Below are 71,105 nucleotides of genomic sequence, written 5' to 3'. Positions count from 1 at the left end.
AAGACAGCTGTTGGTTATATCTATGTATATATATATATATATATATATATATATATATATATATATATATATCTCAGACAGAAAAAACACCCAAATAAGTTGTGCTTCGTCCCAAAAAATAAAATACAGAAATAACAGCTCTAACTGTCGCAATCGAGTGCAAAAATGTGCATTGCAAAATATCTTGGTGTATTTCAGTTGTGTCAATATTACTGTGATTAAACAAACAGTCCAACTGTTTCCCAGAAGTTGCATGAACTGGAAATATAGCAAGCATTGTGCTTCCTACGCTGTTATTAGTGGCTCTGGTTTGCAAACTGATCCCATCCAAAATACTTTTCCCCAACAATGACTAAAAATAATATCATTAGCGTGCTTTGTTGACACCCACATGAGCTGCCGGTCACACAGTCACGACGACACAAGAGAGGAGAACAAGCCGCCTGCAGCCGGCGCTCTGTTGAGACTGTTTACACAATAGTTCATCTTTGTGATGGACTGATAAGCAAGATGCCGTCCTGTCTCCGTCTCCCCCCCCCCCCCAGACAAACAAGTGACGAGCATAAAACACAATAATGCGTTGTTACATCAAAATCAGCCACAGCTCAGCCCATGTGACCTCCGTGTGCTCAATGACGAATTCACGGAGACTTATTTACCCAAAGCAGGCGAACGACAGATTACCGCGCTCTCTGAAGTTTTGCGTCAACAAGCAACGCCGGAGCGCCAGTCTATTGATTGCATCCGCGGGGAGAGATAAGCTGTCTCCACTCGTGAAGTCATTTTATAGGTTACAATCACGGAGGCCGTGCGGACCGACTACAATCAACTTTTGTGTCCGTGCAAATAGAGCAGAACCCGTCTGTTGGGAACGTTTTCATTCGATAATTTCTTTTCCTATCTGTCGACCTTAATTGAGCCAGGAAAATAATTCTATTTTAAAATCACCGGTCGAGTTGAGTCAGTGGCGGGCGAAAATCCATGTATGGATTTTGGAGTCCCGTTGCCTGGGCCTCATAACCCTGTCCCCACTCCCCTTGTCTTTCCCTACCGAATCAATGGGACTTGATTGACTCAGGTAAAAAAAAAATTGTGATCCAGTAGTTATGTGCGTCGACACATTTGGAAAGAACCCCCGCCACCACACAGTTTGTTAACATTATATGCCTTCGTTGAGCCTACGTGAACATACGTACGTTTCAGCCATCTTTACGGGAGCTGAAGCGGCGGTTTTGAGCCTCAGGGGGCAAGGGGGAGGGAAGCTGGGGCGCAGACATCGATTATCAGTGGAGACACTGGTCTGGCTTATGAGACTGTGGCGCTTGTGAAGCTGGGGGCTACGCAGGGAGTCAGACCAGGGGGTTAAATGGTGACGGGGCTTGAGAAGTTGGAGGGGGGGCTTCCTGCCCCTTTAATGATTAAAAGGAGGATGCGACACCCTCCCTGGGGTCACACTAGTCAAGAATCCACCCTTAGGTGCTTTACTGCCACTGTTCTCACTCTGCTGATACGTTGTTAGACTTCTCCTGGTGCCGGGAAGAATGGCTTGATCACACCCGAAGAGACCAGAGTATGTCTGGACTGGATATCAAAGTGATGATGAATAAAAGTCCGGTGAAGGATACCTATACTTGAAATGTGTTGTTCTTCTCGGGTCATGGAAGAAGGAGTTAGGCCTAATAAGAAGCTGATGACAGGAAGTGAGACAGTGCTGATCGAGCCTCCCTGTGGCCCGGTTTGGTGCCAGCCTTCCACCAACAGCCAAGTGATCAATAGCGGCCCGACTGGATTCAGTACTCCGCTCGAACCCCTCGCACAACTGGTGCCTCATTAAAAATACATCACATCCAAATTACATTGATTGCCTTTATATATTTCTCTGCACTCATCTCCGCTTATTCTATTATTCTTCCATGTCATCATGAGGATTAATGAAGCAGATGTCTTCGTGTAAATCAATGCGTGACATTGCTTTCATTTTGTGTCGCCTCAGCCTTACCAATCAATGAAAGAACAATTAATCATAATCATTTATTAAATAGCTAACTGTGTATATCATGCATCGCCAATAATTTAAATAGTAAACATTTCACCTATTATTTGGCATCTAATTTTTGTCCGAATAGCCCAAAGGAAATATTTGGAAACAGTTTTTCAGATTAGTCTTAATTACGTAAGTATGTGTTTTGGGCCAAGTACAAAGAAATTGAAATTCTTATTAGCAATTTATAAAATCTGTCAACCAATCTTAAGAACGTCTTAGTCGGGGTGTTCTTGAAGTTATGAACTTACAACTCAGCAGAGGGAGCCCTTGGGTGTGTGCGTGGGCGTGTGTGTTTGCGTGTGTGTGTATGCATGCTCATGTGGCTATATGAAAGCTGTCCCCAGATGCTCATGAATTTATCGGAGTGGATTTGAAGTGGCTGTTTGAAAACTGGAGCACATTTTTCAGTCGTGCATTTTTTTTTTTGCATCTGTGTACTTCTTTGACTCCCGCATTGTGGTTGGATGAGTTTGGTGCGGAAGAAGTTGAAAGCCCTGATCTCAAGGCCCATCAAATTCCTTTGGGATGAACTAGAAGTGATATTTCGAGTAAGGCTCTCTTTGCCCGTCATGAGTGACACACGATTCATAAAGTCACTGTGAGAGGGTTTGTCAGGAGGTGATGAGGGGAGGGGGTTTCTATGGCGACAGTAATGAGTGAATGAGGTCGAGTTCAAGGAGCTGGTGCCGCGATACGCTTTGTGCCTCTCTTTGTCCCCATAACAGTGGAAATTAAGGGATGCAGGAGCAAACGCATTGAGTACACATGAGCTAATGAGGGTCCGGTGAGGGAATGTGGGTGGGAGGAGGTGGGTGGATGTTGTGAGCAGAGCGCCTTACAGAGTTGGAGCTTACTATCATTTTTTTAATTTCTTTATAAATAAAATTGGCTTGGATGCAAATATACAAAGTTATAAGTTTGCAGCCTAGGTTGGCATCAGGAGGAGTGATTTCGATCTTATTTGGCTGGCAGGACTTTTTGTGTTATGGTGTTCCACAGGGATCAATTTTAGGTCCCTTGCTGTTGTTGTTTTTGTATGGCATTTCCTTCCACTGCTACGTTTGCAGACTCGTTTTTATTTTTTAGCTTTTGACTGACTTTCAACTGTTACTGTCCCGTGGATATCTGTGAAGCGCTCTTGTTAAATTTGCTAAATTAGTATTGTATCATATTGTGGCAATTTTATTGTTTGAATGTCTCATCAACCTTCTTCGCTACCTCCCTTCACTCCTCCTCTCTTCTCTTTGCTTTCTACGCTGACTGCCTTGACTTGATGTGACAGCGGCTCTCATTAAATACGAAACACCGGTCACATGCAAAATTGACCCTGCAAGTGTTTTGGCTCACCCCATCCTTCCCTGTGCACCGTGCATGACTCCCTGGTGAGGAGTGACTAAAGCCGCTGAGGTGTTAGGTGTAGCGAGCACTCTGAAATATTTTTATTGTTTTGTCAAATAAGATTAGACACAAGTAAGTTTTTTTTTTTAATAATCTGCAATTGAAGAGATTGTAACTTTTGCTTCTAAGGAACACCGATAATATCCCCAAATTGCTTCGCCATGAAAATGTCAGGACATTTGTGACATGAACCATTTATAGTCTATATGTTAATGTTGGCACATTCACTGCCTTGCTTTAACTTTAAACTGGGTCAGTTTCAACCGCACCATATCATTAGAGTATGAAACAGACTTCTATTTTTCTAAACGACGTCGATGTAATATATGCGCATACATACTCACAATGCTTCCATTTTATGGAGCACTGACTTTTATAAATTTTAAAGTCCAAACTAATCATTCATTGTTTCATATGCTTTGTCTGTGCGGAGACTTAATCGCTGGCATGTGCTTGCTTGCAGCTCTGTGGGCCTGCTTCGCTCCTATCTTCCAAGATTATATCTGTCAGAAAGCAGTAAATTACAGCCGTCTGTCCCTGGGCCTGTTTTTATTGTGTGTTCCACGGCACCATACAAATCTGGGTAAAAAGGCATGTAAATATATCTCGGGACTAGCTGGTCTGTTTAGAAGCTAGCTTTTGGGTCTGCGCATTGTTGTAGATGAGATTCTTAATTTAAATGTCCATAAATTTGCTTTATGAAAGCGGGCTTTTCAAACTAATTGGCTAGTGAGTACTCAACAAGGAGCACAGTGTGTACGTCCGTCCGTCCGTCTCTTTCGCTCACCTCGGACAGACAAGGTACAGCTACCGTGTTATTGCATTTGGCCGTCTCGGGCAACTTCATGGGATGTTTGATTTCCACGTTTGACTTCCTGCACGACCGGCGCTTGACTCTTGGGTCTTTGATATTTTGGCTTCCCCTACTCACTTCTCAAGGCTCAAAACAAACACACACACATTCATACATATCCAAACACACAACCTTTCGTTGCCTGTGAAACTCGTAAAATTGCGTTTGCTCAACCGTAAGCACGCAACTTGTTAATGGTGGTCAAAAAAAAGAAAAAAAGTGGCACACAAGGACATGAGAGACATTCTCATCTCAGCTTAGCAGTCTCACTTCAAGTCATTGATGGCTATCTCAGTTTCAGCCATGTCTGTTCGCTATCTCCACGCCATATGATGATAAAAGACGTTTCTTATGAAGTCACGACTAAAGGTCAGGGGCCAGACTGACCTTTCCGATGTATCTTTTTTGGGGATGGAATGTTGTGTGTAGGAGGTACAGAATGAGAATGTTTCCATATCACAGAACAACCATCATCAATGTTTGAGTTCACCCAGAGTGCTTTGTATTTTGTGATATTTTGTGTAAATAGTGGTAACGGCCAATCGGTGGGACTAAAGAGAAGTATGCTGGGAATACAAAATAAACACGGTTGTTACCTGGAGGATGTGACACAAAAATAGAACGGATATAAATAGAAACGGATATTACGAATTGTTGCGCTCACCAGTCAACCAAAGAAATAAAAAATTCTTTACAAAGGTGACTGCTTGATTTGAAAGTGGTCTGGTATCAGTCTGAACGCCAAGTCCGAGCTAGTAAGAAGACAGGCAGGGGAGGTCATTTTGAATTGATTTGATGTACATAACAACATCTGACACGGTTGTCGGCGGATGCCTGCTAATTACATCTTGTTGTGTCACTGGTCCTACGGAACAATCTGCCGATTGTTGTGCGAGACGTCTGGTCGGACAAGCGGCAGATAGTTTTACCCCCAATTATCTCCATTCAGTCGTTCTGCTTCTAGAAGGAACGGGAACGAGGATTAAATAAATGTGCCAAAGGAAGGCAAGATTGAGAAAAGCACATGCTAACAGGTTTAGCAGAGCAAAAACAATCATTTGGAGTGAAGTAAGCGATGGTGCTAATGAGCCCTGCCAACAACAACTTCGCCATGACCTCTCTTCCGTAGAAGGGGGGTGAAAGGGCCGATTATGAATTGAGTTAATGAGTTTGGATGTGTGGGGTGGGAGGCTGAGGACGCCCGGTCCGGTCCTTTCCTTGTAAGAAACAACCCAACATTGCAAAGCTAATGATTGTTGTCTGTGTGTCCTGTGGTGCATATCGGATATAATGGAAAATAAAACACTTAATCAAAAACTGCTTAATGACGTGTCAGTATGAATAGAGCTGTCAGAAAGTTGAACTGTTTGTTGCTGCTTATCGGACTCCTTCCGTCCATCCAGCCATCCGTGCTGGTGCGACCGTTGAAGGCTGGAGGTCATGGTAAAATAGGCGGCTGGTGGACGGGTAAGGTCATAGTGGTGAGGCGGGGGGCGAAGTGTGTTTATGTATGAAGGCTTGGCCTACTTAGACTCATTTCAGCCCAGCCTGAGCTCCTGCGCGTCGCCCGCAGAGTTCGCCTCAACACCCCTGACTTGATCAGTCAACCATGTGACTCCAGCCTGGAGCCAACGACCGACCGATAGACAGACAGGCAGACACGGGGAGACAGCGGGAAAAGACAGACATGAGCTACAACATTGCTCTCATGTTTTAATTTGATTTCCAGTCCAATAGAAGGCTCGAGATCTGTATCAAAGCGCTTCTCTGCACAATTTATCCGGCATCCTCAAAGGCTTTGCTTATTACTTCAGCCCGTGGCGATGACAAAGGGTCAACAGTAATAGACAAAAACACTCCTTTTTTGCATCTGACCTTTTATAAAGCAGGCTCGACTTTTCCATGACAGATAATGGCAAACTGCTGATCTGCAGCTCGGTATCAAGAGAAAGTCGCTTCCCACACTGAGGCCTCTCTCTTTCCCACAGACGACTCCAAATGTTCAGACGGCTTTCAGTAATAGCCACAGCAAGTTTATCAGCCGTATTCTGCGGAAGCTCTCACAGGGCTCCTTTCATTTCTTCATTTCACTCTTCTTCGCCCCCAAATGATGTGTTGCTGCAAAATCGCTGACTGTATCATTCAGTCCCAGTAAACAAAAGTGTGATAATAGACTTACTGTGCTTTCTATTCAGTGCAGATAGGTCTGTGTGTATCTAATTCTTTCTCAAATAAATAAATAAATAAATAAATGTCAACTGTCCGCTAATTACATAAATAGTAAAAAAAAAAAATAGAGGTAAAGACCAAAGTAAGTAGCTTAAGTCAAACTATGTCCAAAATAAAAGCCAGATGCTGTAAAAAGTGAACAGATGAAAAAAAGAGGCCTGAAGTCAACCGAAAGACTGAAATATCATGTCAGTGTGACCTCAAAGTTATTTTATCATCACATGAGATAATCGTCAAAATCAATCGGCGTGAGGGGAAAACATGTAGTCTTTCACTAATCATCGACACTTTGTACTAAACTATTGATCAGTATTGGGTTTTATCTCCGAGGAGAAAGGTCAGTTGGGGGTTTGCGTTGTATCTGAGCAAAGTTCGTCGAGACTGGTCCTCAATTAAATGATCAATCATGTTCAAATATATTTGTCAATCAAACATTTTTACTCCACATAGACACTTCCACGTTTCCGTATATCGTATTTTTTTCTCAGCTGTTTACACAGCTGCGGAGATAATGCAAAATTTACAATGTACAACATCTACTGCATATCTTAAATCATTCACTATGAAAAGCGATATGTGGGATGTTGTCGAGCAGATGTTTCTTTTCTCCTTGTTATCACAGATCTACGAGTCCGTCTGCTACTGGTTATCCAAAACAGGGGTTTAATCATTACAAAGATTCCAGACACATTCCCATGCTGTAACTTACCTCGCTGTCATTTTTCATCCACGAGTGACTGGAACGAACTTTACAGCCACAGCTCTTTCACTTAATCATGTTTTATGGTTCCTCCGACTCTCCTGCTGCTGAGAGGGGATGGCAGAACATGGTGACCGGGGGCCTTACACTAATAATTCCAAGCCAGCCCGTTCTGTTTACCAGACGGCCACTTCCTTGCATAATGTGCAAAAGTGAGGTCAGTTGCTTTCAAAAGGACACAATTTACCATGATTGGAAAATAAAGTTCAATAAGCACAGCAGCGCTAATGGTAGTAAACTGGTGGTATAATAACATTTATTCATTATTATTATTTATTTATTCAACTTGTGAATTATAAAATAATTCCACAAGGTTTTATGCCCTCTGTTTGACTGGGATGTAAATATAAAGATGAATGTTAATGATTTAAATGAAAAATCTAGGTCAGCAAATACGCCAGAAGTCAGAATGAATTAATAGTGGCACTTCTCACATAATGACTCTTCCGTAGATGTAATGAGTCCTGGAAGGCCTTCATGTTGTCCTGACCTGGTGGATTTACTCACCACATTTAATTACATTTGGGCTGTGCCCACCTTGGAATTCTGTCACTCAAAGTGGATTTGGCTCTCTGCTGTGGTTTGCTTCAATTTGTTTTTCATAAAGCTAAGTAGCAATGACAAAACCCATCTGTTTGACTTACAGAGAGGAGCTTGAGAAAATTATAAAAATTAAATGGCATCTGCATTTTATCATGGTATTAGATAAAATTAATTTAAATAAAAATCTGATTTGTGTCTGTTTGAATTTTTCTGCAAAAAATACCCTGATTGATTTTCAACATCAAAATACTAAAAATCGTATTCATCCTATTCAAATGATATTATGTACTGCATGAAAAACCGACATCCGTGTGACCCAAATCAGAGGTGACACACTTGCCCCTAAACTATACTCAGCTCCCACAGTCAAACTGAGGAACCATTTTATGATCTGTTTATGTTGGTTAAAAAGAAGTTGCCATTTTCCAGCACTTTTTCAATTCTCCTGCTTTAACCTCTCCCATCGGACACATCAGGAAAGTCTTTATCCAGCAGCGTGGGAAAGAAAATGCTGTTGTGGCAAAATGGTATACATCGGCGGTCACAAAAACACTCCCGCTACTCCCTGCGCTGTCCTCACCCAGAGCAGCAACTTTGACACGTCATTAAAAGCAGCCACGAAAAATGGACACCGTTTCTACATCTGAGAAACACCTCTCGCCGTGTTTTTAGTATTTGGCTTTGAGGCTCGCCTACTACGCCGAACAGAACAACCACTTCTTTGTTCACGCATTTCTAATGTTTCAGCACTCTTGATTCCACACTACACATATTGTTGTCTCATACATTATGCAAGTTAGGAAATACTTTCAGACCTGGGTTTGATATTTGTTATGAGGATAAAAATGGGTCCAAGGGCATGTCATGGCCAATCTGGAATGAGGGGAAGCAGTGGTGGCCACGGGTCCCGTTGCACTTGAAAACAGCGCCGTCTTTGTAATCATTTGATTCAGGTTACCTTTCATGATGTAGCTTGAGGCTGGGTACATAGGTTAAAATAAAAAAAATCAAGATCCATGGTTAGTTAGACATCCCAAAAACTGTTATTTTTAATTAAAAAAATAACCTTCCATTTTTATTTTGTAGTAACCCATTGGAAATGATTCAGTGGTTAAATTGTAACCGTGATCGTGAATTTGGGATACAAGTTCAGGCATAAATGAATATAGAAATATTTTGCTTTGCCAGCCAACATTCAACACAGCCTTGTAGTTCGAACTGTCATTATTAAATAGTAATCTAGCAGATTGGGATTGGCTTGAAAATTCACATCCATGCTTGTAATTACGATCCGTTCTTTGCCACTACCAGTTCCCATTCAGTTATTGTCTTTCATGTTTTCCACTTCAATTTCCACTAACATCCTAAAATGATGAAGGAGGGCAAATTAAGCAGCCACAGTGTCAATCTGTTTCTTATTTTAGGACGTTAAAAAGATTGAAAATGAAAAAGCAAAAGAACAGAGGGAGAGAAGAGAAGAGAGTGGGCTGCTGCCTGCCGCGCCGCCATGGAGATACTAAACATTTCCATGTGTCGCTGTGTCTTGACTAAATCCCCCACCCTGCCTTTGCTTTATTTTTTTTTTCCAGGCCATCCTACTGCTTCTTCCTCCCATAATACCAGCTATAAAGAGCATGCAATTATAGTGGGATGGACTAAACTGGGTGCAGGCACTTGAGGCAACCAACCACACTCTTCCTCCCCCAACTGGGGAGCCCCTCTGGCTCCCTTGATTGGCCACAATGGTTGCACAGATGTTCCGTCTTTAATGATTTTTGTAACCATTAAGTTAATAGTTGTTTATGGCACTGAGATGCTGGAATGTGGGGGAAGTGGAGGAAGCTGATGGATAAGAAATGTGGGTGGAGAGGGGGGGGGGTCTTGCAAGACTGTGGGCTAACTGTGGTGGAGACTTTGGCTTAACGCTGCCAGTCGGATGGAGACAGGGGCTTCACACGCCAGGCAAAGACACACTCACACACTTAAACTCAACCACATTAAAGCTTCCATGTGAGTAACTCAGGTCATTATTTTTGATGATTTGCGACTTACCTGAAAATGAATTATAACTAGTTTTATTTCTTTCCTCTCCTGGACTACAGTCGAAGTCGAAATTAATGAAATGTTCTGTGCAGTTGTCCATGGAACATTTCTTGCTAGAATACCACAACCCGCATTAAAGTAATATATGTAGGCCTATGCATCATGATTACAATGACTGTTTTATAGTCGAGAGATCCTCGGTTCAAGTCTGGGTTCAGGCCTTTGGATTTTCTCTAACTCATCATGTACTTGCTTGACATCCTGTGACATACCGTATTTTCCAGACTATAAGGCGCACCTAAAAACCTAAAAATTTTTCAAAAGCCGACAGTGCGCCTTATAGTCCGGTGCGCCTTATATATGGACCAAATTCCTAAATTTAAACTGGCCCGAAGCATTGTCATGAAATCAATCATAAGTGGCCCGCTGAAGACTATGGATCATGAATCAAAAAGACTATGGATCATTATTTTGTGATTATAAAGTAATTTGTTGTGTCTGAAGTTGAAATAAAAAAGATAAAATGGAGAATGATTTGATTTGGATTAAAAATCTGACATGATGCATTGAAGGTGCGCCTTATAGTCCGGAAAATACGGTAACATTTTCAAACCATCCATCCCGTAAAGGTACAAATTATATTCTGAATCATTTGCCCTACTTTTGCCACTACCTGTTAACACCTAATGCAACACTTCACCCACCAGTTTTAGCTCCTCAACAACTAAGTGTCCCTCCCCCATTTCTATCCACAAGCCATCCGTCATCGGGAAATTAACCCCAGCTTACCTGTAATTTAAAACAGCGTCAACTTCCACCAACAACATTTGCCATTCACAATTCACACGCACACACACGCACACACTTGTTCTCGTGTTGTTTAAAAATATGCCCTAATGCTTGGGACTGGAGTGAGGATGAAGTCATCAACACACATGCAAGAACTTGGATAGGGATGCACATACATTCCCGCACTTGAGCCACACACACACACACATGAATACACACAGGGAGTCATTCCACTGCTAACTGGCTGCTGGAGACAGCAGTGTTATGGCTTCATTCTGGGCAGAAGTACAGCTGGGAATGTGGAGCATGCATGCTTGAATACCTTGAAGAGTCGCAGAGAAATGCAGCATTGACAGGAAGGTATGGCTATGAAAAAGCAAGTATGCCTGTGTGTGTGTATGGGAGGGTTTGGAGCCTTACAATTATAGGCAGGTTACAATTGTTTCATACACTGACCCGTTTCCTTCCTTTTAATACAATTCAAAAAAAGTGTTGCTGTGTTTATTAAGCCAGAGTTGAATGTGGACTGGCTCTAATGGCTATTAAACACAGAGCGCTTCAAACGGAGGAGCAGAGAGGGGAGCAGATGTTGCTGATTTCCTAACACAACAAGGAAACTGCTAATGGTATCTACTTTATTTGTTTTGGCTAATTACAAAGGTTCAGTCTTGGAAAGCCTCTTCCAGCAGTGACAATGCAGATTACGTGGCTCCTGTTTTGATGTCACACCAAAGCACCACAAATGAGGTTTGCTGGTGGATTTATTAAAAATATAAATAAAAGTTGCAGCAGTATTGTTAAAAACATCTGGGGAAAAAAAAAGTCTAAACAAATCCTACCCAGAATTTCCCATTCAACCACAGACAGAAGTGACCACCACATTAAAGATGGAGTCTTATTAAAGTCTCTTCAAGATGCACGCAGCCACAGAAGATTGACTTCTGGCTCGCATCGTCTTGGCCACAACCACTCCAGCATGTCCTAATTAAATGCCACATCCTGATCACTCATTAACAACTTCAAGAAAACTCTTAATCCAGTTTGTTGTAAAACTCACTGACATTATTAATATTATATGCTAGAATTAAGATAGACTTTCCTACGGCAAAATATGAGTCCAATGAGTTCTCTTGGAATCATAAAGGTTACAAACGGGTCAGTGCATGCAGTGATGGACAGACGGTAGATGTCTTAAGGGGAAAAGGTGCGGAAGAGGAGGCAAATTGAAGTTGAACATTGCAGGAGCAGGATTATGAAGCATGACTGCACAGGAGCAGGATGTGTAGGTGAGCCAAAGAGAGTTCGATATAAATATTGGCACCACCCATGATAATATGAATAAATGTTTGTTTAGTATTGAAATTGGATTGTCAGTAACGTGAAATAGTTCCATCCCACCTTGAGGCCCATTCCTTGTCGCTCAGGTATCCCTCAACTAAGACTTTAATCTCAGCTAGAAATTAGAGCCCCACACAGCACTAATGGTCTATTATGCCTGACAAAAAAACACGGAACTACCTGCAGGGCCTCTCGGCTTTTTTCACAATCTGGTAATTCCCAAGTCCCAGGCCTTGCCCTTCCTTCAGTGTCAGAAAAAGTGAAAAGAAAATCACTCAATAATGCCCAAAGTGTAAGAGTGTTTATTTTCTTGCTACTCTAGCTCCCGTTGCTGTGTGCAATTGTGGACCAGGAATTTGCTAGAGCAAACATCATTCAAGCATTCCTTGACAACGCTGTCTTGACACCGTCTCATTTTTGGCCAGTGTGGACAAATTATTTACATTCCCGTGCCACGGCCACTCAGACCAGATATTTTGGGAGCGTTCAGAGAAAATGATGGAGTTCAAATTCAAACACAAGCGCTTGTGCTTTGTAACCTTCAGTCTTCCATTCTTTCTTTCATTTTCACCCTCGCTCCCTCTGTCCCTCTAAACTATAATCTTATTTTAGGCTCCAGCATCTACCTCCTACCCTTCAATCTCACACAACCATAATTATGGCCACACCAAGATGGGGAGACTTCTAAATCATTCAGAAAGGCTTTTGGCTTCCTGACTGTTACCCCCCCCCCCCCTTCTTATTCGGCTTCGTAAATAAAGCAGGACTTGTTCTGAAGGCTAAATTATAACTGTGTGGATGTGTTTCCCTTTTCCTGAGTATCCTTTTGATATTTTATCTTGCACTATTTGGAGAGGCTTTTTAAAAAGGGAGGGAATTATGAGCGGGGGCGCCTCCAGGTTGACGTATCAAGCTGCAACATGAGTCGGATGAGAATTTAGTAGGCAATTTGATGAAAAGTTGAGCGTCTGAGGTAGAATGAGAATGAGAAACCTCCAAAGTTAGCGTAGGGGGGTGGCTGACATGAAACAATCCCCTCCTCCCTGTTTTCTATCTTCTGTCTATCAGTTTGTCATCTTCTGTAAATATATTCCATAGAAGTTTATTTGCCCAGAGCGATTCCCTGCAAAGGGAAGAAAAACAAAGTTCAAACGCCACTAATGCGATTATGGCGAGATCAGAGAGCCTATCTCTTCCCCCCCCATCGCTTTAAAAACATGGTCGCTCCATAATACAACCAGCAAAGCGTTTGACGCCATGGTGTATGGAATCCAGACAGAGATAGTGTGTGTGCTGATTGGGTCAAAGGCAAAAAAAAATTCTGTGTGTGTAATGCAAAGGACAGGAGAATGGGAAAAAAAAAAAAACGCTTACAAGTTGAAGTATCATTTGGACAGTTTAGACACGTTTATATACAAAGACCTCCATTGACAGTATTTCTTGTAAATCATCAAATATCCAATGGAAATGTCGGCGAAGACGAGGCTTTATGGAGCTCTTCCGGCCGCCGGCGCACGCTTGGCTCCCGCACACCTCTGCCATTCACGAGTCAGCACAACATGTGTAGGGGGAGGAAAGGACCAAACAGGATGAGAGTCAAGGGAGGCTTGTTTCGAAGTCTTTTGAGTCAATTAGCGTTCATTCATGAATCGGAAGGGAGGAACGTGCCAAGGGTTGGCAGAGGAGTGTTCAAGGCAAATTTGTAGTCAGTGTTTATGGCCTTAGCGACATACTATATGACCTTGGGAACATAATACGGGAAGCATTGTGGAAAATATTCAAATGTAGAGCGGTTATGTCAACACAGATGTGTGATTTGTGTTTTTATATTTGGTGTTCCAACTGGTATTGTATGAACAAGGTAGTGCTCTTTTTAATTATTAACTTTGGCAACTTTAGCAACTCATCCTCTAATTCATCTGGATCTAGAAAAAGTTCAATCACTGAATTGTTGGCGTCACTTTCTTGACATGCTTGCACACAAGCAAGAGTTCATGAATGAACAAATAGCATGGTCATGCCGTGAAATTCTTAGCAGTGCAGGTGCACGAGGGTTAAGGTCAAAGGGAGGGAGATAGGATGCCTGTCTGGATCTGACCAAGGTTGCAGATGATAGATTATGGTGTGTGTGTGGATACAGATAGTAACAGGCCCAGTGTGTGCAGACGTGCACCACCTGCCACATCGCATTCAGCCGTTATCTCTGATTTGGAGGACAGACGGACGAGAGGAGGCACCTGACTCACCCAGACGTCGCTAACCAGTTGGGAGGAAAGGGGTGAGGTGATGCAGACAGTGGGACTGACTCCGGACACATGGAGCCAGTTTGCCTCCTTAAAAGCTAGTGTCACGTTTGCAGCTTCGCTCTACCTTGTCATTATCTGTCCCCGAATGCACTAATTTCAGCCCCCATGGCTTCATGGACCGAGTATACCTATAATGATGGCAGAGAGGAGGGACCATGTCAATGGAAAAGGCCCTTAGGCCAGAAATGATGGTGAGTCACTGTGCAAAAACGAGAGAAGAACGTACAACCCCAGCTGGATATAAAAGTGGCATGAAATCATTCGGGTAGAAACTCTGAGGAGTCTCGGCATCCGCTGTGGTCATTTGTGACTGAGCGTAGAGATGCGGTGTAACTGCCGCACTAATTCAAAGCTCTTTGGGACCTGAGCGTCCCGCCAGGCTCTGCACTTTATTGTCAGAGGGGCACCAACAGAGCCGAGGGTGCCCTTTGCAATTATCAAGCATGATGGGACACTGAGACGAGAACATCTGGCATGAGTGGAAGTGCGGGGTTGGGAGGGGAGGAGGTGGAGCACCTCCAACCTTCCTCCCTCGCTCCCGCCTTCCTCCTCTTCTTCTGCACAGGAGACGCTGCGCTTTGATCTCCAGCTGGAGCTGTCTGCTGTGCCTCTCCAGATCAATCACGCCGGCTTGAGTTCTGTTTTGCCATCGGTGTCGTCAAACTGTAACTCCGGTCGCTATCTCGGGACGTGAATTGCATATTAAGGGTTCGACCGAAAGGTTTTCTGGGCTGGAAGGCAAATTCAAAACACCAAAAATGGCTCGATCTGAAAAGGAATGAAACAAGAACGAATGCCTTGTTGTATTGTAGTCAGGCAATGTTGTGCGATTCTTGTTTTTCAAAGGTGGTTAAACATAATTACACACCTACGGAGGCGCCAAGCCGAGTTTCAAGTCCGTTTGTGTAATGAAGAAGAATGCACGGAATGATAAAAGTCTGCGACAGAAGAGTGCAAAGAAGGAAATGTCGTCATTCTAGGCTGGAACAGGTTGGAGGTCTCATTCTCGCCAATGTATGCGTGTCCTTCGGGATCTTTTGAAGGTCATACACAAAAACATCTAGACGGCAAAATCTTGGTATGTTTTTTTTCAAGGATCGGAAGCTTCGTCCAGTTACAGTGGTGTCCGTCGGAAGTCTGTAGGACCGCCCCGGCCCGCCAGTATGCAAACAAAGCATTCATTGAAAGGCAACAAGTGAGGGAAGACATTTTCTCAGGAGGAGGACAATGGGCGTTCTTCTCCATTTGGCTCACCCTTTCATCCTCGGACACCCACAAGGGACGCAATTGTTTGGACACAAAGCGATATGGGGCATAGCTTTAGAAGACGCATCGATTTTAATTAACTGTTGGTAATGATCTCATTATCGGGACTGAGTGGGCCCAACGTTGCGCACGGAGAGGTGAGTCTGAGGTCACCGTTCCCAAGCGCCCCCCCCCCCCTATGGCCTAACCGACAAAACATGGATGGATTTCAGATTTTCTATTCGTTGTTTCGTTCATTATATGCAAGGAAGACTCGTGTCTTAATTGTTGAGCATGACCGTAAAGACAAAATATGAGCGTTGTGGATCCATATAGGAAACAGCAGCACTAAAATCAGAGCAAAAAGAAGTGTTGGAAGGCAAACTGGGGCTTCAAAGAAAGGGTGTTTCCTGCACTTTTTAAGACTAAATACATTGAGAGCACGCAACATGCCGCGTGTGTGTGTTTAGACTACCTGAGGGCTTCAGATTGACTTTTTCAATGTGTATTTATGCGTGTGTGAGAGCCGATGAGTCACTCGTTTAAAAAAAAAATCTGAACGTCAGCACCTTTCAGATTCAGTGAAAGAAGAGTTGCATTTGTTAAACTTCATGCAATTTTAATTCTCAATGGCGGCCGCTGACCTTCTTTCTCAGGCGTGCCAACAACAAAAGCTGCTAAAATCATAACCAGAGCACATAAAGAGAACCAATGATGTCAAAATGCGCCCCGAGGCGAAGACATGACTCGTCCAGTGTCTTTGTTCCTGTTTTTCCTCAAACGTTGGCTCCCGTTCACTCGTTCATTTGCCGCTTCCGGCTTCGGGGTGCCTTTGATGACTACGTGCCGTGCATTGTTTGTCTTCTTGTACAATTGCTAGGTTGTAACACTTCAAGGTAATGACAGTTGGCTGAGAACAAGAAATCCAATACAAGACTTGGCCCCGCCTCCCTGCCCCCCACCCTCCATGTCAGTGTTTGTACAGAAGCTACTGTCTGCTAATTGAGCACCCTCACCCTTCTCCAAACAGCCCTCACCGTTCATTAAGCACACTTCCTGGGGAGTCAACCGGACAACAGCGGTAAATATTTGTTCCTTATCTCCTTATGTCGTCTCACAAGCTGGTCTTTCTGTAGTAGGCCTCCAGCACAGACGCCCCCCGCCCTACCAACCAAAATGATTCCAGTCCCATCCCTCCATCTGTTTCTTCCCTTCTTCTGCAAACAAAGAAAGAAATCAAGGAGGCGGCATGGACAAACAAAACGCTGGAGGTAAACATTTGAAGAGCTGCTTGTTAAGCGGATGTACATGTCACGCACGCAGATGTACTGTCGGTGGCACACACACACAAACACACACACACACACACACACAGGGCATTGTCAACAGAGCAGCTGCACTACATTTGTTTATGGCATAAAACACTCATTTATTGTCTGACTCGGGCTTTTTTGAAAGATCAAAACATCCAAACCAAGCTATTTTCCCATCAAAAATGGGAAAACAAATGTGAACGCAGTTGTAAAATGAAATTGCTTAATGTTGTTTGTTTATTTGTTTCCTCTTCATATTCACTATTTACTCTGGCTCTGATTAGTTTGATGTTCGATACCAATACCAAGCATCGATACGATGATATTTTTTATACAAATCAGTGACAGATCATTTTTGCAAAATGGCAATTCTCCTTGAAATTGCATAAAATTAAAAGTAATTTCCTATTCTTCTAATTTCTCATTTCTAGTTTCTGATCGATACCTGGTATCGGTACTTTTTTTTTTTTCCGATTTCCACACACATTTGTTTCCTTCAACGTCACATTCACATTCTGTAGCATGAATCGGACATCCCGATCCCCTCGCTGTGACCTTTTGATGACTTAAATATAAACATCTGCTGGTCACATGTCAGCCATCAGGAAGTGTTAATGTGACTCCGTGTTTGCGTGTCAGAGCCAACATGTGCTTCAGGGGGTATAATTGATTCAAAAGATTTAATGCTTCTGCTTCACACCTCAGGGTGACATCATCCCTCTCTGCTGGAATGGAAAGAGTGACTTTCTTAATATGGGCACACGTCAGCAACATGTCCTGTGGAGTGAAAAACTGGCATCTCCATAGCATGTCATTCTCTGAAGTGACATTAATGCGTTATGCAGCAGAATTGTGGCTTTGGTAATCGACAAAACAGAGTTTGGTGCCTGACGGAATCAACCAGTCAACACAGCCTGTAAGTCTCCATGCATTCATTTACCAGAGCCACTGACAGACAAGTATTTGGATAATTACGGTTTCTATTGTGAATTAAAAAAATATATATGATTGTAAAGGCTGACATATAAAGACTATATCTTTAGTGGCATAAATCGGCATTGGGATGAAGCTTGGAAAGAATGAGTGTTGTTTATAGGAAGAAAGATGAGAGGGTTGCAGAGGTAGAATAAATGACAGGGTGACGCAAATGCTCCCCCTGACACACTCAAAAGTCAGCAAGCAATGACAGAGGATAAATGTTATTTTTATTATTTTGGACTTTTAAAGTTTGGGATTTAATAATTACCTCTGCAAAGATATTATAATATAAAATAGTATGAATAATATAAAATATTTCTATTGCTAAGTGAATTTTCAGTGCCGTCGCCTCACCAGACTCATTTATGGAGAGGCACTACTTGGCTCCAGACTGCGATGCCACAAATTCAACTTTTAAACCAATCATTAAAAAAATATATATATATATTCTCCCTTCAGCAGAGGAATGAGAGAGCTTAAAATGTCCGCATGTTTAAACTTTGCCCATTCATCATTCTGCAGTCAGGCTCACAGGTCATAAGTGGACGAACAAGCAAAACATGTTTTGACGAGACTAGATGGAGACTTGACAAGTTTAAAAAAATACTTATATATAAAGTAAGGTATGACAGTCGTAAAATAGTTGCAGCTAAAAATAGAACAAGTAAAAAAAATCATTAATTTGTGCATTTAAGTCTTGTATGCACAGAACGACACAACTGTAACTTTAAGATTTTTTTTTCATGTTTCTATTCAACAGCTTGAGTTTTCTTTTCACTGCAAGAACTTTTCCATCAAGTACCATTTAAGGAACTGGCTTCAGAGAAAGTGAGCCTGATGATCTAGTGTAGATGTTCAGACAGAAAGCAAACATTCTTTGCAATATTTCTGATTTGTTTTACAAGCTCCATTAAATTATGTTGAATTTTATTTGCACTTAAGGGTTGTTCATAAAACACAATTGATATGCCTGAAAACATTAGCATCAAAGTAAAAAAAATAAAATCTTCCTGAATAAAATAAGATTTAAATACAAAGTAGTACAAAGTCCATTTAAATTTCACTTGAAGCGTGCTGAGCACTTTTACTGATTTAAATCATGACTTGCATCATCTTCAACTATTACATAGAATTTGTGTATATTTTTGTTAGCTTTTTTGTCCCTTTTAAAATGAAAAAAGATGACATCTGCTGCTTTAAAAAACAAAAACAAAAAGTCGCATCTGGTTTAGCTTTTTTACTGCATTCTTTGACCAGCCATTTTGCATGTCATGTCTGGAAAACACTGCCTTTTATCATTTGGTCAAAAAAAAAAAAAAAAAAAAAACCTCAGCTTTCCTGTGGCTCACTTCCTCTGCAACAGGAAGTTGGGAAAACTGTAACCAAAGCGATGCATCTGTCCCCAAGTCCGCCCTTCCTCCCGTGCTCATCTCCGATGCATTGCCCGGAAATGAACAGGTCGGGGTCCGACTGTGATGTCGAGTTATCATGTGGAGAAAAAAAAAACAAAAAAAAAACATAGCATCGCCTTTAAAACCTCCAATCTGTTTCTCATCATAATTTTCTTTGAATGTTTGCAGGCCTGCTTGTAGAAGGAAGCGTAAAGAAGAGAGATTGTGATGTTAACTAAACTGTAAGTGGTAGGCTGCTTCAGGCGGTAACAGGATATCATAATGAGTGAGCCCTCCCACTGGGCAGCTCTTCCTGTCTCTGCTCTGCCTCGGAGAGGCCACCACAAGCGCTTTGTTTGCCTTCCTCTTACTTTACTTCAACATTTTCTTTGCTATGTCATTCATTTGTGATATTCCATTTCAGTTTAAGCAAAAGGTCATGTGAGCCAGAGATGTCACAGTACAGTAAAGATCACTTTCTGTCCCTTAGGTGTCATCTACCATATTTTCCGGACTATAAGGCGCACCGGACTATAAGGCACCTTCAATGAATGACCCATTTTAAAACTTTGTCCTTATATAAGGCGCACCGGACTATAAGGCCCACCATTAATGCATCATGTCAGATTTTTAATCCAAATCAAATCATTCAAAATAATGATCCATAGTCTTTTTGATTCATGATTCATAGTCTTCAGTGGGCCACTTATGATTGATTTCATGACACAATGCTTCAGGCCAGTTTAAATTTAGGAATTTGGTCCATCTATAAGGCGCACTGGACTATAAGGCGCACTGTCGGCTATTGAGAAAATTTTAGGTTTTTAGGTGCGCCTTATAGTCCGGAAAATACGGTACTTTAAAATACCCCCATTGAAATGAAAACCAAAAAGTTCCAAAACTGTACATAAAATGTTTTAAAAATAAGGTGAAGATCTGTTGTAAGGCATATCATAAATAAAAGCTATACATTTAAATCCTCCTATAGGGCTCATTCAAAGTCCAAAGCAAAAACATTGGCCAGGCCTTGATGAAAAAGAGTCACTTTGTTTTGTTTTTTTACTGTAATCCCTGCATTTAAAACAGACTATATATGAGAAGCCAGTCGAATCTGATTGGATCTGTTTGGCAGTCAACCCGGGGACCTTTGGTCTGGCCGGGGAGTTGGGGAAGTAGCTGGTGGTTGGGTGGGGGTAATGCTACCGTGGAGACAGACATGCAGGGAATGAGTTTCATTAGCTGAGCACTCAGCAGGCCCCTGTCAGTTACTCTGCTACTGGTGCAGAACGAGACGGAACGAACAAATACGAGGGAGCCTAATCAACGGCGGAGCAAGAAAAACAAGCTTCAAAGTCAATGTGTGCATTCACCACTTGCAGCTACGTTAGATAAAAAGTCATCTGTCCTTTCAGAGTCCATTTTTCTGCCCCCACCCCATTGACATCCATTAGATCTTAAATCAGCAAACAACTTTGCTGATTATGCACCACAAGATCTGAGCAGCAGGTCATAGGAGTCATCATATCCTGGCTGAGTTCTCAAATCTAATGAATTGGAAGCCGGCCGTGCGGGAGCTCTCACTTTTGGAGCAGCCAGCCAGTGAACCAGGCAAGCCAAGCACATTGGAGCGCACTCCTGCTCGCCTCTTTGTAAAAGCGCTGCACCATTCAGAGAATGCAACAACCTCGCTGTAACAAGGTCATGGGAACTGCGAGGAAAAAAGTGGAAATTGATCCAGAATGTGGTTGTTTCATTTTGGCAATTTGCTGACACTCGTGTAGTTAGCTCAAATGAAGGGTAACTCCATCAGCTTTGGGATACTACTTCATAAAATATACTCCCATCCTGACTTTCTCATTTTATTGAATGTGATGCTCATCGGATCGGGGTAAAGTCTTTTAAGGGGGTGGCTTTGGGTCTGTGGTGAGACCGCATCGCACCTCCTCTCTCCTTGTCTGTCAGTCCGTCCATGTTAATCGCACCTCATCTGGTTTCTGTTTGCAGCTTTGTCCCATGCACTGTGCAAACATGCGAACACCACAAAAACACATCACAAAATAATTGTGGTGGGGGGCTGGATTTGATTAATTTAATTTCAATTTATTTCAATGGAAAATATTAATGAATTGCTACAGGTGCAAACAACAGAAAATTACAAGATAAATAAATGTTGTATTTTTGGGCTATTGTATTGGCTAGAATCGAATTAGAGGTTTACCAGATGTTTGTACAAGAAATATGTTTGAACATAACCACAATCCGTCAGTTACAATAACCGAGAAATGCGTGGTGAAAAATTCTTGGACGTGCAAAATGTACTGTAGTGTGAAAAAGCACACTTGGCTTTTCTTATGTTCACAACGTTTCTGTCTTGCAGAGCGCTCAAGCACACACTGTATGAGCTGACTCACTGAATGATGAATGTGCTTCTAGAACTTTTTAGGCCCTTTGTGCATTTTCTATACTTCCATTGATAAAAATCACCGAGCAAGGACGTTAAAGGGAAGGAAACATCACATCACGCTCAAGGCTGTCACTTGGGAAGCGTTTATATGAACTTGTAACATTAACAAAGGTCCGCTTACATTCACAAACCGGGTTTTATATAACCCCTGTCTCCCTGAAGCCAAACTGACCCGCGAGTCTTTGGATCGGATTCAAGTCCGGTTGTAATAGCAGAATTTATTTTAGTGCGACTGTATTCTCCCCTACATTTAATAGGCTTTACTTTTTTGGGGTTACGAAATCAGACAAAAGACATTCAGATCACATGGCCCTAAAGTCTGAACAAGAACTTTACTGATAATGTCACAACATTAAATCAAAGAAAACATTGCACATGTAGAAAAAATATATGGGGGGGGGGGGGAAATATTAGAGAGGAGTTAAGTCCCATTAGGTCTGAGCTACAAGCCATACCATTCCAAGCTTGGGCCTCCTGACATCTAAATGGAACGGGAGGTAAGCCAGGGCTTCCTGTCAGACTGCAGGGCTCTCAGGTTCCACCTCTGGTCCAAATTATGTCTGTCTGTCCCAGCCCAGGCTGCCACAGCAACCCTCACCCTCTCACTCAGCCCCAACATTGCCTTCGTCACAAAGAGTACCAGAGACCCAACTCAAATACTTGGGATTATTTCCCCACAGTAGCACAATTTTTTTTTTCTGGATAAAAATGTATGAAAACTATACGTTCAATTGGATTCATTGTTTCGACTCCAGCCACATAGGTGGAGCGAGAAAAATGTTCAACCGAGTATTTATGCCAACTGCTAAAAAAATATCCTCGGTCAAGGGAGGAATGTAAATGTAGTTTCTTCTACCGTGGCTTCACCCCCAACCCCCCTTGGTCCTGACTGCAGACAGCAAAGGTCTGCCCAGTGTTGAGGAGACAGCCTTAATTTGCTTCTCCTTCTAATGCTCCACAGATGAAGGACGCCACAGTCGCCTTAACCACACGGGACGTTCCTGGCTCCTGAAATGAGCAGGTCTGCGCTACACAAAGTTTCAGTGCTGAGTGTAGAAAAGTGACGGGTTGAGAAACTAAGTAGGGGCCGTCGTGGTAAAAGCATTTTCCTGTACACGGGGGAGTCAAAGTTGGGGGTGAGGGGGATTATCACAACCATCTCTTTAATGGGGGACCGGGGAGAATCGAGAAAAAAAGCAGCCACAAACCCCCACAGTGGGGGGGGGGGGAAAAAATCAAACCCCAAATTGTCTTACCCGGCTCATGTTGAAGAATGGTACAAAATAGCCACAGAAGTATGACGTGATGTTCACTCAATCATATCTAGAAGGCAAACAAAGTGACATTCAGAATAAACACGCCCTAACAGCTCAAATAGCTACAGGGCAGACAGCTTATCTGAAAACTCAAAAGGGCTTTAAATGTCCTTTTGTGGTTTGAACTTCAGAATCTGATAAAGTCGGGCTTTTTTAGCCCTGAGGGCAGAGGGCCTCTGTTAAAGATGATCTTCACTGTGGCCGTGTGTTGGAACAACAATGGCTCTTCTCAGAGAGCCCCTAACCATGTGCCTGGGACCTTGACCCCAACGGTAAACAATGTTTCCACCTGATGATGAATAGTAGAGCGGGGCTCGGCTTGGCTATATATCTGTATTACCGTATTTTCCGGACTATAAGGCGCACCGGACTATAAGGCGCACCTTCAATGAATGGCCCATTTTAAAACTTTGTCCTTATAAAAGGTACACCGGACTATAAGGCGCACCATTAATGCATCATGTCAGATGTTTAATCCAAATCAAATCATTCTCCATTCTATCTTTTTTATTTCAACTTCAGACGCAACAAATTACTTTAAAATCACAAAATAATGATCCATAGTCTGTTTAATTCATGATTCATAGTCTTCAGCGGGCCACTTTTGGCTTTTGAGAACATTTTAGGTTTTTAGGTGCGCCTTGTAGTCTGGAAAATACGGTAATTAATACCATGTCCCATTTGTAAAGAAATTTGTTTTGACCACAGTCCTTGCTGGCAGAGGAAGCACTTTTTGCTTTTTGCTTGACCTGCTCAGATGAAAGTTTTTGCTTTAGAATACTATTTACATCTGGAAGTCAACTTCCTATCCTCATAGGAGATGAGAAGAAGCTCTCTGGGGATTTTATTCAAGAGTTGACCAGGAATGCCCGACACCTGAGCCAGAAATGTTTGGGCCAGTTAGCTAACATACAAAAATCCGCTTCACCTAATAAAACATGTCTGTTTAATGTCTCTGTTTATTTTTAGTTATCTATCATTAAACACTAAAATATCCTTCCCGATTTCTCATGGCCGTTGAGACATTTTCCTCCAAACATTCCCAAGGAAATGTCATAAAGTGTTCCAGCAAAGGAGTAATTACGCAACGTTCCCTAACATACAGCAGCTCCTTACATGTGATTTTACATGCCCCTGGGCACTACGCTGAACACGTGGTTGCTGTGTTAGCTTGATCATAAACAAATAGATCCATTAATTTTGTCAGGAGGAGGGAATAGTGCTCCACTAGCTTTTATCACACAAACTTTGGCAGCATGAAGTAATCGGTCTGGTAAAATACATCAACATGTTGTACGGCTTGACTCGACAAAGCCAGAATAAACACCGGATGAAGAGGGGCTATAAAATATGTAGTCGGGCTTTATTATTTAGTCTATGGGGTTCTTGTAGTCCAAATGACCAAAGTTACTCTGCAGGAGATAAGCGGGTTTCGTAAATACTTGGCTGTCGTCATCCCTGCTCTTGGAAATAAGATCTGCGACGACCCTCTGACCTCTGCAGATGAAATATTTGTAAGGCCAAACATGGCATAAAAATACACACGGCAATGAATTACACCATCTTTTTCGCTGTTTGTGTGTGTACATATGTGTGTAAATAATTTATTATATATATATATATACACACACAAGTAACATTAAATTGAAATGGACCACACATTTTTTAATCCCCGTAAACCATATAATACCACAGGCATGAAAATGTCGCTTGAGGCTTGTGTATGTTGGGAGTAGATCTTTTTTGCTCCAGGCTCAGTAATCCCTGGGATCTCCAGCCACAATGAGCACACATCAGAGTAAACAGGCAAGTATTCAGTCCCAAGGCTAGGCTGTCAGCCCAAGGTGCACATCTCCATTCCATAGAAAGGCACGCTTGCCTTCTGCCAAGCCAAATGGCTTTGTGGAGGCTATTATCATCGGCCTTCGGCACGCACACAAGTTTTGGGAGGTCACTGCACCTCTTGGTGCCCTTCATACTGCTGGTCATGTACGTTTGTCAGGTTTACAGTGTTCAAGTTGCCATGGTAGCTTTCAGTTTGGAGGCGTTGTTGCCAAGTATCAAGCTGAAAATGTGCTCAAAATCTGAAGTTTTGTATTCTTACTAAATCATTCTCCCACAGTGTTCTCCCTGCTTTGAAACCCTAACCCTAGCTTAAAACCCATGTTTGAAACCCTGACCAACGCTTTAAACCCATGTTTGAAACCCTAACTCTAGTATGAAACACTACTTTGAAACCCTAACCTGAGCTTTAAACCCTACTTTGAAACCCTAAGCAGTGCTTTGAACCCATGTTTGAAACCATTAGGGTTTTAAACCAAGGCTAGGGTATCAAACTAGGTTTTAAAACTAAGGTTAGGGGTTTCCAAGGAATTTTACGATCGCTAATTAGGGTTTCAAACTAGGGTTAGGGTTTCCGAATAGGGTTTTAAACCAAGGTTAGGGTTTCAAACTAGATTTTAAAACTAGGGCTAGGGTTTCCAGCGAGGGTTTCAAACTATTTTTAGGGTTTCTAAGATTAGGGTTTCTAACTCGGCTTTCAAAACTAGAGTTAGGGTTTTCGACTAGGGTTTCCAAAGTTAGGGTTAGGGTTTCTAACTAGGCTTTCAAAACTAGGGTTAGGGTTAGAGTTAGAGTTAGAGTTAGGGTTAGGGTTAGGGTTAGGGTTAGGGTTAGGGTTAGGGTTTCTAAATCGGCTTTCAAAACTAGGGTTAGGGTTTCCGACTAGGGTTTCCAAGGAGTTTTGCCATCGCTAATTAGGGTTTCAAACTAGGCTCAAGGTTTCCGACTAGGGTTTTAAACCAAGGTTAGTGTTTCAAACTAGGTTTTAAAGCTAGGGTTAGGGTTTCCAACGAGGCTTTCAAACTACTTTTAGGGTTTCTAAGATTAGGGTTTCTAACTAGGCTTTCAAAACTAGGGTTAGGGTTTCCGACTAGGGTTTCCAAGGAGTTTTACGATCGCTAATTAGGGTTTCAAAATAGGGTTAGGGTTTTCGACTAGGGTTTTAAACGAAGGTTAGGGTTTCAAACTAGATTTTAAAACTAGGGTTAGGGTTTCCAACGACGGTTTCAAACTACTTTTAGGGTTTCTAAGATTAGGGTTTCTAACTAGGCTTTCAAACTAGAGTTGGGGTTTCAAAGTAGGGTTTCATACTAGAGTTAGGGTTTCAAACATGGGTTTAAAGCACTGGTTAGGGTTTCAAAGTAGGGTTGAAAGCTAGGGTTAGGGTTTCAAAGAAGGCTTTCATACTAGAGTTAGGGTTTCAAAGTAGGGTTTAAAGCTAGGGCTAGGGTTTCAAACGTGGGTTTAAAGCACTGGTCATTTTTTGTGGTCCGTGAAGACTAATTGTGTATCAAATTCGTGTGTCATTACAAGAATTGTACATTGTCTTGACTTTTAATATCTTTTTCTAAAAACTTTATTTCTCTCCTCATAACCTTTCAAGAATAAGCCTAAAGTTTTTGCTACAGCTTCTATTGGACACAATTATACTGAAACTTTTTCTTGCAAAGTAAAAGATAAATGTTTAGATGGACGAGATGAAGTAAATGAAGATCTGCACTAAAGAGGCACTTTTATCCAATGGGAGGAAGTGAATTTGCTAAATATTTACAGCGTATCCTCTTTCGGTGGACAAAGAAGATTTATTTCTGCAGGCATACAAGTTTTACGTAAAAGAAATAGCACTTTAAGTTCCACTGGAATTACAAACTCAGTTTATTTCCATGAATTCTTTGTTTGTTTGTACTGGGAATGGCTAAACAGCCCGAGAGTATCCAAGATATTATTTATGCCACAGATACAAGTGGTACCAAATAATGTGGAGGTTTGGGTTAAAAACAAGTTTAGCAAACTAATCCATGAGGAGGTGCGAAGATGTGTGACAAAAGTCAAAGGTAGCTGTTGGTAACGTTCAAACGGTTACATTCAGGTCAGGTCAACAGAAAAATGTCTGCGCCTACACTGGGTGGGAGGAAGGTGTGCTCTCGTATGTAAGTGTTAACAGGTTCCATGTGTGTTTACACCTCGTACACTCTTCCAACATGGACGTGGGCCCTCCTGCATTGGCGGAGCTAAAGGATGCAGGGGCACTGGCGCCCATTGAAATATGCTTGGACACCCCAGGTACCAGGCCAGATGACTTTTTTTTTCACATTTCACCCCATTTTGTGGAACCCTTACGATATCTTTGGACCCCACGTATCGTTTAAAACCCTAGTTTGAAATCCTTTGTCTTGTCTCAGTGCCACCTCATAACACCTAAGACCAAGCCAAAGTGGACTGAGGCTAAAGCAAACAGCAGTCACATTAGGCAGGCCAAGCAGAGGACATTGTTATGATTACACGTGTAATAGTCCTGCGGGAGGCCCCGACTACAGGCTGAGCCCCCGCTAATGCAAGCTGCCGCTAAGTGGTTAGCTGCTAATAGAGTTTTCCTGTCCTAATGGAAAGAATCAAGGGTCAGTTCTCAGCGCATAGAAAAACTCTTCACTGAGAAGCTACACTAAATGACTGACTTTAACTTACTATTGTGACTTTTCAATTAATAAACTATTTTGTATATTGTAGTGTTGGCTCGTGAGTGAACGATTCGTTCAAAAGAATGAATCTTTTCAGTGAACAAGAGTGAACGAATAACTTCCTAAAGTGATGTGTTCTTTTTTCAGTTCATATGACTTCAACCAGTAGGTGTCGGTAATGCGCATTGAAGCTGGTGCCACCTCGCCGTAAAACAAAACGAAGAAGAAAATGACGTAACTTCATGTTCATCACGAGAACGGATCAGTGAGGGAACGAATCCTGACTTTCCTATTCGCGAACGAGTCAGTGGGTGGACCACTTTTATGCACGTTTTCTCGAAGCTAACGGCTAAATTTATTGCATGAAGGGATGCGCCGTTATGCAAAAATGGGGAGATTATGCTTCTCTTTGGGTAATCTTATTTTATAACACTTATAGTAGTGAAAAAAAGTGTATGCCTAAATATTGTTATCCAATATATTTACTGCAATTTCACATTAGATTGCTGGTTTGAAATGTACTTTTATTATTTTAATAAACATTTATGTTAAAACTTGTCTGGTGTTTTATTCCTTGTTTTTATATTCACCAATTAAAACAATGTCTGATCAGACATTTGGTTAACTGCTTTATATGACAATATGAATGTGTTTTACGTTGTGTCCCCCTAAATAATAAATGTCAGTATAACAGATTTTTTTTCAACCTTTTATTCAAACACAAACACATTTGGTATAATAACTACAATCCAACAAATACAAAAACTAAAACAATGTCGGCATAACGTGTCGGCTGGCATAGCAGCAACGATCCTGAAGCTGGCGGTGTACCTAATGGAGTGTCTGTGTGACGTCACAAATCAACCAGCCAATCTGGAGGTGGGGGTGAGGGCGGGTGTGGCACTTTTCACTTTCAGTTAAGCGTCGGCCATGATTTTTCCCTAATAAAGTGGCCTGTTATTAGGTACACTTGAAAATGGCGGTGTACCTAATGGAGTGTCTGTGTGACGTCACAAATCAACCAGCCAATCAGGAGGTGGGGGTGAGGGCGGGTGTGGCACTTTTCACTTTCAGTTAAACTTCGGCCATGATTTTTCCCTAATAAAGTGGCCTGTTATTAGGTACACTTGAAAATGGCGGTGTACCTAATGGAGTGTCTGAGTGATGTCACAGATCAACCAGCCAATCAGAAAGTGGGGGTGAGGGCGGGTGTGGCACTTTTCACTTTCAGTTAAGCTTCGGCCATGATTTTTCCCTAATAAAGTGGCCTGTTATTAGGTACACTTGAAAATGGCGGTGTACCTAATGGAGTGTCTGAGTGATGTCACAGATCAACCAGCCAATCAGAAAGTGGGGGTGAGGGCGGGTGTGGCACTTTTCACTTAAACCAGGGGTGTCGAACTCCAGTCCTTGAGGGGCCGCGTTCCAATATGTTTTCCAAGTTACCCTCGTTAAACACACCTGCGTGAAAAGTTTTAGCCACTTTCACGTTCTGCAGGAGCTAAAACTTTTCACGCAGGTGCACTTAACGAGGGAATCACACAGACACTCCATTAGGTACACCGCCATTTTCAAGTGTACCTCATAACAGGCCACTTTATTAGGGAAATATCATGGTCAAAGGTCACAGGTGTCAAGCTCTAGTCCTCGGGGCCGCGTTCCAATATGTTTTCCGAGTGACCCTCGTTAAGCGCACCTGCGTGAAAAGTTTTAGCCACTTTCACGTTCTGCAGGAGCTAAAACTTTTCACGCAGGTGCACTTAACGAGGGAATCTCACGGACACTCCATTAGGTACACCGCCATTTTCAAGTGTACCTCATAACAGGCCACTTTATTAGGGAAATATCATGGTCAAAGGTCACAGGTGTCAAGCTCTAGTCCTCGGGGCCGCGTTCCAATATGTTTTCCAAGTGACCCTCGTTAAGCGCACCTGCGTGAAAAGTTTTAGCCACTTTCACGTTCTGCAGGAGCTAAAACTTTTCACGCAGGTGCACTTAACGAGGGAATCTCACGGACACTCCATTAGGTACACCGCCATTTTCAAGTGTACCTCATAACAGGCCACTTTATTAGGGAAATATCATGGTCAAAGGTCACAGGTGTCAAGCTCTAGTCCTCGGGGCCGCGTTCCAATATGTTTTCCAAGTGACCCTCGTTAAGCGCACCTGCGTGAAAAGTTTTAGCCACTTTCACGTTCTGCAGGAGCTAAAACTTTTCACGCAGGTGCACTTAACGAGGGAATCTCACGGACACTCCATTAGGTACACCGCCATTTTCAAGTGTACCTCATAACAGGCCATTTTATTAGGGAAATATCATGGCCAAAGGTCACAGGTGTCAAGCTCTAGTCCTCGGGGCCGCGTTCCAATATATTTTCCAAGTGACCCTCGTTAAGCGCACCTGCGTGAAAAGTTTTAGCCACTTTCACGTTCTGCAAGAGCTAAAACTTTTCACGCAGGTGCACTTAACGAGGGAATCACACGGACACTCCATTAGGTACACCGCCATTTTCAAGTGTACCTCACAACAGGCCACTTTATTAGGGAAATATCATGGTCAAAGGTCACAGGTGTCAAGCTCTAGTCCTCAGGGCCGCGTTCCAATATGCTTTCCAAGTTACCCTCGTTAAACACACCTGCGTGAAAAGTTTTAGCCACTTTCACGTTCTGCAGGAGCTAAAACTTTTCACGCAGGTGCACTTAACGAGGGAATCACACAGACACTCCATTAGGTACACCGCCATTTTCAAGTGTACCTCATAACAGGCCACTTTATTAGGGAAATATCATGGTCAAAGGTCACAGGTGTCAAGCTCTAGTCCTCGGGGCCGCGTTCCAATATGTTTTCCAAGTGACCCTCGTTAAACACACCTGCGTGAAAAGTTTTAGCCACTTTCACGTTCTGCAGGAGCTAAAACTTTTCACGCAGGTGCACTTAACGAGGGAATCACACGGACACTCCATTAGGTACACCGCCATTTTCAAGTGTACCTAATAACAGGCCACTTTATTAGGGAAATATCATGGTCAAAGGTCACAGGTGTCAAGCTCTAGTCCTCGGGGCCACGTTCCAATATGTTGACCTGTTATTAGGTACACTTGAGAATGGCGGTGTACCTAATGGAGTGTCCGAGTGATGTCACAGATCAACCAGCCAATCAGAAAGTGGGGGTGAGGGCGGGTGTGGCACTTTTCACTTTTCGTTAAGCTTTGACCTTGATTTTTGATTATTTGATTTATAAAACAATAAAATAAAAAGGATCAGTGTGTGTGTGTGTGTGATTCGTTGAACGATTAGTTTGAACGAATCTTTTGAGTGAACAGATTCTAAAGATTCAGTTCATTTAAAAGAACTGGAATGCACATCACTAGTATATTGACAGAATAATGTGAATTTCTTTTTTAATCATGCATTTTTTGTTTTTTAGAGACAGAGTTTTCTATATCAGGATACCTACAGGCAGTGTAGAAGGAAAATCCCTTGACCTCTGAGGAGAAGCAAAGAGTGGGAGCAGCTCAACCACAGAACAAGGCCCTACTGTTCCACCCCCCCCACCCACCTCCACATCATCCTGCTAGGCACACCTTTGCATCCTGCTTTACACACACATGACCTGCCAAAATATGACCACAACTGCATGTTTAACTCCCCCCTTCCAATATTAGAATTTACATAAAAAAATCCATTAAGTCAAATAAATAAAAAGTCACTTTTAATGAAGTCTTTCACACTCACAATCAAGCAAAATCCGATCACACGGAACGATGTAGAACATTCACCTAAAACAAGACACACTGGTCGGTTTTGAATCAGACAAAATATATATATATATATTTTTGAAAATTTACAATAAACTTGAATGTACACAGAGGAGTGTGTCAGTCAATTTTTAACTCCTCAAATTCTTGTACCCTGGTGTCAGTGTAAAAGTTTTTTTTTTTTTCAGCAACAACATTTTTCTTTATACAAATGTGCAAAATTCGGATTGATGTGGAATCCTTCAGCGCTCAGTGTACAAGTCCAGGATCCTCGGGTGCTCTCGCTGCACCCTCGCAGTCCCGCCCTCTCGGGTTTAAACACGGCTCCTCGCTGCTTTGCCTTTTCATTTTTCAAGTAAAGTGCTCCTCTCGCAAAAACCACACGGCATGAGATCAGTCTCGTATTTTTTTGCCACTGGTAAAAATAAATGAAAACACAGACCCAACGGGAGAAAAATATGGGAATGTTTTTTTTTTCCAGAGTTAGAAAAAAAAAAAAAAGTCTGCAACACTTGAGGGTCGCTCCTGAACAGGAAGTCATACAAACTCCAGTTTGCCGTGACCGCTATACATCCCCCAGTGGACAAGGGACAATATCTTATCATTGCTGAGATCCGCCTGTCTCATCTTATCACAAGTCAGACAGCAATTTTCATGACCAGTGACTGGCACCATGCACTCCAAGTCCAGCTTGGCCACGTGTCCCTTCTTGGCGTGGTGGCCGTGGAAGCTGTAGTGAAGCCGCGAGAGCATCTGCTGCCGCTGGTCCTGCAGCCGTTTGTTCTCGCTGCGCAGCATACGCAACGCCAACATGATGAGCAGCACCAGGATGAGGCCGCCCGCGATGGGCACTGCGATGACCGCCGCTCGGAACCACACCTCCTTAGCCGAGGCTAGCTCCTGGACCCGCGTCACCAGGTTCCTGTTGTTGCTCTCCGGCTGGTACCGGTTATGATCTGAAGAGATTGAAAATCAGAACAATAAAGCACCATTTATGATTATGGTTTTTTTTTTTAAAATCAGTCTTATTACATAATTAATAAATTGATTTGGCTTGATATATTTCTTACCTGTGGAGTCCCTTGTGTGCGCCAGGTCATGCAGGCCTCTGTAGTTACACATGTCGTCATGGCAACAGTCCAGGGTGGCGGCACCAGCGAGGCCGTCTGCGCCCCTCTGGTTGCTACAGATGTCGCCGGCGTTGGCGATGGGCTCTAAACACCCGTGTGTGAGGGGAGAATTTGAGCTGAGTGGGTCCAACACCTTGGTGAAGCAGGCGTTCAGCTCAGACTTGCACATGTAGCCCGTTGCCACACAGTGCGGCGCGTCACAGTAACACCTTATTTCTCCTGGAGGTGACAGAAATCAGAGATGATGGTTAGTCCTCAGGTTCTGAAACCCCTAGAGTTGTTTAAATTCAAGTTGCATCAATTAGGAATTTTTTCGAGATTTTCGTCTGATTGTATGATGTGAGATTTTCTCAAATGTAAAATATGTGCCTTGGCGCAAGAAAGGTTGAGGGAAACAATTATATTGACATCACTCCTAAGGCATCAATTTGAACTAGACAGGAACTAGTATGAAGTCAATTTCTTTCAACTCAAATGAAAACTCATAAAGAAGTTGGGGAGGGGCTCCTCTTTCCATTTGCAAGTGAGGAGTGGGGGGCTGACACACTACTGATGTCCCGAGACAACTACCTTATCATTATGACTGCCTGCTGCTTCTTAACCAGACCCAGTCATTAGTTCATCCAGGACCTCTTCCTTCCTTCTTCGCTACATCAGTGTTTCCCAAACTTTATTAAGCCAAGGCATATTTTATCGCAAGACGTGGATTCATAATTTAATAATACATACTTCTTGTATTTAACCTCATTAGATTGTTGCAGGTTATAATCTACTGTTAACAAGGGTGAGAAAAAAAAATCTTTGAGTGCCAGTTCCCTCCTTTTTGAATGTTTCGGTGCTGAGGCGCATTCATTAGATCAGTGTTTTGCCTGGGAATGATTGGAGCAATAGGGCCCGCCAGGTCATTTGGAGAATATTTCATTAGTGAGGAGAGGCCCCTTTGTGGGCTGGAGGGGGGTGGATGAGGGAGGGTCGACCTGAGCACGGAAGCTTTTTGGCCCAGCTCACTTTTTATATGAATGGCAGCTTTAAAACCGCTGAAGGTATCCTTTGGGAGACAACGCAACTAAATATTTTGATAAACTGTTTAAAAGTGCATGAAACGAAGATTCGTTTGCTAGACTGGACTTAATTCCTAAATTAATAGGAGATGCGTTCATTCCAACTATTTTTGTCGTCCAACGCGAAAAGTTGCGCGTGACAAAAAAAAAAAGAACACGATTATGACTTCACATATTTTTAAGGTTATATGTTTTACTCGTGTTTGTACGAGGATATATTGGTGATTATTGTAAGCATTTTATGGTGAGTTTCATTCCAGACATGGTTTTAGTCGGAAGCGGCAAAGAAGAAACGTGGCACAAGCAGCGTAAAAATACTTATATTACCTTTTGTCAGAAGAATAGCCATGGCGCAAAGTTCCAGTTGCAGCCAAATTGAAATAAGACTGAAGTGACGATCCATTGACGCCAAAGTTGACGCGCAACACGCGCTTGTGTGTCCGCAACTTGCAGCACGATCGTCCCCAAAGCCAAGAGCTGGACGTGGGGAAAAAAACGCTTTACATGGAGCTACAGCGAAAAGCTGGCCATTCCTTCTCATTAAAAAGTCAACAAACAGTTCCGCCAGAAGTAGAAAAAGCTTCCTCTAAGCATTCAAAAGTTGCTTTTAAAAACCGGTCCACATTGCAAAAGACGCAAAAAGCACTGCGTCTACTTCAAGTCCAAAGAGAAAAAGAAAAAAAAGAGGATATACTCCTGTTTTGAAGCCTGTCAAAATGAAACTGCTGCGTTATCTTTTCATGTTACTGAAGATGCTGAAGCAACATGGAAGTATTCCTGCAAGGAGAATTTGATGAAAACGAAGGACAATCCCGTTTTGTCAGACACTACGAGCGAACTCCAAGTAGTCAAAATATAGCAGAAGAAATAGCTGTGGTCTGCTCTAACTCCGCCCCTTCAAGATGATTGGTCAGTTTGTCAGGAAAGTTTGTGACGGTCTACCCTTTTCAAAATAAAATCATTTTATTAATGAGTGTGGGTGGGTTAGGGTTACATTTGCCAAATACCGCCCCGTGCCGGATAATAATGGGAATAATTGAGGCAGGGGTTAGTCAAGAAATGTCATGTAACTAAGTGATAATTTAAGTAAAGATAGGGTTGGGGTTAGTCAAGAAATGTCATGACACTAAATGATTACTTAAGAAAAGATTAAAATTATACGTTTGTTTAGAATATCTGCAATTGTTTACGAGCCAATTGTGGCTTTCGACTACTACTATGAGTCTATTCATGATGCATATATCTGGAAAAACAGTAATGTCGCATTTATTTTATTTATTTAACTCTAAATTAAATTGGTTATATGTCTTGGCTGTATGTTTAGGTCATTGCTAGGGTGAGTCATTTTACTACATCTCGGAGCTATTGTCACTAAAGTGTGGCCAGTGTTTGTACCTGCAGCGTCATCCCAGCCAGGTTGACGCCGGCCTGAACCTTCAAGCCTTCAGGCGACTAGGCTGCTATTGCCACTTAGGGAGGAGCGGACAGTCGTTAAGAGAAATTAGCAATCCAAAAAGGCTCATGGCGCCGCTGAGACGACAGCGCACACAAGCAGGCGCGTGCGCACATCCACACTATGTATGACATGTCACAATCTGCAATGCAAAATCGAAGGCTCTGGTGTAGCAATAATAATACATTCTAATTCCTCCTCTATGTTTGTGCAAGTTCATATAAAATGCTTGAAAAGTCATTTACGCGCACTATGGATAAAAAAATTATATGGCTGCAATAAATGACGCGTTCTGCAAGAAGCCTACAGCCAAGTGAAAATGAGGATACAACTGTAGTGAAAAAATACACATGACAATTACAGCAATTATCTACAATTCCCAGAGGCGCCAGTCCGCCTTGTGTCAGACTGCTGCAGATAGAAATGTCTGGAGTCGAGAAAATACTGCTTTCCGACTTAAAATTACAATTTCACGTGTATTATTCCTTCTTATAAATATCAAATAAACTTTGTATTAGAATCAGATCATTTAAACAACGTGAACTGCAGCATTGTGGTTGCGTTTCATTTTATTAAGTAAAGTTTTACTACCATCTAGTGGTGATAATTTATACAAGCATCGTCTGTACTGTTGTTGCGTTCTATTTTAGTAGGCGACGTTTTACTACCATCTAGCGGTGACAGTTGGTAATAGCACCATCTGTATGCTCACTCATTTGATTCATCAATTCGACTGAACTTGATATTATCCACCTTAAATCACAAAACATTAATGTTTATACAATAAAGTAAATAAAGCCTTATTATAAAAAATTGTTTTTATTAAAAAAAATGTCTTACTCTACAAAGTTCCTCACTGGCTTATTCATAAATAAACCTAATCAATAAGGCAAGACTACATAAGCCTGGAGAGACATATTTTATTACATATGTCATATACTTCAAGAAACAATATACAAAACAATGATGTGGTCACTTTTACTCAATGGTGGTGGTAAAGTTGTTTTAGGCAAGACGTTTGACAGCAAATGGGAGCAAAACATAGCAGCTTGGATACCCAACAGTGGAGGGCAAACAATAATAAAAATGGGCCATGCTTGTTGAATATCTTTTCTTTTATTTTTGTTATATTTAGTCAAACAGAAGGTCAAAAAAAGCCAACAGGAAAGGGACGTGTAGGCGAACGAGACTTTCAACAAGGCACTACTAGCATCATATCAAAGCAAACCCAACACTCCAATAAAATAAGCGGGGCTCTCTTTAGCTTAACATGTTTACTAACATACATACAATTCACATTTGAACCTTGTGACCGACCACACACACCTCTGCCCAAACCTACCTGTTTGCTTCTTGTCCCTTCCTACAGAGTGCAAATCAAAGTGTAGATCTCTACAAATCTTTATAAATAAACCCTTTGAACGTTGTCCACTTTGACTGTACAATGGAATGAACCTGCATCTCAAAAGGGAAAATATATATATTAAAAAATAAAAAATAAACTTGGAGGATGTGGCAGGACCAGGCTGAAGCCAGTCAAGGGGTGTGGGAATGTATTGTAAGCAACTTCCCATTGATTATTTTTGATTTGATCGATTTGGAATCACACATAGCCACACACCGCCAGGCACTATTTCATCAAGACTGGGAGATGCAGGGCCACCACAAGCTGCAAACACACCACCCGACTATTCGGAGACGTTGTGTTGGACTTAGCTAGAAGGGGATGTTTCACCATGCCTGAGTGCACTTCACCCCAAAAGGGCTAGGGAGGGGGGGGGGGGGGGGGGGGGGGGGGGGTTATGAGTTCATTGAGGTTTGAGGAGGAAAGGAAAAACGATACCAGTGTTATTCTGTGTAAGCTCGGCTTCTGTGGAAAGGTGCTTTCTTGAAAGCGGTCTGCAAATGTCTGGCGCAAACACTCGCCGATCAGTGAGATATCGGCTTAAGATCCTTCTGGGATTGGCGAACTGACAACAGGAAGCTGCGGACGAGTTCACGCAAAGGAAAGGACGTCGCCGCCCCGGCGCTGATTAGATGTCAAAAGCTTTTGATAGACACGGCTTTCCATGGCTTCATTCTACAAAATATATTTACAACATAGATAACATCTACAAGAAATCTACATTTCTTTTTTTTCTTTCCATTTTTTTTTTTTTTTTTTAAACAAAGCTGAATTGTGAATCACCCCTCCTCTCCAAACAGCTTATCCTTTCCTTCTTCCTTGGCTCGTTACGGCCCGAACGGTCCAAACCTAACCCGGCGACGGCTCCTGTGTGCACGTGTAAAGATGGGCCTCGAGAGAAACCGAACCGCCGCTCTGCCTCTGGCTTCCAGCTATGTGCAATGGGTCTCCCGCCTACTGTACCCTTTTTTTCTTCCTTTAACCATCCTCAAAACGCCCACTTCGATTTGAGACGAGAAGTTCTCAGACCATGAAAGAATTCTGGTTCTTCAATTTTTCAAGTTCTTTGATTTGCTGTCTTAGAAACAGTATCCTGTGAGAGGAAGAAGTTCAGAAGAGAAATGTTACGCACGCATTTGCACTGCATGGGACTCGCTCGCTTGTGCACGACTTACCTTTGCTCGCGGAGCGTGGCTTGAATCTCGCTGACTCGGACCAAGGAACGCAGGTTTTTGAGCTCTGTGCAGTTCTCGGACATGCAAATGCTGCCCATGGTGTGAGCCTCTTCACGTAATCTTGATGCCTGCACCACAATTTGATATTATACATGAATCCGATTAATCATATTTGCACAGCGGCGGCTACAAACCTGTTTCTCTGCGTGTTCAGCAGGCCAACCTTGAACATGCTTGATAAGATTCTCGTTGAAGTGAGCAGCGAGGGTGGGTGTGAAGGAGCAGGAGGGCCGGGTTGTCGAGGAAGTGGCGGAGGCAGACGTGGGGGTGGCATTGCTGCCGCTGCCGGGTGCGACGTGGTTGGGACTTGGTGAGGGACTCCTCTGACTGCTGCGGTCGACAACAGAAGCACAGAAAAGCCTCAAATTAGGTGCACAATTATACGGAACTGGTGGGGGGAAGAAGAAACATACACTGTCATTAACTTTCAGCTATTTCCCTTTATAGCCTCTTGATATTGAGTATCAATTATGTCAAAATACTTCATCGTAAATGTGTCTACAATTAAGTGTCAACCCAAGAAAATAAGCGTTACATGACTATGCACCATTCTGCAACTCAAGCTGCAGACACAGCTCCATTTACTTTAATGAAATAACTACTACACAGGCTACACAAATACTGCAAATGAGGCGTAATGCACTCACATGACATTAAAACTTTACGTTCACAAACGGTGCTACTAAAATACAGAACGACTCAACCACGTTTCCACTAACGACCAGCAGATGGCGACAAAGACCACGCATTGCCTGGAGACTGACTCCAGCCCGCATCTTGTGTGTCAACAAAACTCCCAAATGTGAAAACCAGTCTTTTCTTTCCTTCACAATTTCAGAATGCTCATGCATGTTGTTTCTGCTGTAAAATTCTGACATGCATGCCTCTCTGCATCACGGGCAATAAAACAGCACGCCATCACTTATGTCGACGTCGAGGTGCTCGTACCTTTGCCGCTGGAGGGTGCGTGGTGACGCTGTGCTAGCATCATGAATGTGCTGTTTATCGCTGGGGAGCGGCTGCTGGCCTATCTGCTGCGGGTGAGATGACTGCTTGACTGCTGGCGAGCTCACCTAGAGAACAATCACCAAATGTGCAGGATGCTGATTTGAAGCTGGACTGGTCTAATTGATCAATTCTGATGTCACACTATTATCAAATTATTTGCTTATGATTTTTTCTTTCCCAATTGATGTTTACAAACATTTACAGCAGACATATGAAACAAGCTTAGAAGTAACTCGATGAGCAGCAACAAGACGCAAAGTTGGGAATTCTCACAAACAGTAGGCTCTTATTTGCCAACCTTTGACAGCGAGATGCCCGCCTGTGTGCCGAGGAGAGGTTTGAGGGGGCCGGCGTTGGTTTGCGGCGTGCTGATGCGAGGAGAAACATAGGATCTGGGCGATGACGCATCTGACGTTAGCGACATCGGCGACTGGTTTGACTGCTGAGCTGCTAAGGACAAAAAAGGAAGCGTGAAGGCGGAGTGCCTTCCCCCACCCCCCCCCGTATCACACATTTTTTGGCCCTTTGAATAATATCAACGTTTGTGTACCGCTTCCCCACAGGTTTCTCTTACCTTGGCTGGACAGTTGAGCCGCTTGAGAGAGAATCGTAGTAATATTGAAAGGTGACGGTCCAGCAGTAAGGATCTTATGAAGCATTGACTGTAACGAAGCTTGCGTGACGGCAGCTGTCAGAACTAAATAAAAGGAAAACAAGCGTTTGTACACTCGTCAAAAAAAAAAAATACTATTGCCTGCTTACGCACCTTCGTTTATTTTTGCCATGTCCATGCTGGCATTATTGAGCTGCAGGGCAGTCTGAAGTGCAGGAAGAAGCTGGCGTAACAAGGTGGGGTCTTGGAGAAGCGGAGGCGCGGGGGACTGCAGGACCGGAGACACGGGGACGGTGGAGGACGACGACGTCCCCGGCGTTCCTGAAGAGGGGTTCGAGCTCCCTGAGCCGGAAGACGAGGACTGCGTCGCCTGTGTCGTCGTGGGTTTCGTCGTGGACGCCGACTCTGAACCGAAAGCGAGGTTGGTGTTGTCACTGTTTTGCTGAACGACGCGTCCATGAAAACATTTGACAAGCAGACACGCTCGGGCGGTTCTTACTTGCTGCTGAGAAACCAGGGGGCACCGATGTCTGCAGTCTGTAGTCCCTGTCCTTGGGAAAACTGTTGACAACTGCCGTCTGTTTTGTTGTTTCTTTTTGACGCTGCTCTCTGCCAAATATATTCACAATCATAAATAAATAAAGGTCGACACATTCCAACGCTTTGGCGAATCGGCTACCTCTCAAGCCATTCCTTGGGTTTCTCCCACTGGGACACCTCTGTTCGGCAGTTGTAATAGTATTTCTTCCCAGATGAGCTGATGTGTTCCGACCAGTCATCACCTGGCTCGTGGGTCTGAGGAAAAAGAGATGTCGGGAACAGGTTCTATCTGACAACAGACATCTGATGCAAGAGGCTGCAATGTCTTTTCAAATAAACGCCAAGCTGGGTTTTGAATTCAAGTCAAGGCACATCCAATGAGTTAAACAAAGACTACCACCAGAAAGACTTTGCACCACTACCATTTTTCATTATATTACTATAATTTCATTAAATGTTCTTTCTTTATATAGTTAAATTTCAATCTTAATCTCCCCAAAGGCCCATAAAAGAAAATACAGTCAAACCAGGACCACTTAGATAACATGCATTTGATCACATCTCGTTCAATTTGTGAAGCCAGCAGTGATACATGACACGCACGCACACAGACAAACACACGAGAGTTGCCGTCATCCAAGCAGTTGCTCTTAATCAAATCTATCAGAGGCTACTTACTGTGTCTGAGGCTTTGCTAGGGTTTGAATGTGAGTTGGAACTTTGAACGCTACTGTGGTTATGAGAATTTTCATGTGGCGAAGAACTGGTCCCTGCAACACATAAATAATTGTGTTTCACTTATTTGATGATTGAGCATATCTTGTACAATCTCTTCCAAGGGAAGTAGTTGTCCAGTTCAAATTTAAACGGCTTTTATCACCTCCATCGCGATCCCTGGCCCTGTGAGCGTGGACAGCCTTTGCTCTGCTGTGTCCTGTGCTGTCACTGTGTTTGTTTTCTGGGCTGTCAGACCTCCGAAGCACTTTGCAGGGAGGGGTGACATCCGAGTGGTCTCGCATCTTTTCATGTCTGTGATCCCCTCCTGGATGGCTCTTGGATGAATATTTGAGAGTCTGAAATAAAAACAATTAACATGCATCACACGTTGTCAGGGGGACTAATCAAGTATTAACTAGAAACCTTCATGATCAGGTGTATCAGTCTACAAATCTCATAATTGTAGATTGAATTACTAATATTATCACTCGTGACAACGTGAGAGGACGAAAATAACAGTTCGAGATTGCGACGTAATATGACGTATGGAGTGTGGTCGTAGTTGAAATTACTGCAGAATTGCATACCTTTAACATTACCACCAGCATGCTAACCTTTAGCCATACATGTTTGGAATGTTGAAAGGTTACAAATCGCCAGCTAGATTAATAATTGCGGTCAGGCCTTACACAGACAGGCTAGCAGGCAAGCTAACAAGCTAACAGCTTGAACTGCTGTAAAACTCGCCTGAATTTTTCCACTCAGCGACAGGCTGCAATTAATGCAATAACTATGGTTATCTGTCGGTGGTCTGCACAGAGTAATGTTGCAGCCGTAATTACAAACAAACGTATACTTTTCACTTTTCCGCACCGAATGCGGCCTGTTGAGCTCCCCAGAAGCCTGAACCGGAGTTTCCATTTTAAGCTGCTAGCAAGCTACGCTTAGCTTCCAAGTACCTGATAGGGCTGAGAATCTCTTCGGTCGCACCTGCAATAAGAAGGAAAGGACATGTCAACGTTGAGGAATGAATCCAAATGTACGCGTAACTTTCCAGACACTTGTTTTGGTTTAAGTAAAAAATGGCGGATTGTCAAGCGTTGGAAAATGTCAAAAATATATTTACCCATCGCCGAGTCTCGGTTGTTTCCTCGCATACATTACCATCAATGCCGTGTTAGTGTGTTTAGAGTGGGGATGTGAAAGACTAATGACGGCACTGTATTTTTCTCGCTACTTCGGCGGGCCGAAATGGTCAATTTCAGCCTAGCCTGGTAGGTATTTTGATGCTATAGGCAGCGGTGGTTGGAAAGAACGCCCTCCTTCACTCAGTCCATTTTCCGCACAGCAGTTGTGGTTAGTGTTGGCTCGTGAGTGAACAATTCGTTCAAAAGAACGACTCTTTTCAGTGAACGAGAGTGAACGAATCACTTCCTACAGTGATTCGTTCTTTTTTCACTTCATATGACTTCAACCAGTAGGTGTCGGTAATGCCCATTGAAGCTAGTGCCACCTCGCCGTAAAACAAAACGAAGAAGACAATGACGTCACTTCCCGTTCACGAACGAGTCGTGAATTGCATTTCCCGTTCGTTCCCGTTGTATTGTTTGATGTGTATGGTTAAAAAAAAAAAAAGCCGTATCATTGTGTGTCTGTGTGTGTGTGTGTTGTGGGGGGTGGGGTGGGGGGGGGGGGGTGTTGAACGAATCTTTTGACTGAAATGATTCGAAAGATTCAGTTCACCTAAAAGAACTGGAATGCACATCACGAGTTGTGGTTCTCCGGATCACACGATAAAACGTAGCAGTGCGGTGCTAGCCGGGTTGCCAGATAATACAAATTGACGCAACTCCAGGGTAATTCATTAAAAATGATCGCACACTCAAAATGCGCATTTTTGAATGCTCAAAGTGTCGCACACAGTGTGTTTATAGTTTGGAGGATATTTCATAAATTAGGCATATTGAACGCTGTAGCGTTTAAGCATAATGAGGGAGCCACTGTTCAAACTTGGCAACCCAACCAGGAAGCGTGTGCATCCCCTCTTGAATGCTGCACAACTTGCACTCTTGAGAGAAACCTCTGTCAAAATCATAAAATATTTCATATTTGCAATTTGGTAATCAAAGTGAGAGTATATTACTAATAGTTTCCAGGCATAAGATATAGTTACACCTTTCTATGTTGAACAGTTACTACTTGGTATGCACTGCCGTCTAGTGGCCAATTTGTGATATTGCAGCAAGAGTTCCTAAGATACCGCTGTCATTCCACTCTCTCAAACAGCGATGACATAATTCATTGTAGAAAAAGTTAAAGGGTCATTTATTTCATTGAAAAATAGAACACTCCCTCTTGCCTACATTTATTCCTTCCAACACGAGTCATTTCTTCACACGGCCTTTAGAGGGAGCCATCTTACCGCATTTAACCTGTTTCAAACTCAAACAATATCACTCTTTATTTGGAGCACGACTATACGCATCAGAAGACAATTATTCAGAAGACAATTATCATAAAGTTAATACGTCATTGTCATCACTGAAAACAAATGTCATATAACATTTTTATGAATGCATCATAGTGCGCTGGCGTACTTGCCTTGGATTGGCTGGACAACGCACCAATGAAAACAAAGCATTTAGGTAAACAATCCACCTTTTAAAGGCATAGGCCAATGAACGAACGGATGGGGCGGTCCCTGGTGTCATCCCCCCCAGTCTATACAGACTGCAGATCAGCGTGTTTTTCCTTGTGTTCAACACTTAACATAGTGTCTAAACAGACAAACTGCTTCCAAATCAGCAACTGAAATATAATTGTATTGTTGGAGAGTCCCACGGCTAAGAACGAACGATTTGAAGATAATTGTTTTGCAGATACAAGCGTTGCACAGTTGTGGTTATGAAGAACCGGAGCGCATTTTTTTTAAGTGCAAACTGAAAACGTTTAGATTCCTTATCAAAAGAATGGTTGGACTCTACTGAGGCTAGCGAAACCCATTTCGGCTCCGATCTCAAATGCAAAGTAAGTATAGCAAGCATTATACATTCTATTATGGTCGTAATAACAAAAGTCATTGAGAGAAGTTTAGCGTTTGTGTTGTTTTTGAAATGCAATCACTTGACACGGTTTGAATTGATTTTTAATGCAAATAAAATCGCTATTCATGCGTACCGCTCCTGTCACCCTTTTAACAAGTTTAATTCCATTTATAAATGCTAAAACTACTAAGATCACAAGACGAACGTCCACTCACAAGCATCTTTGCCTTTATATTAGCTTTTAATGCGAATTGACCTATCGTCAGATGACTATATGCTGTCATAACAAAAATACAAACGCATTTAATTGTAATGCACACGCATATACAAACAACAATAACAGGGTAAAAAGAAAAAGGTTCTTTCCAAAAAGTAACTATGCCAAGCAAAGTCAAGTGTAGTAACTGGAGCATGACACGCCAAACCACAAGTGCTGAAAACACTATGTCAGCCTTCCCCGCATCCCAACTCAGTCATTTACATACTTTCAGTTCGTATGTAATAATTAAACAGAATCCATGTGGTTTGTCTTACACCATTTCTACAGTTTTGTCTGATGGTGTAATACGGAATAAACCAGATATTTATCTACATTCAATAATTTTCCAATCCTTTATATCAACATTCTTCAGTCATAATGTACAAGTATCAAATGTTTGCAGTGTTACCCAACTCTGATGGAATTTTCATAATTGATGTATGAAAACATGGCCTTGAACTGATAATTGCTTGTTGCTTTGAATACCTTACATGGATGTTATTGTCTCATTAGCGTTGATGATGGGAACTAGACAGAAGCAGGGGTGGAGAAGTTTAGGAAGGAGGTCATAGAGGCTCGGATGATGCCCAAGTTTTGCGTAATGTTTTGGATGTCTCTACAGGTGTCTCCTAAGCTCCCGACATTGCTCACATTCCAAAGGTTTTACGACCAGTTTGGAGGGTCACTAACTTGACCGAGTGATATGTGGGAATGCAGAATTCTATGACGAGGTTTCAGATTCTGCAGGAATGCGTGCAGAAGTACAGAAGTGAGGGAAAAGACAGATTGTGAAGTGGGTTGCTCAGATGGCAACGTCGGCCTTTCTCCAAGTCTTACTTGCACCGTGCTGTACAGTAAGTATTTTATTGCATTAACATCGTAAACAGTCCTAAAATAGCCTGCCCCACTTATCATCGCTGTTTTTTCTAGTTGGAGTGATACGCTCGAGAAGCTGGACACATGTCTGCCTGTTGATTGAATGATCTGGGATTTGATATTGGACAGTTCCATCCGTGGACTCTCCCATTCATAGAACATAATTCCTTCATTCACTATATACTGTTTTTCCATCTTCATTCACTCATCCGTTCAGTTACCCATCCCGCTTAATCACCGTATTACTCAATGGTATAACTAATCCTAGTCCACAATGAGCCTACTCCCTCTGAGGGACAGAGAGATTAATGTACGGTAATGTTCTCGGCAGGGTCACGGTGAAAGAACAACACTGGTAGCGATGCCTTAGCCAGCCTCAAAGAGGTGTCGGGTTCCTGCCAGAGCACACTATGCCTCCATGTTGTTTGGAAAGCACTCACAAAAAAGACATCAACATTATTTTTTTTAGCTACAAGTTAAATTGCAATTATTTCACAATCAGAGGTATGTTTAATTTATGTACATGTCATGCACAATTCGATATCAATATGCTGTTGAAGACTAGTGCACGTGATTTGACAACAGAGTGCTCTAGTGAAGAATATTGAACAAAATTGGGCAATCTTGGCCCCACAATAAAGAGCTAAGATCAAAGTAACTGAACAAAACAGAATCTTTGTAGATTGGGTGCTTTATGATTCATTCATGAAGACCAAGGGGCCTTCCAAACAGTGCCGATTTGTCTGAGGGCCTTTTCATGAGTGCCTTGCGTTTTCTCCGTCAGCAGAAACTCATCCATGGCCTCATCTCAAGGATTGACTTGTGTTGCTTTTTGAACAACTGTCTCCTTTTTTTATAATAACTGAAGACTTTGTGGAACTATCTCAGCAGACAGCTGGCTCCTCTTTTATATTGTCTTACTTCACCACTAATTATAAGTAGCCCAATGGATGCACCTTCAAGTGGAGAGTTTTTTTTTGTGGCTATAGTGGAATTAAAGTGTGATATATATATAAGTTAGTAAGATCATTTGGGATGTCTGTAATAATGTGAAGTTTGATCTTGTAATGAAATGGATATATTTGGCTGGGTGGAGATGAGGTTAAGCCAAAAAATTAATTTATAGGACATTGGACAGATTTAAGGATCACACATTCTTTGTAGAGAGAATAAGAAAATGATGAGGCAAAAAAAATCCACAGACTAAACAATCGGTTTTGGAATTAAAGTCTTTAACTGCCCTGGAAAACCTGAAGGCAATTTCCCACCGCAGTTCCCGTAACAATTTCAATATTCTGCCTTCATCTGCCCCCCCCCCCCCCCTAACTGTAATAGATCTCGCAAAAATATTTTGACAAGCTGTTGTCTAGTCTTGTTTAAACCGATCATTATCAAGCCCCTTCTGGCACCTATTGAATAGTGTCTCATTGAAACCAGTATTTATTTCTCCCCCTAAGACACACTTGCCTTGGTCGAGGTTCCAATAGCATGTGTTGGGTTACAACTGCTTCTAAAGGGGAAATAAATAGATCATGACAAACTATTTTCTTGCACAAAAATCCAATTTATTTCAGAGGGACAGCTAAGAGTATTTATGTTCTTATCAAAGCTCTGACAGATTTTCACTGTCACTTATGTCAAATAAATAAACCCCAGCAATGGTGTTAGAAACGCCGTCGCGTCTCCGCGCTCACCTGCAATCATCGGCGGAGTGTCAATCACACCATTGAGCATTTCAAATTTTTTTGTCACCGCCAAAGGTTGCTTCTAGGTCAACAGTGTTTTATAGAGTGTGGGAAATGTATCTGTAGTTCAGAGTGACGTAGCCAGCTGCAGCCATAAACTTCACCAGTGAATGAGTTGTGTGTAATGAAGTATTCAGCCGCTTACTGTTTGGATCCTTCTCAGAAATAAACAAGTATCGCTGCTTGAGCTGTCAGCGAAGTGTGTCGGACAGGTCAAGTGAGGTCAAAGCGACATATTCTGTTTTCTACATACGAACCCCATCATGTTTTTTGAAAATGTGTTCCTATGGAAACAGGGATTTTGCAGAATTACGTGCAGCCGGGTACCTAAAGTAATTTTCGGACTATAAGCCGCACCAGACTATAAGCCGCACCAGCTAATAAGCAGCACCAGCTAAAATTTGTGATTCAGAGTTCAAAATTTCCGAAAAAAGTCGCGGCTTATAGTCCGAAATTTACGGTATGTGGCTGTATTGTTGGAAGTCCCACTTGGCATTTATTTGGTTGTTGACTCATTAATGAGACACCATCGTCACAAATAGACTTCCAGCAACTTCAGATGAATTGGAGTGACTGAGTGTGACATTCATTGTTAGACCTCAGTCACCCCAAAACCTTATGTTAGTCATTTTGATTTGGGGGTGTAATTCAGGGATACACAATTGCCACATTGTTGTTTTTTCCCGCCCCCTTCTTCGTGCCAATTCTCAATTTCCTAGCAACCCATGTAAAGCCCATGCAAATGATTAGGGATACCAGGAAATGGGGTTACACACACGCACACACTCAACCTTGCTTTCAGTTTATCATGCCCACTTCATGGAAAGGTGGTGGAATGTGTTAATTGGTGTGCGAACAGACAGAGGCCTTCTGTTGCAGACATGAGCTGATAAAATATTCCGTTTCCTGCCTTTCATGCCATGGGGTCATCCTGTTGTTTTTTTTACACTACCCATTTCCCTGCCTTCTCGCTTCTACTGTATCATGTTTTGACCCGTTCCACACGTTATCAAGTGTGAACTTCAAACATCATAAAAGTCTCTTGGCCCTCAAACCTGGAGATACACTTGCTGACATTTATTTCCTGGTGGTGGAAACGATGGAGAGGAAACGGAGTACGTGTTGAAATAGGTCAGGGGAACCTACTCCTTGAGCAATCACGTAGCAGCACTCAGGCGAGGCTGAACAGTATGTGGTGGGTTGTTATGGACATAAATTAGCTTCCTATATGCTGCATTTATGAGGGACCCTCTATTGTTCCCCATCTGTGTCCGGGTTTCTTGAAAGGGTCAGGTCTGGGTCATGCTGCTTTTATCATAATTCTCTTCAGGATCATACGTCCGGATGGGGGTGGTTTTGCAATACATGGGGCGGAGGCAATTTTGATATTTGAGATTAGTGAGACTTACCTGCTGCTCTCTTCTCATCCTGAACTGTTGCACAAATCCACTATGCTCTGATTAATGTCACGATGATGCTGATAATCTGAAATAAAGCGGAAAAACACAGCGCATTTTTACATTAAAATATCATTTCATGCACTGTATTACCACCCATGCATTCGATAACAAGTACGCTGCCCCTTGCATTTTATGTCTGGGATGAATGAAATTGCCCATTAATTCTCCAACAACCCGTCATGCTAATGTAAGCGAGAGAGGAATGTGTGAGTGGTGACTGACACTGACTGTGGCCTTCTCTGGGTCAGCCAGAGACAAAGAGCTGCTGTTCTTGTATGAAAACAAAAAAAAAGACATGGGCCAAGAGAAGGAGAGTAGGTGTAAAACAAGGATGCTGTGGATCATAAACACATTTCTCTTTGAGTGGCACATTGCCCCTCTTTATTTCCTCCCTGACCACAAACTACTCCCATTCATTCTCTAAAGAATGTCATTGCGATACAAAATTATCCCAAATAATTTCCTGTTTATTATTTTATCTAAAATTCAATGTTACTAATAATACCTTTTATAAACATTTTTAAATAAAGTTTTCATTCAAAAAGGTTTTACTATGATTACATTCATTCACTGTAGTAAAGTGCTTCAATCTTTTCTTATTGTGACAGCTCCACCTAGCGGTCATTTTAGTTTCTACATATTACACAATACAGTATGTTGACTTCAGTCTTTAGGTACATATTGTTTGTCAATTGTTTGACACACGAGCAGAAAAATAGACTTGAACATCTCATCTTGCAAACCACAGAAAATAAAATTTGGATGAACTGTCGTGATCTCTGTGATCAAAATAAAATTTAAATAAGAGTAAACAGAGGAGCAGGCCTTTTGTGAGAAGAACTTGCCTTTCAGGTCTGATCAGGTGAGCAGATGTACCCGGTGGGCAGGCCACTTCCCGTATGGGAGGATTTTGTTTTCATGCACTGTAAGTTGAGTGGGAGTGCCCGCACATGCGTGTCGAAGCTGCATTTTCACTTGCAGGAAGAACATGATCGGGTAGGTGTTCTTTTGTACCTGCTAATTTAGTTTGTCTGATTGTTATCATGTTTGTATTTCTACGTTCCCCTAATCTAATATCTGCCATCAATTCTTTTGGACTCACTTGTTTATATTGTGTTCTCACAGTTGACCTGATTGATCTTGCATTATTGTAACACATTTCTTTCTGTGACCGCAGAATCTTGTTACGCCAGTGTATCATTGATACATTATTTATTACTGTGTCTTATGTAAGACCTTGTAAGAAGTGTTGTTCAGCTAACATAAAAATCATACATTATTTTTTTGGGGAGGATTGATTGTGATTTTTCACAGTATGTTTCAATCTTTGTCCAAGTTGTTCTGGCAGTTGCTTTGTTGTAATAAATCCACTAGATGGTGGTAGAGCCCTTTTTAAGACCAAGAAGAACATGTCAGACAGGTGTATCCATCCAGCAGCCACATGGAAAGTGTCTCTATACTGCTGACCCTTGACCCCTTTTTTTTCTCTCCTACCTAGCCATGTTTCTTTATGTCCATCTTTTATGAACCTTTCTGGCCTTTTAAATTTCCATTTTGCTATTGGATGGCTTGGAAAAATATTTATACTATCGACCATCTGCTCATATTACCTTGCGTTGTTTACATAATGATGACAGATGATGTCTTCAACCCAGCCATTGTCTGGTTTTCAAACACTAATGCCGCAGATCCTCTATTTAGTACGACCTTCTAATTACCTCCGGCATCTACTGAAATGTACCGTGACTATAAGCACAAGGTTTTCCTTCCCTCAATAAACCAGACATGCAACATGTTTCATGTCTAGTTGGCTGACTACTTCTATCAAGTGTCACGTTTGTACACACATCGGCCAACCATTGATAGAAATACAAACGAGGCACAAGGATGTCTCGGGGAACACCCGAGATCCAATAACGCTGGACTCAAACACGATACCCTGGAGATATTTCAAACATGTTAGCAGCTATTGCACACCCTGTCATTATGCTGGAAATTCTCCCCTTGCAGGTTTCCATGGCATAAAACCTGTCCACAAATGCAGTTGGTCTTTGGGGGGAGCTGCTGAGGAACTCACAACCGTGTTGCCATTTTCCGGAGGTAATTGGCAGCAGCCATGCCCGCCCTGACCGCCGGAGCGGGCCACGAGCCAGGTACCGACCAAAATCTCAACGTTTCTAACTGTATATAAGTTTCATCTCTCCTTTTGGTAATTCCAGGGCTGTATGAGTTGCTGGCGGCGTTACCGTCAAAACTGAAGCCCCATGCCGGCCACCCTGAGGAAAACACTTTCCTCCAGGGCATGTTCGGGGAGAAAAGCCTCCATTCACTCTTCAAGGTAAATGAACTCTTTTTTATCCTATTTGGTGCTTTGTCCCTCATCAACACAAGCGCTCCTTTCAGATTCATGATCGGCTGCAGCATTATGAAGAGAGCAAACCCACGCCTGTCTCGAATGATGCTGCAAGTCTTGGCACTCAAGTAAGTGGCTGAACGTTAAGTGAATGTCTTTAAAATGTTTTTAAAACTTTCTCAAAAGTCTATAAATGATTTTTTTTTTCAGTTGTCCGAGGAGCTTCAAGGGAAATCAACTTCAAGTGAAGTCAGTGAACTTCTCAAGCTATTGGCTGAGCCCCACTTGAAGGTGAAGATCCTAACGTTGACTTTTGCCCATTCTCGCTCCAGCATTGCTGCTATAACTCACAACAAAGAAAAAAAATCTATTCTCATGCTATTTCTCCACCCTTTCTTCCAGAACTTTCTGTCAGTCCATGATGTGGTTGCACAGAAAAAATATGATCCTGAACTACCTCCAATGCCCGAAAACCTCAACGATGATGAGGATTCTGTGAAAATCATAAGACTGGTTAAAAACAAGGAGCCCCTCGTAAGTTAGCCGTTAGCTCATTTTAAACCTTTAATACCAAAGTTTGATTTGTAGGACTGCTGTTTAAATTGAATTATTTAGACATGCGCTTGCAAAATGTGAATCCCCCTTTTCATAGGGAGCTACGATAAAGCAAGATGAATTCACGGGAGCCATCCTTGTGGCCCGAATCATGAAAGGAGGGGCAGCAGACAGAAGTGGTTAGTTTTTTTTATGTACTTTTCAAGAATGTGCTTTTTTTTTTTTAATTGCGATATTATAGGCATAAAAATGACATTTCAGTGTCTAGCCTGTGATTTATTTTTGTGTAACAGGCCTTATTCACGTCGGGGACGAGCTGAAGGAGGTCAATGGAATCCCCGTGGATGACAAACAACCAGAGGAAATAATTCGTATTCTGGTATAACGTTTTTCTTTTGGCCTCCAATTAGAATTGTATTAGCCACATACTAACCCACATTGTATTTTGTCTCTTCTAATATTCAGGCTCAGTCACAAGGGGCCATTACCTTCAAAATTGTTCCTGGGCTCAAGGAGGATGTATTAACCAAGGAGCCAAAGGTTAAATGATAATCATCTCCTGTCATTTAAGAAGCCACTAATTTACTTCTCACTTCTCTGTTCAGATGTTTGTGAGGGCACTCTTTGACTATGAACCAAAAGACGACAAAGCCATCCCGTGTCAGGAAGCCGGACTCGCCTTCAAAAAGGGCTCCATTCTTCAGATCATGAGCCAAGATGACACAACCTGGTGGCAGGCCAAACCTGAAGGGGATGCTAACCCCCGCGCTGGCTTAATCCCGTCCAAACACTTTCAAGAAAGGTGAGAAGTCACCCTGAAATCTCTCTTGTTGGGCATTGAATGTTTTTTAATCCGCTCTGATCATGTGACTGTCTATTTTACAGGAGACTTGCCTTGCAAAGTCCTGCTGCAATTCGCCCGATGCATCGGTCTTCAATTCGACGATCCAGTAGGTTTTTATTGCTCCTCAAAAGAAAAACAAAAGAAAAAAAAAAATAGAAGAAACTTTTTACTTTGGGAGTTGGAGCTATTTTTGTTTGTTTGTTAGTAAAATGACACTTTTTACGGGCTTTTAATAGTATATTTTGCTTTTTCAAGATGATGTGGCTGTAGATTGTGGTAGGTGTTTTCTTCTCTTATTTCCCCTTAGATCTTTTTGTCTCGTGTTCAATTTGAAACTCCTTTTTTCGCTAACTTCCTCAATTTCATTTCTTGCTTCATTTGCTGTTTCTCACAGTTGAGGAAATTGAAGGTACAACTCAATTAACATCTCTCATTGAATAGGCTTTGAATTATGAGCGTATTAGAGTGGTCAAGCACTTGGATTTTATTTTAATGTAATCTAAAACCATTTTTTTTCACATCTCCCTTTATTTTTTTTTGCTAGAAAGTCCCTCAACTAAATATTCATCAATAGAGCATTAACAGCAAAATACCTGATATTAATTTGGATTAATTAATTCTAATATTAAGCCTGATATTTGTTGCCTCCATACATTGTGTGCGTTCCTAAAAAAAATAAATAAAAAAAAGGCTGGGTCCCTATTTCTATCCCCTCTGATTTTTCTCTTCCAATACGATAATACGACTCTTCTGGTCCCTCCTTTCTTCCTTTTTTTCATCACCAGAGGATGCTGACTTTATTAGCGGATCCCGTTTAGGTGAGAAATGTATTCTTTTCTCTTCTTTTCCTGAAATCTTTTACTTTTTTTCATCTTATTAATAACCTCAGAAAAAATCCTCTCTTTACAAACATGTTTAATTTTGGCATTTTTAAAATAAACGACTTCAAAAGTGTTACAAATTTTATGACCAATCAAAATATTTACTTATTCTATCAACCCAAGGTTTATATAATATTACGTGGAGCACTATTCATGTTTTTATTTACTTTTGGATGGTATTGGTAACATGTATTCTTTTTTTGGGGGGGGGGGGTTACACTAACAATACAGTCCTTAATTCATCTCGGCTTTATCATTCAATTTGAAAAAAGCTCCTTTCTTTTTTCTTTCTCTCCATTTGTTGACAATAGTTGGCTTCAGAAGAAGCTTCCGTCTCAGCAGGAAAGACAAGACCAACAAGTCCATGTACGAGTGTAGGAAGAGTGAAATTTACGATACAGCCGACGTTCCCACTTATGAAGAGGTCACGAAATACCAGAGGCAGGGTAGAGCTAAACACCGACTGGTGGTCCTAGTTGGTAAGTAGCGTGCTGGTAGACACAAATATTCAAATTGGGGCTCATCATGGGACCTTTCTGCAGGACCGACAGGAGTAGGCTTGAATGAGCTGAAGAGGAAACTTTTGATTTCCGATCCACAGCACTTCAGTGTGACCATCCCACGTACGTGGTTTCCTGCCCATCACTGAGTCAGATTCTAATATTTGAGCTCATCGACTCTCTCGTTAAATTTTGTCTCTCCCTCAGACACAAGTCGGCCCAAGAAGAACCTGGAGAACGACGGTGTGGAATACCATTTTATCTCAAAACAGCTCTTTGAGACGGATATTCACAACAATAAGTAAGCAAACGTAGCAAATCGGAATTCGTCACCCTCTGTTTATCATTCCTGAGATGTTCCAAGCAATATTCTTTTCTTCTTTCCGTCTCATCTCTCAGGTTCATCGAGTTCGGCGAGTACAAAGGGAATTACTACGGGACAAGTTTAGACTCAATACGGTCGGTCCTTTCCAAGAACAAAGTGTGTCTATTGGACTTGCAGCCTCATGTGAGTGGTCCAAAAAATTCCCCTCTACCATTTGTTCGGCCGTGCACTTCAAGTTTTCTTTGTCTTTCCAGACATTAAAGCACCTGCGGACAGCAGAGTTTAAACCGTTTGTAGTTTTCGTGAAACCTCCTACGATTGAGAGATTGAGGGAGACCAGGATTAACGCTAAAGTCAATTCAAGGAAGGACGAGAAGGAATCCGCTAAGTCATTTACGGTGAGTCCAGAATACATGGACAAAATATAAGCCTGATTTGATTTTTTTTCTAAATGACAATTTAATGTCTTTGTTTTCACACTTGCCCCAGGAAGAGGATTTTCAAGAGATGGTGACAAGCGCCCAGACAATGGAGAAGCAATACGGGCATCTATTTGAGAAGGTCATCGTCAACGATAACCTCACAGAGGCCTTTGGCGAGCTACGTGTGGCACTCAAGAAAGTGGAGATGGACACACAATGGGTTCCTGTTAGCTGGACTCACTCTTGAGATCTACACAAGAGATTGCGCAATGAGCCTGGACTGTCACACTATCAGCAAACTTGCCAAGCATTGCCAACCAGAAGCCTTTCTTCAGCGTCTTTAAAAAGATGAGACTCTTAGAAACCAAAGGAACTGACACATTTCTTCTTGGTTTGACAACATATTACATGTCTTTAAAAAAATGCAAGGGAAATGTGGGAAGGGGTTGTTTGAGCTCTTGTGTTTTATTATATTTGTATGCTATTTCCACTTCAAAACATTGTTTGGTACATTCTCATAAAGGGCAGTACATGTTGAATTTTGATGGAAAAAAAGTAATATATTTTCTAATACTTTTTTGATTTTTTTGTAACATTTTATATGCACATCAAACATCTTTAGAACACGATTTGAATCGCATTATTGTCCACCCACAAGCCATTTTCAGGGATTCGAGCCACTCCTGACTGCATTTATTTTTCTTATACATAACCTCAATGACCCCCTTTTAAAATGACGGACATATTTGACCTTTTACGAGTGGAGTAATTACAAACATACTTCGAAAAATATCTACAATTCGTACAAGTGAATGTTGTCATCTTACAAATGATTTGAATAAGTACCACTTTTGCGCCTCATAAATTAGTTTTCTAAAAATAGGCTGTGCTTCCATGGGCTTCCTCCTACAATCCCATTGAAGACTGAGAAAAGATGTCAATATTTATTTAAGATAAAAAAAAAAAAAGGAGTGCATTTTATGTGACATATCTTACTACTTTTTAAAAGTTCAACTAAACTTGGGTTACAGATTGTTTACAGCCTTTGTGCTAAGCTATCTAGCTTTTGATCATAGTTTTGGTGTACATTTTTTTTTTTAACAGGGTCAGCATCCCCACAAGTGTATGTAAGGGATTTTTTTTGGTACTTATTTATTCTTATCGAGGTTTTCTTTCTGTTGTAGGTGTAAAAGGAAACAATTAAGTCACATTTCCATGCTGCCCTGTTGGACCTGCGTCAGTTAATATTTGTACATCTACATTCATAATCAAAACTGTACACACGAGGAAAAACATCTCTTGCCATAGATCTATTTCTCATTCTACTGGGTAAAGGCTACATTTTGTATTATAAAGAAAATCCAACCTTTCAAAGCCTCTCTTGACGTTTTTGCAAGCAGTTCTAAATTGACGGTGTCAATCCGAGAAGTGAAGTTCCTTGCTCTTAACTGATTCCATTAGTTTTTTTGCGACTTGAATGCATCCTAATTATTTTTGCCACTTGAACAAATTCTAACTTTGACCCTCTTACTCCGCATCCTCAGCCAAGCGAGCTTTTTGAGTGAAGCAGCCAGATCCCTCGTAAATCATCACGCAGACATCTGTTAGTGAGAATCCGCGTGGCACGCGCCTGAAAACACAGGCCCTGTCCTCCATTTAATAGGAATGGACGTGGTGACATTTTTGGCAGTGGCGTGTTGAGGCAGGAGGAAGACATTATTCGACAATGTGTTTTTCCACAGGAGTACCCCCCACCAAATGGTGAACATTAGGGGGGATATTTAATTTGCTTTTTTCCCCCTTGAAGCTTGTATTTCCATTGCAAAAATGTCACGTCAATGAACAGTGGCCTTCGGCCGCAGTTTAATACTCTGCAATTATGCACGAACCACAGAAATGGAAGGGCCACTGTTTGCTTATGTGTAAATTAATATTCTCCTTAGCCACATTTTAATACAATTATTTATTCATCTGGTTGTGTGCTGTAATTGTAGATAGGTCTTTCAGTCTGATGGTTGTATGAGGATACATTATATTGACATAAATTAATTGTAATACATATTTTTGCATACTTGGTGAATTTTCCTTATCTACAGGAAGGAAGCAGTTACTTTTTCAGGTTCAGTGCTTCCTGCCTTAGTAAACATTGCCACTAGATGGTATTAGAGTCTTTTCAAACTTTCAAACTGGCATCAGGCAATTGTCATGAGGCCACCTTGCAAAATTGTCCCTACTGACCCTTTACTTTTTTTGGGATATAATCTGAATTGGACACAGCTGAAGATTTTTACAGAAGCGTATGTTTCTTTAAAGTTGTCTTTTATGATCGCTGTCGGGATTGTAAAAACATCCCAGGTGTTCATCGCTGGACACTGGAAAGCTTCCCGAGTGGAAAAAGATCATTTATCACACTGGGCACTGGGTAGATATTCATTTCTCTTGCATCAAGCTAACAAGCCACATTGTGTTTGTCATGTATGATATAAGATTCCCCTCAGTTCAACTTTTTGGGGCAGGCTTACAAAAACAACAACGAGATGACTTTTTCCAGTAAATAACAGACGAAAGGTTTTAAAAAAAATACTTTTCTAAATCAAAGACAGGTTTTGGAGGGCAGAGATTGATGGATAAAGTATGTGTTCATTTCTTCGCAAGAATTTGAACCATATTTATTGAAGCCTGGAAATTTAGCAAAAGACAAAAGTGGAAAAGCCAGACCACCAATTACGATTAGAGTCATTTTCAAGCAATTACCTCAAGGGCTCGTGTTTCCAAACAAAACATTTTAAGGGTTGTGTGTCTTGATGATGCTGTGCGGCTTTGTGCAGGTGCAAAGATTAGTGTTTACATTTAAAAAAAAATAAAAAAATAGGAGTGGTGGATAGCACTGCTGACACACAGTCAAATGTTCCGGGGTTGAATCTCTCTATAATTTAGGACAGATAAAGCAATTGATTGGGAATCCTTTTTTGTAATCAATTATGGATTACCAACTTCCACAAAGTCTTAACTCCTTTTCCTGTAAAAGCTTCTATGCCCTTTTAATAACCTTATTAAAGAAACATTGTTTTTCCAAAGTGTACCTGCATGTTCTATCAAAGTTAAGTGCCCCAGCACAGCACTTAAAGCAGAGCACAGCTGTGGAGGAGATGAGCTACGTTCACACGAAACACTGCGTATGGATGGCTTTTGATGGGACAATGATTTCACCAGATCTGCTAATAACTTCCTGGCTGCATGTTTGTGCGTTGAGGATTTATACCGTATTTTAAGCGTGACCATTGCATCCTTGCTCGAAGACATTGTGAGCATAGCGGTATTTTTCTCTGTTTGTGTTTCACAATGACATTTGTTCCATTCTAATTTCAAGAATCCTGAGCATCTTTACCCAGATGTTTTGGAGTTTTGTCGGAGACTCAAGGGAAACCTGGGGACGGGTGTTGCCAGCAGAGTCTGTACTGGACACATTGATGCAGAACCAAAAGCCAAAGATTTGTTGCCATTGGACGAGCTCCTCATTTCCACTTAACATCAGGAGTGAAATTTCCACTTGATTTTTTTTTTTTTTCCAGAGAAAAAAAATGGAAGGAGTATTACGTGTGACTTATTTGTTGGACCACAATGCAATCACCCACAGTTCAGTCATTTATTGTCTAGCACTGACTGGAACACGACATTTCTCAGTAGGAGGTTCAAGTGGAGGATTTACCATGTGTCAAATATACAATATGTCATGAAGATATCATTGTTTGGCTTTATTTTAATTGTTATTTCTAGGGGCTGCGATTTGCATTGCTAGTTATAATTTGTCATCTCCTATTTAACAATCTAAAATATGTAATTATGTATCGTGAGGATTGATTTCAAATTACAAGTAGTGCGCTTTTTACTACGGTTTACGATATTTAACCAAGAATTACACCCTCTCCTGCCAAGTTATTATTCGAGAGCACACTACCGATGGCGGAAACTGTAGCGAATCCGGACTAGTGCGACCTGCACAATGCACAAACCATTAATTTTTTTTTTTTTTTTTGCAGTTCATCTCCCACACAGTCCAGAGACTGATCGGATATTCTGTCATGAACTCTGTTCTGTGTGCTACACCTGAGTGATGTTAAATCCCATCTGTCCCACCCACAGCCTGTGGAGACGGACAAAACTGTTTCGGCATATGTGTGGGAATCAATTTGACCGGAAATGTTCGAACCATGAGTTTCTGTTTTTGTCATGGTGTTTTTTTTTTTTTGACGACCCCATTCTTCCCGTGTACATTACAGTGACCGGATCAACATTGTGTTACCTTTAATTGATTGACAATGTGAGAGAGGTCATAGGTTAAAATTAGCGATGAAACACGTCACCGGTCAAAATTTGCATTGTAAATTTGTTTTTGTTAGATTAGTCCCTGTAATTTGTTCGTTTTTCTGTTCTCCAGGAAAGCCTCCCGAGGTTGTTGACCAGGGGAAACTAGCAATTAGAATCATGTTTAATGTAGTTCATTGTCTGGGATTTTTCCGAGCGTGTGTTACATTCGAGAAAATCTGTGGGAAACACTGTTATTTTCTCAGTCTGATTGGGCTTGAAAGGGGAAGTGCCGTTTGGCGTTTAAAGCGGTTACTTTGTGTCGGAAGTTTTTTCACTTCATAAGATTTTGATGTACAACATCGCGACGGTCGCGGGGAACTCTGGGTTGGGCCGCTCCAGTTGTAGCCACAACAAAACATCGCGGTCACTGCGAGCCAAGCCGTTCGCTTCACACGGCCTCCACACGATGGATCCAGAATAGTCCAGGCAAAACAAATCAACTCAATCGTGGACCAGCCCAGCACGAAACAAGTTGGCCCTCTCTTTGGTGGTGAGGATTTGGCTCTGTCTTCCTGTCTTTTCTTTCCCTTTTATAATTTTTATTTCTGTATTGGACATGCTTTCCAATGTTACAAATCTATGCACGTTTCCCTTCATTTGAACCTGGATTTATTTCTTGGTCCACTATTTATAATGTGCGCACACAGAGTGGTTACTACCACATGGTTATTTGCTTGGCTCATTCTCTTCTCCTTCTTGTCGCACGACCAATCTTATATTTAATTTGAACTTAGAGGAGTTCTCGAGTCCTTACAGCTTTTTCTGTTATTTGAAACTTACTGACCCCACTGTCACATTTCTGATGAGCACAAACAAAGTTATTTAGCTTTTCCCCAGCACAAAAGTAAGAGGAACTGACATCACGAAGATCCTAAAAGCCCAAAGAGAACATACCGTTGTTTTTTTCTTACCCTTCCTACTAGCGTATTAGCACTCCCAGTGGCAATGACATTACCTTGTATCTTCCCACTCACTTCCTATATCCATCTTTAAATCTTTTATTAATACATTTTGCGAGATGTTCTGTAGGGAAATCTGCAAACGACCATGGGGACCATCTGACCTCAGGCAGGCTTGCCTAAGCCAGAAAGTCGGGTTTAAAGTAATGAGGATCCCAGGTTCAGTCGCTGAATAATCACATAATGCCGATGAGATCGTCACTTTGCTTAAGCTGTTTTATTTTAACTTACTAAGCAGCAAAAAAGTCCATGTGGTTGGCTGAGGATTGCTGTCACCAATGCTAAATATGCATAGACTACAATTTTGGGGTTTGGTCATGTGACTTTCACAAGTGGCACTGTGATGTCATTTTCAGTAGACAGCAAGAAGCTAAATGGCCGCTGGATCTTGATGATGCTTCATGAAAATGTCATTATTCAATCTAGCACCTGCTAGATATTTTTTCGATCTATGTTAGGAGCTCCGGAATCTTTGGCCGAGGAAGCTTGAATGCTGAGATGAACACACCTGATATTTTTATTTGTTTGCAGACAGACAAAGATGATGAAAAAAACACAGTTTGCCTGTCTGGCCTCGTCTTCACATGGGAATCTACGCAATGTGTAGCCAACCTCCTCCGCTTCCTGATGTAAACCACATTGTTTGCTCATCATTTATACAGTAAATATACATTAAAATATAGATTTATTTTTCAGTGAAAAAAATAATCATTAATCAATATACTGAAACATTCTTGAAATGACCGAACTATGTTTTTGTGCACTTTTTCTAATATATCTTCTACTTTGGTGGTCTGTTTTTGGACGAAATATTTCTATCACTAAAGCGAATGAAAGAGTGAGAGAAAGAAAAAATAAATAATAATTTTTAGCCCCTCCCTTAACGGTAATAGCATATTTTGTTTGCTCAGGATCGAGTGTGTTGTGTGTAAGCGTTTAACTTATGGTATACTTGCAAAGCTGGGACTGAGGAAACCTGACAGCTTTCATTTAATGCTCGGGATGTTATGAAAGGCCAAGGAAACATTTTGAACATGGATAATGATGCTTATGGTAGCTGCATGTTTAGGATCGTGTTCTTGCTGGCCCCATAAAGAAAACTGTTGGGCAGATAGAATGATTCTAATGATGGTGGCATCGTGTTTCTGCGCTGCATAGAAAAGCATTTGAGAGTGATCCTCGGGCCTCGCCTGTGCACCACCCTAATTGCACCCGGCTAATCTCGAAGGGCAGAGCATGTATTTGCTCTTGGATATACTTATGGAATGTGAAAAAAAATCTGTGTAACACAAGTAAAATTTTTTCCAGAACGGCTCACTCACATTTTCAGAACAAGGCAGATCGGTAAGAACTAACCTTGGCTGTTTAGTTTGACACCTGTTTGGCGGACAGACATTGTCAGTGAGTTAATTAACTATTAATTGACGAGTACCGTATTTTCCGCACTATAAAGTGCACCGGATTATTAGGCGCACCTTCAATGAATGGCCCATTTTAAAACTTTGTCCATATATAAGGCGGACCGAATTATAAGGCGCACCTTCAATGAATGGCCCATTTTAAAACTTTGTCCATATATAAGATATATACATTTGGCCCGCGGGCCGGATTTTGGACACGCCTGCTGTAGTGGCTCAATATTGGTCCATATATAAGGCGCACCTGATTATGAGGCGCACTGTCGGCTTTTGAGAAAACTGGAGGTTTTTAGGTGCGCCTTATAGTGCGGAAAATACGGTAATCAATCTTCAAAATAATCGATTGCTGCTTTGATAATCGATTGATCAATTTAAAGCCATTTTTTCTGGCTTGGAATTAAATTAAATTCAACCCACACAGATTTTTTTTTAATCACTAATGACCTCAAAATACGATTTTTATGGCAGAAGTCATTATAATGGACTATATCACTGTATTAGTTTCTTGAGCCTCTGTTATTGCTGGTGCCATAAATAGGGGTGCCCTAGTCCAAACAAGCAGAACGACGTTTCCTCTCGTTTTGATTTGATACAGAGACACGAGGCAGCCTGTCGCATTGTGAGCCAATTGGAGCGACTGGCAAATTCACAAGAGTATACAACAACCATCTCACCTTACCGCAAAGACATGCGCATGCACATTCAGACAAACATGGCTACCGTCAGTGGCACATCATTATTAAAACATTTGTCATCTCCTTCCTCAAATGTCTCACCACAAATTCTCTAAAGAATCACTTTTAATACACAGACCATTCCACTCCACAGGAAAAATAGACACATCAAGCACAAATAGCTTGATAATCTGACAGCAAGTGCAATGGAAGTGTCCCGGACAGAATGACAGACTAAAGGGAAAGACGACCTCAGACTTGCTTGAAGATTTGAACCAGACTTCTTTTGTGTCTGTCTCCAATCATTTGAATTCATCACAACGTTAGCAGCCGTTGACTTCTCGTAATCCGATTATGTCGCTGAGATGAAGCCAATATGTTCAAATACAATTTTTCTGTCTGTACTGTGACTGCATGACTCAAGCTCGGGCCCATTGGAATTTAAACGACACAATTTAATGAAAAGAAATTTGCCCTAATGTTCTTTATGCAGCTTCCACTGCATTCGCTCTTATCCTGCCAAGTTCCCGAACTACAAAACCCCACAGGAAATCTAATCCAATATTCAATTTCCACCTGCCTCAGGTGGGACTCGGCTCAAAGACCAAGTTTCTGTCAGCAGGCCTTTACCCAGACCCCAAGATCACTCATTTTGTGGTTAGTCAGTTTTCCTGTCCGCTCCTGTTAGCTGCTAATAGGCTTGGCACTGCGTGGTTACGCTGCAATTACGACGTGGCCTTGCCAAAATGGTCGCACAGCTTTTAAAGGTGCTGCATCCAACACTTGTGCTTTAATGGATTTTTTTTTTTTTTTTTTAATGAATGACCTCATTTTCAGACTAGTTGGCTGACATTTGCTACTAAACTGAATGACTCAATGGCATTCTAGGTAAATCCTACTGTTTATCCATTTACATTGCTTTTGTTGTTTTGACAATTCTAATTTCCTGAATGCAGTCTGATTCTTACGAATTGTATTCGAGGAGGATTATGATTGATGTTGTGTTTCACATTTTTCCTCATAGCGCTGTGTGTATTTTAAGTCTGCGGTGTATTTCAAGAAACAAACAACATGCACGGAGGCCTTGCGGAGACAGAACACATACTTCTTTGTTGTAACATGTTTTTTTTGTCAACTCATAGCAAAGTTCCAAATTATAAAAAGAAATTCTTTATCCTCAAATCCTTAAAATGCACTTTTTTATAAAAAGCGTCATCAGTGTTCCAGTTTTTGATATAGTTCCTGAAGTCATGGTCTGATTAAGACTAAGCACAAATTGGCTGTGGCTCATGCATTTTTTTTTTTCCCCTCATAATTTTGGTTCCACAAGGCCACTCTACTGTACGTTCCAGAAGTACTTCTTGCTCACCTAGAGGACAAAGAACTTTTTATGTAACAAAAAGAGTGGAGAAATAAATTCAAAGTACATTACTCCACCATGGAACCGTTCTTGGAAAGTGCCGTGAACTGTAAATACAAGTAATTTAAAATGTTACTCATTGAGCACCAGATAAATTCCACAGTTTCTAAGTAAGCTGAGTGGAACTCCAGCTAGCAACGCAGATGTGCCACATGGTATGTTCTCATTTGTTTCTGACGTTCTCTTACAAAGATGAACTAACCAGGATTGCCTGCCTGTCCTTTTACACCCATATGTTATTGAAAGAAAAGTCTTGGAGCACTGGGGTGGACTTTTTGCTACTTCATGAATAGTAGAGATTGAAATTTGTCAGGGATATGTGAAATTAAACAAATGATGACATTTTCCAAGAATCTCTATCGACTGGCAGTTTTAAATTTGATGCTATAAAACATACAACTTAAAGGCAGGAGCGAAATCCTTGTCGGGATCCTATGTCAGCACCACTTCACGCTCAGTCTAGTGTTTATCTTCATCTCTGGCCCCATCGCCACTCTTGTGCAAGTTCCTGTTTCTCCCAGGCCCATTGCTAGCATTGCAGAGTCCTCAAAACTTTACTGAAATAAAGAAAACAACTTGAGGGGTGCTGTGAAGACGAATAGGCAAAACTAGCCAAAGAGAGGACGACTTTTATTTTCAAACCGTGTGTGTGTGTCTCCTTCTCTCAGCCAGATGGCCTCCCACTACCATTGTTCTGGAATGCTTACTGGGACATCAAACCCAAGTTTTCGGCTCAAAGCCCAGCTATCATTCAGACCTCTAGCCTTGCCGGTTGTCCCTGTCTGTTCTGTGATGAGACTTGACAGCAGCCTGTAGGCTGTCATTGCATTCCTGCACAGCTGCTCTTAAATCACAAAAGGGATGAATCAAGTGTTGGGTTTTTTTTCGTCCTAGGCTGGAGCAAGTGTACGACGACGTCTGAGACCATGTGGTCTTGTGTATAAATCATTCCAATTCTCCATCACTTATCAATTTTGATGTAATGACGTGTTTTTGCGCATAAACGAGCACACTTGACACCAGTCGGGTCTATTTTCCATTTCCTGTAATTCTCCAGAGATCTGACGTCGCATGTCAACATTGTGCAACGTATTGAGTCTGATAAGGAAATGTTGAGCCAATTTGACTTGACTGTTGAAGTGGTTTGGAATCATCACCAGGCCGCCGGGACATATCAAATATCTGGTGGAACATCTGAATTGTTGCTTTAGTGCCTAAGAGAGCTGAAACATTAGAGGAGACACATTATCTTGATTCTTAAGTAGCTTTAATATTGTGTATGTAGCGTCAAAAGTGAAACTGCTTTGTTTTCTTACTGCGAATATAAGAATCAGTTTACGGAGGTCAGTCAGTAAAGTCTAAAAAGCCACAAAAAATGTTAAGGCCGTAAATGTACAGTAAAATATAACGTTGAAATGTTGATGCTCAACCCCCCGACTTCCACCGTGTGACTTTTGTCTTCTCAATCCACCCACTACCTTGACGACCGGCCGTGCATGTCTCTTCAGACCCAAACATCTAACCATGGATCTGATAATTGAAAAAACAAATCTGCAAGGATGAGCACAGGTAATAAACCAGATGAGATGTCACTTATCAGAGCCGGATACAGACTGATACAGAAGATCTGGAGGGGTGGGGGGTGGGGGGGGGTCGTATCATCCGGTGTCTGAACGGAGCACATGGGCATGCTTGGGGCCGGTTCACATCCACATGTTAGTACACCCACACCTGTGTAAACCCCATGTGAAAACCTGGCATGGTAGCAAAGAGGGGAGGGGGGGGGATTTACTGCTGTGTGTCTTTGTTTGAAATGTCAAGCCGCAAAAAGAGAAGAGAAAAAGGCGTACGTTTATGATACTCGGATGAAAGACACAAAAACCTCCAAGCAATATGGAATATAAAATGTTGGTCATACCCTACTTGGACTTGGAGAAAATTGGACAGAAAAGGACAACATGTTGGTTTCTCTTGCGGCTCTTAATGGCAACAACCCACATCGCCTGTTCAACTGACCTCCAAATATCAGCCTGAGATTTTCTTTCTTACGCTTCTTTTCAAATGATAGACTTCCAAATTTATGCTTCCTGTTAAATGCCCCGCAAACCGTCTCTCCGGGATTATCGGGTAACAGGACAAAGCCCAGAGATGGCGTATCAAAGTATTTCTAAGGAGGATTATTTTTCAAGTCGGCCGCCACTCTAAATGACCACTATTGAAGTTGAGGTTGAAGACTTGGATGAAATGTATTTTGGTCTCAGGTTGCAGCTAATGGAAGGCCAATTTATTGCCTAACATAAAATGACATTGCACCTCCGCCCTGGCTGCACTCACACAGCAGGTGACTGCAACAGCTCAAGTCAACATTGCCTTGAAGGCAACGAGACACAATGAACAAAAATCTCTCCAAATAAAATGGTCATGAATACTGCTGGGGTGCCTCCAACTATTTCAAAATTGCCTGAATGACGAGGACGATTTCACAATAACATTGTAAATGTATTACAGTGATTAATAGAAGAGAAAGGAAAGTATGAATAGCTGGAATGTATTGGAGATGCTCAATTTTGGCTCCATTTTGGGGTATTTATTTATTAGCTTAGTTTGTCCCGCATGGTTTTAATATCAGTCCGCCACTGTTAAGATGTTTTAATAGCTCACAGACAGAGTGGAAAATGTGCTGCTTTCGGACGAGCAAACACAGCAAAGACGTGATACATCGTCGGATAACTCCCGTCTGTCATCTGTGTTGAGATATGGAACAAGATTAAGAAGGCAACATGGGGGACTGCTCTCTGTCTTTCTTTGCCTGCTTCCCACCCTCCCCGTGCTTTAAAACATCACAGCGTTGAAATGACGGATGATGTTGTAGCAGGTCAAAGATGTTAACTGACTAAAGAGTCCGCCGCCGAGTCGTCGTGACTCAATGTGTTCCGTTCTTTTCGTATTACTTCTGTTTCTTAATGTTCACCATATTCCTTGAAGTTCATCTGTATTTCATGACGTGATGTAATCCACTTCAGATGCAGCGCCTTGATTGTTGTGACTTTTCGGGGTCTCCCACTGGTGGTTCTAAACTCGACCCCCCCCCATCCACCACGACTCTTTAGCTCTGATGAACCTCTAGTCCCTTATTCCCCACCAGGGTCTTTAGTCAAATACATTTATCTGCCTCTGTCAACATCTGCCCGACTACATAAAGGAGGACACTGAATTATACTGTTCAAATTATGTTATGTTAATAAAAATTTAAGCCTCACCATAAATCTAGCACTATCTTAATGTCAAAAAGCTTATTTGCTTATATAATAAGTCTTGTGCAATATTATGAATTATATATCTTTACACACTTTAGTCCAAAAGCTGTTATATTTACTGTATTCTTAGCTCAGCCATATTTTTTTTTCATGTCACTCCAATCCAACATGCTGTTTCCGTGACTGAAGTGTGTGTACATAGTATAACTACGATACCTATCAGTATGAGCTCATGTATGGCAATCTTAACATGTAGCTATGATCCCACCCGATGGGGGATGTGCGTGTGATTTTTGAAGTCTTGCTACCGCCTACGAACGTGCGCACACACTTCGGTGTGTGTTTTCCCTTGGCCCCTGCTTCTGTAGTCAACATTAGCTCTTGATCCAAGCTGAGTACAGACAGATCTTTGTCTACAGGACAGTTAACCCTTCTTCTCCATACGCTCACAATACATATATCCAAAGAAACAGTCATAAATCAAAGTACAGACTGAGTAGCATGGTCTAAGCTTTACTACAGAGCAACTTGTCTTAGAAGTACCGGACATTAATCATGGATGGACTCCAGCTCACTTAGAACATCCACCATTGGTCAATTTTACTCATGGAGCACTTTAAAAACAACCACAGCTGCATACAAAGAGATTTACAGACATAAATAACCAAAACAAAGTTCCGAATCTTAGTAAATCAAGCCCTTAAGTGTTTTTTCACTTCTTGTTTGGCTAACTTTTTGGTAACGTTTACCTTAGCAACCAAAGCCAATGTAAATAACAAGGCAAGGGTTTCAAAACACACTTTTGCCTTTGAATGTCGTCTGTGTGACAGAAACTCTATCACTCTTAATTATATCTCAAACGGTCCATTCCGATGGCGGGGATATCAATCAGGTCTTTAAAACCCCCTTCGTTCCATTCTTTTCGTCTGAACTTTTTCCTTTTTCTCGCACGTGAATAAACGACTTTTGAGCATATTATCTACCCCTTCAACAAGACTAATATCGACAGTGATTAAAGTTATTATACCCAACTGTTTCCGTCAGCTCTTCTGGTGGGAAGTGGAAGATCCAGAAGAATGTTTTGGACTTTGACTAATGTGCGCTGAGGTTCAAGACTCAAACAGTGTTGTGGCACTTCAGAATCTGGTCCCTCCCGCCGAAGAAAAGCAGTTACCTGCTGATCCAGCGCCGCAGACTGAAAAACGATCGGTGGCGGAGCTGGAGGCCTTAAATTAGAGGTCGATGCCAGGAATGTACGAGTTGGTTTATTTAGTCAAGCATAGTGATCTGTTTTTCTAAGATCCCTATTATCTCTGATGAACACGAACATATGTGGGCTCTTACGGCAATGGATGCTTGAAAACAAGGGTGGTTTCATTTCAGATTGCGTAATCCCCTCTCAACAATAATATCTATTGGTAAAATATGTACCTGCGTGTCAATGGTCACATTCCATGTGCTATCTATTAGCATACACGACTTCCGAGAACATTTGTAGAAGGAATTAACCGCGGTTCGGTTACGGGTTGTTAGCCGTGGCTATGGGGGAGCAATGTCAAATTTAAGGAAGTGCCATCGATGAGAGGTCAAGATGTTAGGCCTGATGGATAATGTTCAGTGGGTTCAGTGGAAGCAGTAGGTAGGGGGAGGAAAGGTTGAAATTGGAATGCTAGACTGCTGCTCAATAATTCTTCGCCGCGGAAGCACTTTTACATTTGCTGTAAAATAAATGGGTCATCAATAATTAAAACGGCTGATATGGCAGATGAATAATTTTAGTGTAGTTTTAATATAAATTGAATTAATTTGCGAGCGTGAATTGTGAGTTTGTCTCCTGCTCTCATCTGCTCCCGGTTAACATCTTGAACGATGGACGCTCTCGTGCCATGAAACACACACTCCTCCCTTTCTTGCCGTATCCTTCTGTTCTTCCTTTCTTTCTCTCCACTTTTGTCTGGCACATGTAGTGGAAGATGTTTTTTTACTCACCCCCCCACCCCTTTTTCAACCACGGAAAAAGCCCCACGCGTCCAGCTGCATCTCGCTCCGGCCACGGAGTTGTTAAATAGTTTGAAAAATGAACGTCTCAATGGCATCCTTCTTGTCTGCGCCCCATGTCATTTTTTTTTCCATGTCTACTTGTTAACTTGTGAAATATTTGAGGTGTCTGAGAACTTCATTACGCCGAGCATGCCAATAAACAGCGCAGAACATCTTTTCTCTGATCTCCAGCTTGCCCTGGAAAGCATCAGTATTGGAAAAGGTTTTCCCTTCTACAAGTACTCTTGTAAGTGGTGCCCGAGGATGGAGCTTGGTCGCTCTCTTGAGTGACTCAAATTTTACTTATTAGAGTCAATTTCAAAATCTATCAATCAATGTGCAGCAGTCAAAGTGAGTTCTTGATAAAATGTTCCGTTTACTGTTCTTAAAAACAAAACAAAAAAAAACGTGTATATCTGATAATCTACTGTGGTATCCATACCAAAGTCATTACCATACATGCTTTTGAGGCTCTCGCCTGTGTAAAGCCAGCCCACGACCTTGAAGTTGTAAGCGCACCAAAACCAGACACACTTACTGTGAACTTGGCCATGAGTATTTTCAGACAGTCTAGGCTTGATGTCTGCAAATGACTTCCTTTTCTATCCTGGCCTCTGTTTCTCTTTCATTGTAACATGTCTTTAAAAACGGCAATCTTGAGGTGCATCACCGGCAATCATCAGCATCTGATCATCTCCATGAACTCTCCGCATTATTCCCAGTTTTGCCTTTTTTCTTTGTGTGGATGTTAATTTGAGGTGAACACTCCACCAGTCAAGTCCACGGGACCCCATCTTTCATCACCTCACTTTGTTGTGTGCTGAGGCCCCGCCCATCTTTCATGTGAGCCGGACATGTCTCGGTCCCTGTTGCCTTTATTTTCACTTTGTGGTTTTCACCCTGACCACCACCTTGGCTCCAGGCCGGTACACTCTTCTCACCACACCCTTGGGGAAATTCGTACACACCTAAACCATTTGGAGTTCCTTCCTCCGACATGTGCCGTATAGGGTTGCGTGAATTCCATAACGTGGCTTAGAGGAATTCTTGTTGCCCTTCGCATACCCCGTTGCGGCCACTTCTTGACTTCTTAAGAGTTTGCGACCATAACGTCAAGCCACCGTGTGATTCGTATCCGCCTGAGTGCAACCATTTTCATTTTCACAGATTGCTTTAGCTCTTGAGAACATGCATCGGTTAAACCCGAGATTTCAGATTGTTTGTTGATTCATTTAAACTTGATTCCATAGTCTATATAATTGCGAGTAGAGGACAGTGCCCACAGTCTCAACTTGACCGCTGATCTGATGTGAGAACATTATAGGCTGTCAAGCCCATTGTGGCTGGCTCTGTTCCTCTCATTTGGTTGTTCTCAGAGCTCAGTGACGTCGATGTTAATAGCAGATTTGTCGATGCTTGCCGCATGTGCCATGCCGTTTTCACATTTGTTTTGTGTTGACGTGTTCAATGTGACCTGCTTGGTCTGTGCTCTCGTCACTGTTGGAATTCTCCCACTCAGTTCATCTTATAAAGTCCTCTTCATAGCACGCAATCTTTTGTGCTCCAACTCTCCATTTTTCATCTGCTTTTCCTATCAGCTATTCCCTCACCATGCTAGTTCTTTTTTTTTTTTTCTGAAATGACTCAATTTTATTTTTCTGCTTTAAAATCAATAATCCCAATTAAAATGAAGTGAAATGCTATTAAATCAGTCCACCCAACTTTTTTTGGGTGAACAATAGCAATGTATTGTATACAAATAAAAATTAAAAATGTACATTTATTGTGGGATAAACTGAAACACAATAAGTCGGAGTGTTCCTCGTGTGCCTTTAGGACGTTGGCTCACATCACTACAATTGCTGCTTAGCTTTTGTGTGGGCGTCTGGACGTGATTTTTGGCCTAGTCTAATGTTCTAATTTGATTTTGTGTGTTTCACTGTTTGCATCATACAATAAATGTCTGAAAGCGCGCCGACGACTTTTCTTTTTCCATTAACTAAAGCGGCAGCATAGTTGATACATTCTTTTTAACACAAAGGAAAAATTGTAACTTAAAAAACTCCTGCAATGGCTTCGTACCATTGCCATTATTTCTTCTTAGAAATTCAATGTGAAGGTCGCTCAGCCTCTGTAAAGGTTCTGTGTCTGTGTTCCAAGACTCCACTGTGAGCTACAGGCTAACGTTGCAAAAAGCAATTCTTAAAGAGTCAGTCCTAACATTCCAGAAACGATATTTTTATCTACATTGATTCTCATGTTCCAGACAAAAAAAAGCAAAGGCATGTGTGTCTCAGTTTTTCTGAAATGAAAACATTCAAGTACTGGAAAGCAATCAGTCATGTACTTTGATGGTTTTTTAATGAAGAAATATCATCAATTCTTTCATTTGTGACATTGAAAACCGCACCAGAAGTGTGCTACCGTGCTATTTAAAGGATGCCAATGGCTTTGGTCATTTTAGACTGAAGGCTTAGAGGTTCTGGCCTGCTACGTTCATGAATGTAATACACAATCAATGCAATTAAAATTGATTGTGCGTGATTTAAATGCAAAGTCGATGCCATCGTACACGTTGCCTTGCATGGCTCCGGCTAATTTCATTCAACAAAGCACTCATGCTGGATACCGGCGGATCAGCTGGATTAGCCATTATAGACCTACAAATAACATTAGTTCCGAGCTATGGCAGTTGCAGATGACATAGCCAGCGTTATTATTGTAAAAAGTCCAAGTGGATGATTGATGTCTGTGGATTTTCTTAATGAGGGAGATGATAATTGTGAAATGACAGGAAAGTCTTTTGATCGATACGGTTTGTGATGAACTTGGAGTACTTTTTTCCATGAATGGCCGTCATTGGAATGAACTATTGGCAATTTGACATGCCATGCTTTTCTCATCTGTGGCGAGCGGGCTCGCTAGCTCCCTCTCTGACACAATTAGGGCAGTTGAATCACTACTTCTCTCATTCCATTTGCCTGGAAGTCTTTACACGCAAACAGGTTGCAGACTGTCCTGTTTGGTTGAATCGAATTACACGACATGATATTTTAGCGTGCCAGATATATATATATACTATGCATAATGTCTATGTTGCCTGTTTACATCAGAGTGTGGAAAGCACGAGAGGGAAGGTAATGACACAACCAGAGAGCAGCTAATGAGATTAAAACAGGCAGCACACATGTTTGTGTTTTATAGATCAACTCTTGCTTTCAAAGCAATACATCTTTTGCTTGATGGATTAGACC

At 41.8% G+C, this 71,105-nt stretch overlaps 3 protein-coding genes across 10 annotated transcripts; 1 reads left to right on the top strand and 2 right to left on the bottom strand.

The window, feature by feature from the left end:
- Positions 1-31,221: 31,221 nt before the first annotated feature.
- On the bottom strand, positions 31,222-34,341 carry bambia (BMP and activin membrane-bound inhibitor (Xenopus laevis) homolog a). Its single transcript, XM_037279357.1, has 3 exons — positions 33,808-34,341; positions 32,360-32,638; positions 31,222-32,245 (listed from the first exon to the last, which is right to left on the bottom strand). Exons 1-3 carry the CDS (start codon positions 34,019-34,021, stop codon positions 31,827-31,829), a joined length of 912 nt encoding a protein of 303 aa, XP_037135252.1. The 5' UTR covers positions 34,022-34,341; the 3' UTR covers positions 31,222-31,826.
- Positions 34,342-36,033: 1,692 nt separating this feature from the next.
- Positions 36,034-41,803, bottom strand: waca (WW domain containing adaptor with coiled-coil a). Of its 3 annotated transcripts, none has more exons than XM_037279348.1 (13): positions 41,578-41,803; positions 41,411-41,441; positions 40,615-40,807; positions 40,413-40,504; positions 39,874-39,989; positions 39,694-39,803; positions 39,348-39,599; positions 39,156-39,278; positions 38,880-39,034; positions 38,522-38,646; positions 37,708-37,903; positions 37,514-37,641; positions 36,034-37,431 (listed from the first exon to the last, which is right to left on the bottom strand). In XM_037279348.1, exons 1-13 carry the CDS (start codon positions 41,616-41,618, stop codon positions 37,362-37,364), a joined length of 1,632 nt encoding a protein of 543 aa, XP_037135243.1. In that variant the 5' UTR covers positions 41,619-41,803; the 3' UTR covers positions 36,034-37,361. The 3 variants fall into 3 exon arrangements, with proteins under 3 accessions (XP_037135243.1, XP_037135244.1, XP_037135245.1); XM_037279349.1 differs by having other exon boundaries at positions 38,880-39,031; XM_037279350.1 differs by having other exon boundaries at positions 38,880-39,028.
- Positions 41,804-43,195: 1,392 nt separating this feature from the next.
- On the top strand, positions 43,196-55,085 carry mpp7a (membrane protein, palmitoylated 7a (MAGUK p55 subfamily member 7)). Of its 6 annotated transcripts, none has more exons than XM_037279341.1 (20): positions 43,196-43,478; positions 44,377-44,608; positions 49,846-49,988; positions 50,055-50,173; positions 50,239-50,316; positions 50,399-50,479; positions 50,591-50,722; positions 50,841-50,922; positions 51,037-51,122; positions 51,209-51,283; positions 51,349-51,545; positions 51,629-51,693; positions 51,843-51,863; positions 52,373-52,405; positions 52,780-52,947; positions 53,011-53,091; positions 53,176-53,269; positions 53,368-53,476; positions 53,548-53,691; positions 53,783-55,085. In XM_037279341.1, the coding sequence occupies exons 3-20, from the start codon at positions 49,952-49,954 to the stop codon at positions 53,960-53,962; spliced, it is 1,782 nt and encodes a 593-aa protein (XP_037135236.1). In that variant the 5' UTR covers positions 43,196-43,478; positions 44,377-44,608; positions 49,846-49,951; the 3' UTR covers positions 53,963-55,085. The 6 variants fall into 6 exon arrangements, with proteins under 6 accessions (XP_037135236.1, XP_037135234.1, XP_037135237.1 ...); XM_037279344.1 differs by lacking the exons at positions 43,196-43,478; positions 44,377-44,608 and adding exons at positions 48,702-48,831; positions 51,968-51,996 and having other exon boundaries at positions 51,843-51,858; XM_037279339.1 differs by lacking the exon at positions 44,377-44,608.
- The last annotated feature ends 16,020 nt before the right edge of the window (positions 55,086-71,105 follow it).

Source organism: Syngnathus acus, chromosome 20 (assembly GCF_901709675.1).
Source record: "Syngnathus acus chromosome 20, fSynAcu1.2, whole genome shotgun sequence".
In the NCBI taxonomy this organism is placed as follows: domain Eukaryota; kingdom Metazoa; phylum Chordata; class Actinopteri; order Syngnathiformes; family Syngnathidae; genus Syngnathus; species Syngnathus acus.
Note: the sequence above shows the minus strand (reverse complement) of the source record. Positions and strands in the feature narration are given on the sequence as shown.

What these genes read in the sequence shown, in the direction of transcription:
- waca (XM_037279348.1), bottom strand. Translation starts at nt 41,618, where the DNA reads ATGGTAATGTATGCGAGGAAACAACCGAGACTCGGCGATGG. An exon ending in GGCCAGGGATCGCGATGGAG is followed by an intron (nt 40,505 to 40,614) that starts GTGATAAAAGCC and finishes TATGTGTTGCAG; the next exon opens with GGACCAGTTCTTCGCCACAT. An exon ending in CCCAAGGAATGGCTTGAGAG is followed by an intron (nt 39,804 to 39,873) that starts GTAGCCGATTCG and finishes TATATTTGGCAG; the next exon opens with AGAGCAGCGTCAAAAAGAAA.
- mpp7a (XM_037279344.1), top strand. Translation starts at nt 49,952, where the DNA reads ATGCCCGCCCTGACCGCCGGAGCGGGCCACGAGCCAG. An exon ending in TATTAGCGGATCCCGTTTAG is followed by an intron (nt 52,406 to 52,779) that starts GTGAGAAATGTA and finishes TGTTGACAATAG; the next exon opens with TTGGCTTCAGAAGAAGCTTC. An exon ending in CTTCAGTGTGACCATCCCAC is followed by an intron (nt 53,092 to 53,175) that starts GTACGTGGTTTC and finishes TCTCTCCCTCAG; the next exon opens with ACACAAGTCGGCCCAAGAAG.
- bambia (XM_037279357.1), bottom strand. Translation starts at nt 34,021, where the DNA reads ATGAGAAGGAATGGCCAGCTTTTCGCTGTAGCTCCATGTAAAGCGTTT. An exon ending in GGCTATTCTTCTGACAAAAG is followed by an intron (nt 32,639 to 33,807) that starts GTAATATAAGTA and finishes TGTCACCTCCAG; the next exon opens with GAGAAATAAGGTGTTACTGT. An exon ending in GCACACAAGGGACTCCACAG is followed by an intron (nt 32,246 to 32,359) that starts GTAAGAAATATA and finishes CAATCTCTTCAG; the next exon opens with ATCATAACCGGTACCAGCCG.